This window comes from Dipodomys spectabilis, unplaced genomic scaffold, assembly GCF_019054845.1.
Source record: "Dipodomys spectabilis isolate Male_0828 unplaced genomic scaffold, ASM1905484v1 ptg000105l, whole genome shotgun sequence".
Taxonomy (NCBI): domain Eukaryota; kingdom Metazoa; phylum Chordata; class Mammalia; order Rodentia; family Heteromyidae; genus Dipodomys; species Dipodomys spectabilis.
Genome location: NW_024870782.1, coordinates 78,633 through 150,721, shown reverse-complemented (window position 1 = coordinate 150,721; position 72,089 = coordinate 78,633).

Here is a 72,089-nt window from a genome sequence, read left to right as displayed (position 1 = left end):
GATGAGCTTCCTCTGCCCCACAGTACCACTGAGTTACCTAGACCCTGAATTCAAATCCCAGGCCTGCCAGAAAAATGATGAAAATTCCAAGCAAGGGCCTTAATTTCTTTTGGCCAGGATTAGGGCTTGAACTCAGCTCGTGGCAACTCTGCCTCAGCTTCGATCAAACTAGGCTGGGGTGCAGCCTCTGGACCCACAGCCCATCCTGAGGTACCCCAGGACCCGAGTTCAAATCTTGGGACTGGCAAAATAAAAAAAACGGAGAAGTGCTGGGAAGGTGGCTCAGGTATGGATTGCTTGCCTTGCATGCATAAGACACTGGGTTCGATTCCTCAGCACCACATAAGCAGAAAAAAGCAGGACGTAATGTTATGGCTCAAGTGATAGAGTGATAGCCTTGAGCTGAAGAGTTGGAGGACAGCACCCAGACTCAGAGTTCTGGTCCCAAACCGACAAAAATGAAAGAAAAAAATAGTGCTGGGGAAAAAAAGGAGAAGAATAAAACTGGGAAGTTCCAGAAGGTGGTTTTACATTGTTTTTTCCTTTACAACCATCCTGGGTCTAAATATCAGGGACCGTAAAGTGTACATGACCTTGCACTGTTGAACTTTGGTGGGCTATCAGGGAAGCCATAGCCAAAACCAGCAACCTAGGCCGGGAGTGCGAATCCCAGGACTGCCACCTATCACGGCGGGAGATCCTAAGAAACACATTCCGATATACATCCATATGAATGGAATGTTGTAAAGTAACAATTACATTAGTAGTGTATGATTACATTATAAAATTATACACAATGATTATAGTACATTGACTAATTTACAATTAATACTTTCTTATGTATTCAACCATAATACTTAAATAAAGTAAGGGATAATTTATCAATAATTGGTAGTAATATCGTATATATAATTAAATAATATACAGACATCTCTGTCTTGTTTTATACATACATACATATATACATACATACATATATACACATATTGTTACATACATATATATATATGTGTGTGTGTGTGCGTGTGTGTGTGTGTGTATGTAACAATCTACATATATATTTCTACACTTGTCATTCCTGGGGCTCAGTAGTAGAGTGCTCGCCTAGTAAGTATGAAGCCCTGGGTTCGATTCCACACTATCACATGCACAGAAAAAGCCAGAAGTAGTGCTGTTACTCAACCAGTTGGGCACTGGCTTTGAGCATGAAACTTTAGGGACTGTGTCTAGGCCCTTACTCAAGACCCAGGACTGGCACCAGAAACAAGTTAGAATGTTCTAATTGCAAGAATAGAAGGCCAGGATTTCAAATACCTCCTCACAGATCAAGCTGGTAGTCTGAAGCTGATGGCTGACATCTAAATTGACTTAGCCAGAGGTCAATAGCTGCAACCCAGCATCATGGAACCAGACACTGCTGGCTCACCCCTAGCTGCTCAGAGGGTGAGATCAGACGCTGGTGGGTTGAAAACTCAGCCCTACCAGGAAATCTGCTAGACTCTGAGCTGTGCCTCAAAGTGGTAGAGCTCTAGCCTTGAGGAAAAGGTCTTAGGACAGTACCTCCAACCTATGAGTGAAATCTCCTAGACTGATGGCCCTCCCCACAAAAAAAAACACCCCTCTAAACTGTTAGATGTGAACTTGTGCAGTTTGTGACCTGTATCTGAAAGAATGGTGATAAGCACCCTAATTCTAATGACAGTTTGTGGGATACAGCTATATGATGAGTCCTTTCTGGGGTGTTGGGTGTTGAGTCCTTCACAGGGTACTGGGTTGTTCATGGGGTATTGTGTGCTGAGTCATTCACAGGGTACTATGTGCTGAGTCCTTCACTAGTTTTTTCTTTCATCTCGTCCTTATAAGATCTACACAAGCAAGATGATTGTGCAGATGAGAAAGTTGAGGCTCAGATATGTCCCCAAGGCAGGGCCAAATTTATGTATATACTGAGCTCTAGTGACTTGTCTCCTGTAGACAATTGTTTTGGTTTAGTTTTCTATATCATGAACCTTGAACTCAGAGCCTAGGTGTTGAATTTTTCTTGGGTTCATGGAGCAAGTACCCCCTTGCAGCAGGGTGATAGCTGAGATCTATCATCCTGCCTGCTCAGGAAGCTGAGGATCTTGGTACCTTTTCCCCTTGGTGGTTGAGTGACTCTGATGTTCCTTTAGTCTTGATGTAATGATGCCAGAGAGATGTTTGTATGTGGAAATGAGCACATCTCTATCCAAGGACTTTTAAAGTACCTTTTAAAAATACTTTTGAAAGTGATTTTAAAATATTCTCATGAAATTTTCAAAAAGTTTGTTAATTTCTGCTCTTGAAATTAACGTCACTAAATTATGGAGTTAAAAAAATTATCCCTGATCATGGACAAAAGCCAGCATGGGCAGGAAATTCCTTGAGATGGTTATATCCAATAAACCATCAGAAAGCCTAAATGGGTGCTGTAACTCAAGTTGCAGTGCACTAGACTTGAGCGGAAGAGCTCAGAGACAACACCCAGGCCCAGATTGAACTCCTCCAACTTACAAGAAAAGAAAGAAACCTGAAGTGGAGAGCTGGGATTGTTTCTTAGGGGTAGACTGCTTTACATGTGTGAAACCCTGGGTTTGATCCACATCCCTAGAAAAAAAGGCTGAAGTGGCTGTGTTACTCAAGTGGTAAAGTGCTGTCCTTGTACAGGAGAAACTCAGGTACAGTGGTTAGGTCCTGAGTTCAAGCACCAGTAATGGTGTATGCATACACACACACACAAACACACACACACACAGAAACACACACACACACGGAGGCACCATTGCCAATAATGAATCATTTCATTAGGTTCAGCTCCCTAATTATCTGCCAGAAGGACTCTTGAATTAATGTTAGCAGTTTGGTTCAACACTGAAACACAATCTTACAATGACAGGATGAGTGCAGGAACTTAGCCTGCCATGGGAGGTTGCACAAATGAAGGCTTCCTGTCAAAACAGAGCACTGGGCTGGGCGCTGGTGGCTCACGCTTCTAATCCTAGCTATTCAAGAGGCTGAGATCTGAGGATCACGGTTCAAAGCCAGTTTGGGCAGGAAAGACTGTCAGACTCCTATCTCCAATAAACCACTAGAAAACCCGAAGTGGCTCTGTAGCTCAAATGGTAGAGCGCTCACCTTGAGCTGAAGAGTGCAGGGACAGCGCCCAAGCCCAGAGTTCAAGCCCCATGACCGACCAAAAAACAAAAACAAAAACAAAAAAAAAACAAAAAAAAAAACAGAGCACTGGGGAGAGAGATAGCTTGGGGTACAAAGAGGCCTTTTTCTCCTGACCTTCAGAGCCTGCCTGCACACATCCTCAATAATTGGCCGGGATGAATTGTTTGTTACACAGCAATACAGGAGTGAGGCTTTTTGTCTGCCTGTTCCAACAATGAGGCAGACTTCCTCCAGCAGCTGGGGTATGGAGAACCCCTCAGGCTACACTGGGAGCAGTAAGGGGAGCCCCAGAACATGCACTGTCTTGAAAGCACTCGCTGTGCTATGAAATCATTCTATTCAAAGGAAATTTCCTAGCTGGGTACATTTCTTCATAGAGACTCGGATGTTCACTGATACAAATACATGCATATATACACAGACACATGGAGTTACTGGCTCTTTTTTTGTGGCATGTCCTGAGACTTGAACTGTGAGCCTAGACATTTTCACTGAGCTCCTTTTGTTCAAGGAAGCATTTTATTGTGTCTTAAACCATGATTACCCTAGGCTGGGGTGCAGCTTTTACACCCACAGATAATCCAGGGATCCTAAGACACAAGTTCAACTCCCAGCACTGGCAAAAATACAACAAACCTACAAAAATGGAGGAGGAAAAATCAGGAAGTTTTACACAACAGTTTTATCTTTGTTTCCTTAGCACTGTGACCCTCCTGGGTCTCAATGACTCTGCTTGAAAATTGTACGTGAGCTTGCATGGATGAAGGCTGAGGGCTCTCAGTGAAGCATGAGCCCAACTTAGACACCTAGGCCCTGAGTTCAATCCTGGGAGTTCAATCCTGGGATTGCCACCTACACATGGCTGAAGATTCTAGGAAACTTAATCCTATCTATAGGAACACTAATAGAATGTTTGAAATGTACTAACTGAATTACTAATTAGCTAGTCATTCCAGTTTAAGATTGTATTCAATAAATATAGGTCATTGATTAATACTTTATAAGTCTTCTATAATTGATTAATGGAGACATAATTTTATACTAAATAATTGGTAGTAATATAATATATAGAAATAAGATATAGACATCACCCTTTATATAGGGTTATACACTAGAGTCTACATAAATGTCTATCTGTCTCTCTCTGTATATATTTATAGATGCATACACATTTGTGAATACACACTCACACACACACACACACACACACACACACACACACACACTGCAATCTAAACATCTATCTGTTTTTTTATTGGCCATTCCTAGGGCTTGATCTCAGGTGCTCAAATTTGCCTGCCAACTTCTCTAGCATCAGACTGGTGTGCTAACATTTACCTATTCATGAAGTGGGCCTGCTAGGCCCTGAGTGTAAGTCACAAAACTGCCAAAAACTTAATCCTGGTGGAGAGCCAATTGTCCCACTTGTTTTCCTTATGGGTGAAATTTCTGGGACTCGGGAATGATGTAGAATACATAGGCACATCTATGTCTTATGTAATAGGATGCAAAAAATATTATAAGTGTAGTCATACTCACTAAAGAACATAAGAAATAAAACACAAAATAAAATGAACACACTAAGCGCAATATGCAATAAACATGTATAGGTAAATATAAATCATGTATTTAAAATATATATGAATATTAATTTTTTGAGTGCTAGGACTTGAATTCAGGCTCTAGGAACAGGCCTGAATTTCATGTCTTCCAGAAGGGTGATCTTCCCCATCCCCCACAGTGCTGCAGATTTACCCAGACCCTGAGTTCAATTCCCAGGCCTGGCAGAAAAAATGGTGTGAATTCCAAGCCAAGGAGCCTCATAATTTTTAAAATATTTTAGTGTATGTATGTATGTATGCATGCATGTATGTATGTGTTTGTGTATGTATGTATGTATATATTTTTATTTTGTCAAGCACAGGGCTTGAACTCATGTTGTGGCAATTCTGCCACAGCTTTGATCACTCTAGGCTGGGATGTAGCCACTGGACCCACAGCCGAACCTTGGTTCCTGGGCCCCAAAGTCTGACAAGAAAAAAAAAATTAATGCAACACACACCAAAAAAAAACAAACTGGCAACTTACAGATGGCTGCCGGTTTTACATTTTTTTTTTCTTTGCAAGGTGACCATCCGGTCTGAATGACACTGTTGAAAAATGTTGGTAATCTGGCATTGCTGAAGGCTGGCGGGCTTCCAAGGAAGCAATAGGCCAACATGGCAACATAGGCCCTGTGTTTGAATCCCGGTCGTGACCCCTACCAAAGGCGGGAGATCCTAAGAGTCTCCTTCCTATTCATAGGAATACCAACGGATGATTATGAATGGCAAGGTTGAATAAGTTGTTTCGGAATACTACTATATAAATAGAGTGATTTTAGGAGGCCAATGGATTTTAATGAATACTTTTTACATATTCAAATAATAGTATTAATTACATGGACGCAATAGTTTCAGAACAGTGGTTGATTTAATTAATAATTCATTAAGGATGAAAACAATAATATTAATTACATGGAGAGGCAACAGCCCTAGGGGTCTATAGCTGAGGTCTCTCATCCTGCTTTCTCAGGAAGCTGAGATCTAATGACCTGGGTTCCAAACTATCCCAGACACAAAAGGTCTGATGAGCCAATTATCTCCAATTCACCACTAAGAAACCTGAAGTGGAAGCTAGGAGCTTGTCACTCATGTCTGTCATCCAAGCTATTGAGGAGGATGAGATCTGAGGATCATGGTTCAAAGCCAGCATGGGCAGAAAAGTCCTTGAGACACTTAGCTCCAATGGACCACCAGAAAAGCTGAAGTGGTGTTTGGCTCAAGTGGTATAGCACAAGACTTGAGCTGAAGAGCTCAAGGACAGCACCCAGGCCCAGACATCATCTTCTACAACAATAAAAAAAGACAGAAACAAACAAACAAACCTGAAGTAGAGGGCTGGGAATGTGCCTTAGGGGTATAGTGCTTTGCAAATATGAAACCCTGGGTTTAATTTCTCAGGACCACAACCATAAAAAAAAGCCTGAAGTGGCTCTGTGGCTCAAGTAGGAGAGGGCTATACTTATACAAGAGAAACTAGGTACAGTGCTCAGGTCTTGAGTTCAACGTCCAAGAATCGTGTATGTGCCTATGTGCCCTCTCCCACGTGTGCGCGCACACACACACACTCACACATACACAGATAAGAAGTGATGCTGTTTTACAAAATGGTAAAGCACCGGGCTTCAGCACTGATCTCATGGTCCGCACCCAGGCCCTGTGTTCAACCCCAAAACCTAGCCACTCAGGGCCCAACTAGAAGAGGTCAAATGTTTCAAAACCTGGTGAGGTTACCAGCCCTAGATGACAGGAAGCTTTGTGATACCAGATATGTGCTTGGATTTCTCAAACTTCCTGAAACCTAGGAGAGGCATCATAGGCCCATCATCACAGGCAATGAAACATTTCATTAGGTTCAATGCCCTACTTGTCCGCCGGAAGGACTCTTGAATTATATTCAGCACTGTATCTGAACACTGGAATATAGTCTCACAAAACCAGGATAAGTGCACAGGACATGGCCTGTCACAGAAGGTGACACATATGAAGGCTTCCTGTCAAACCAGAGCACTGGGGAAATAGATAGTTTGGGGTACAAAGAGACCTTTTTCTCCTGAACTTCAGAGTCCACCCACACTCATCCTCACTATCTGACCCGGACGGAGTTGCTTGCTACACAGTTGTACAGGACTGAGGTCTTTTCTGTGCCTGTCCAGACAATGAGAGAGACTTCTTCCAGCAGGCCTGGGATGCAGAGAAATCCTCAGGTTACACTAGGAACAGTGAGGGGAGCCCCAGAACATGCACTATCATGAAAACAGTCTCTGTTGTGAAATCATTTTATTGAATACACATTACCTAGTTTGGTGCCGTTCATCATAGCTACTCTGGAGCTTCACCTATAGGAATACATCCATACATACCCAAAGACATGGAAGTACAGGCTCTTTTTGAGGGGGCAGGTCTTGGGGTGGAACTAGGAGCCTAGAACTTGTCCCTGAGCTCATTTTTTTCAAGGGTAGTGCATTAAGCTCGAGTCACAACCCCCCTTCTGGGTTTTTCTGTGATGTCTTAGGAATAAGTGTCATGGACTTTCCTAATCTGGCTGGAATCAAATTCAGATTATCTACATCTCACCCTCTGAAGAGCTGGGATTACAATGAGAAGCCACTGGCACCTTCTTTCTTTTCTTCTTCATTTTTAATCTGGACAATCTGACTTCTTAGCAGGGTCATTGAAATGGTTTGAATTTATAAATTAACTACCCAATGTTCTTTAGAACTGCTTTACCTGAGAAGGATTTTCTCTCCTCATCTTCTCCTCTGGGTCACATGTTTGAAGCCAAAAGTGAGAAATGAGTGTCACAGGATTTGGGAGCAAATGTCCACAGGCCATGACAATTCTGTCACTTAGCATTGAGCTGCAGTGAATTTGCTGTCTCAAGATGATAAGACCAAAAGCCAGAGCGATCCTCATACTGTCTGCATTACTCCTTTTGTCTATAAAATGATCTAGTAATTATGAGTGTTATGTGTCTACAACCTTAAGTATCTAGAACCCACTAGAAGCATCTTCATATATCTCTTTTTCTCTAGTGCCTCTCAAGATTTAGACTAAGGGTTTGTGTGGAGGGACTCCTTGGTGTATTCCTGAAGAAAGCCGCCTAAATCCTGTTTGCGAGACAGCCGTTCAAATTCAGCCTGAGCAAGAATTCTGTGAAACTCTTATCTCCAATAAACCACCAGAACACCACAAGTGGAACAGTGGTCCAGAGTCAGAGTTCCAGCTTTGAGAGAGAAAGTCGAGAAGGAGACACAGGCCAGACCAGGCAGGAAAGCCTGGGAGGCGCTTATGTCGAATTAATGACCAGATGGCTGAAAGTGGAGCTGTGGCGGTGGTAAAGCCTCAGCTTTGGGAAAAACAGCTGAGGAATGCATTGGGCCCTGAGGTTAAGCACTGGGATGTCCACAAAAAAATTTCAAAAAGAGAAGGCCAATTTTATGTATCAGTGCCCTACCTACTTATGTCTGTATATTACCTCCCTGAATGCAAACAGACCTTATGCAGTGCTTCTCCTTTTATTTACTGATTTATATTTCAGATATGCTCCTTTCATATACTGCATCATTCTCTTCATTTCAGGCCCATGGCTTTTCTCTTCCAGGGTTCCAGGCCTGTGTCCTTATATGATACACTGATGCTCTTAGGAGCCTTTATTTACATTTTGTTATGAGGCCAATGCAGGAACCATAACAAACTAGGCAGGGGAAAAGAAGACCATGTTTCATAGAAGTATCCAGTATTCAGAAACTTAAACTTGGGGAGGTAAAATGGCAACATACTTTCCTAAAAAACTACCATTAAGGAAAAAATGAGGAAGCTGGGAATGTGGATTACTGAGAGAGTGCTTGTCTAGCATGCAAGAAGCCCTGGGTATGATTCCTCGGTAGCACATACACAGAATAAGCCAGAATTGGGGCTGTGGCTCAAGTAGTAGAGTGCTCCAGACAGTGCCCAGGCCTTGAGTTCAACCCAAGAGATATCTAGGTAGAATGGTGGGTAGGTAGATAGATAGACAGACATAGGATAGATAGAAAGAAAGAAAGAAAGAAAGAAAGAAAGAAAGAAAGAAAGAAAGAAAGAAAGAAAGAAAGAAAGAAAGAAAGAAAGAAAGAAAGAAAGAAAGAAAGAAAGAAAGAGAGAAAGAAAGAAAGAAAGAGAGATAGATAGGAAGATGATAGATGAATCTGGTCTTGGATTTCAGGAGGAAAGAAGGGAACAATTTCCAGTCATTAGGCCTTCTGCAGTGTGCCAAGACACCAGCATTGCCTTCACACAACCAGAGAGCTATAAGACTGTCTCTTTCCCACTTCTCAGGCAGCCAAGGGCACCAGAGGCAATTGGGCAGAGCCAGTTTCTAACTCAGATGCTTGGAGAAAGAAGAGAAACAACCCTGACTCTAGTTGGTCTGGGGATTTGAATTAATTATGTGGAGAATGAAGGAAGGAGAAAGGACTGGCAGAGGTAGAAGAAGGGCCTTCAAATCTGACAGATGGAGAATCAAAAACCCACTCCTTAAGACCAGAGAGCAGGGGTTTTCTACTCTGTTCCTCCCCTCTCCCCGACTAAACTGGCTCTATTGGTAACCTAAGATAGCCTGATTCTCCCTTCACTTGTGGGAAGAATGTTAATTGGTCATTGTTTGAAGAGGCTGAGAAAAGCCTGACCCTAGTGTAACTCTAACAAGTGTTTTAGGTTTTCTCTAATTGCTTGCATTGCCTGGAATATATGAAGTGGTTTTGCTGCTCACTTATCTGTTGAATTTGTACATTCTGCCTCCGAATCCTGTAGGCCTGGTCTCTGCACCTAGCCTGGCTTTTGAAACTGTTTTCTGTCCTTCAATTACAGTGTTACACTGGAGTTCTTTCTGCTAATGGAGCTAGGGTTTGGAGCCTGAGAACTTCATGTAAACCCAAGATGGGTCAATGTTTCTTTCCTGCTTCTATAGCTCAAGAATTCTAAGAACATTTAGAGTTCAAGTACTTCTCATCACCAAGGGAAACACAGGAAGCTCTTGAACATCTGACCTTTCAGAAGTGGAAGTCAGAGTCTCATAGACTTTCCTGCCCTGGCTGGCTTCACCTTGTGATCCTCAAACCTCAGTCTCCTGAGCTAGGGTGACAGGCCTGAACTACTGGTGCTCTGCTAGGCTCAGAGCTGTAATGACCTTGACAGTACAAGTCAACAGCTATCACAATGGGCTTGGGGAGCATATTAAGCCTTTCAACATTGGACCTTTCAGATCCCTGTAGGACACAAGATTACAATGCTAGAGTCTGAGAGGCTGGGCATATGGATGTGTTACACTTGAACCTGAAGCTCTGACTCCAATTCAGGGATACATCAGTGTTCATTTTCCAAAGAATGATCTCATAATTAGCAAATAGGAAAAGTACCTGGAATAACCCTCACTTTTTTCTCACTTTTTTCCCAAGAGTGTGTCTTGAACTCAAGCCTGGGCACTGTCCCTTAACCCCTCAAGTCAAGACAAACACTCTACCACTTGAGTAATAGCACCACATGGGGTCTTTGGGTGGTTCACTGGAGATAAGAGTCTAACAGTCTTTCCTTGGCTAGGCTGTCTTTGAACTGTGTTCCTCAGCTCTCAGCCTCCTGAGAAGCTAGAGTTCCATGTGTGAGACACTGGCATCTGGTCTATTGTATTTGACAGTCCTGGGGCTTGATCTTAGGGCCTAGGTACTGTCTCTGAGCTCCTTTTCCTCAAGGCTAGCTACTTGAGCCACTGCACAGTTTCTACCTTTTTCTGAGTATGTGGCATTGAGGATTCAAACCCTGGCATTCATGCATGCTAAGCGAGCTCTTTACCACTAAGCCACATTTCTAGCTCCATCCTTTCAATTTTATCCCTCACTTGCCTATCCTCAGGAAAAGGTTTCTGACTATAAATCATCTAAAGAAATCCCAATAGGAAGAAGTCCAAAGATTGGACAAAGCTCATACTTGGAAGAGACTCTAAACATGTGAAGACTGTGACAAATGCATCCATTTAATTATGTATTATGTTTCAACACTTAATAAAATATTAATGAAAAATGAGTCAATGTCCTAAATTGCTGCATAGAATGTTATTATAGGTGTGCAAAATGTAATAAATATTATGTGTATTATATGCTAAATACAATAATAAATCAATTAAAAATAAAAATAAAGCAAAATAAAAATAAGAAAAATTTTAAAAAAGTAAATACAAAATCAATAATAAAATCATAATATGAAATTAACATACATAAGTGTATATCATATATTACACATGTATAGAAATAGTTTTTCAATTGCAGGACCTTCATTCAGGCCCTGAATTTCTTTTCCTCAAAGACAGTGAGCTTCTCCTTCACCCATGGTGTAAGAGTTACATGGATGGTGAGCTCAAATCCTAGCAATGGCAGAAATACTGGCCCCAGTTTCGACAGTGACTTACTTTTTTTTAACGGAAGCACTCATGTTTACTCAGTTCCATACTGAACATTAAAAAAAAGTAGTGTAGAATTTTGTACAGCTATTCAGACATACTTTCCTTACCTCTAAAATGCTTATCTGAGAACTATATTGTTTCTATTTTTTGTACTTTTTTTATTGTAAAAATGTTTTACAGAGGGGTTACAGTTACAGGAGCAAGGTAATGAGTACATTTCCAATTGAGCATTATTGACTCCTCCTTTGTTTTCCCCTTACCATCCCTTGCCTCCCATCTCCACAAATACATCACCCTGCCGAGGTCAGTGACTTAGTTTTTCATTTTTGGTTGGCACTGGGATTGAACTCAAGCTGTGGCAACTCTTCCCTCACATTGCTACAAGTTTACCAAGACCTTGAGTTCAAATCCCAGGCTAGGAAAGAAAACTGGCAGAAATTCCAAACCAGGGAGCTTTATTTTTTTTAATTTACTTAAATAATCTTTTTTCTTTATTCTTTTTTTTTTTTTTTACAACCATGGGGCTTGAAGTCAGTTCGTTTAAACTGTGCCTCAGCTTGGATCTCCCATACCCGACCCTGAGGTCCTAGGCCCAGAGTTCTTGCAGGTAGAAAAAAAACCCTGGAAAGCACAAAAAGTGGCAAGCTGTAGAGGGCTGGGGTTTTATGATTTTTTCTTTGGACGGTAACTATCCTGGGTCTGAATGACATGGCTGCAAGGGACCTGACCTGCTCTTGCTGATGGCTGGTGGGCTATCAGTGAAGCCATAGGCCAACCTGTCACCATATGCCCTGGGTTCAAATCCCAGTCCTAATACCAATGGCAGGAGATGACAAGAGACTCATTCCTATAGATAGGAATACTGATTAAAAGAGTAGTTCATGCATCCGTCTTGTCTAAAATTGGATGCAATAATCCTAGAATGCTGATTGGTCTTAATGTTATTAAGCATGAAAAGAATAATATTCCTTCAATGGTGGGATAATAAATACCTAAGAATTGGTAGGAATGTAGTAGTTGTCATTCAATCATAGACTGACGGCTCTGGTACTCTTTACCAATATATATTTATTTGTATACCACCGTCTGCCTATCCATGTATTGCTGTTTTGGCCAAACCTGGGGGTTGATCTCAGTGCTGGGCAAACACATGACAGCTTCATTGTCTAGAGGCTGCCATGCTGAAACTCACCCATTCATGAATTTGGCCTGCTAGACACCGAGTTCAGATCCTCACACTGCCAGACATGATGGAGAACACATCTAAAATCTAGATTCTATGTGATAGGATATAAGCAATGTAATAAATGGTATAGGTGTAATCAGAGTCAATAAAATAAATGGTAAATAAATGAATAAAACAGGAAATCAAATGAATAACCACACCAAACACAATATGGACTGAACATCTGTATGGAAGTATAAATCCCATCGTTAAAATGTATATAAGGAGTATCTTTTCCAGGCATGAGGCTTGAATTCAGCCTCTCTACGAAGAGGGAATGGCGGGAGATCCTGAGATACTCATTTCTGGAACTAGGAAGAGTCATGGAATGCAATCAATCTCATCCTTGAATGAGTACTTCGTGCATGATGCAAGTAGGAAATGATAGGCAAGACTCATGGGGTATAGATTATTTGTAAAGGAGAGTTGATGAAGCGTGACAATAATAATCACAGTCATGAAATGGAGGCATCAGGAAAGATCCATGAATCAGTAGTCACACAGATTGGATTCCATCACATGTCACCATCAATCCTACTCTATACAAATATATACTTATTTGCATACTACCTTCAGCTTATGAATGGGTGACTATTGTGCTCGCCACTCTCTCCCCAGGGGGGCTCAAACTCAGATACTGGGAAGGCCTAGCTCCTTCGTTGCTAACAGGCTGGTGTGCTCATGTGGAACCATTCACCAATGGTGCCTGCTAGGCCTGAGTTCAGATCCCAGCCCTGCCAAAAGATTCATCTTGATGCCAGAAGCTAATCGTTGCACCTGTTTCATTTCATGTGCAAGTACTGGGTCCCAGCTAGGATGGCGAATGCATGGGCCACCCTGTGGTCATGGGAATAAGTTGTTATCCATGTCAGCCCAGTTATACCTGTCATAATATACTCAAGAAAATAGACAATGCATTCATGAATAGCATACAAAATAAAGACAATAATTACACTCAATGCATGATGCAGTCCACACACGGATGTGAATATACATCCCATGTTTCAATGATGCATTGAGGACTATTTTGGCCTCCCTAGGGCTCGATCTCAGTTCCTGGGAACAACCCAGCTCCTTCCTGGCTCACAGATATGGTGTGATCACGTGTACCCACTGTGCAGTTGGGCTTCTTAAACCCCAAGTTGGAGTCCCAGCACTGCCAAAAATTAACCCTGATGTGAGAAGACAGTTGTTGCACCTGTTTTCCTGTGCTACACAAATTTTGGGTCTCTGCTAGATGGAGAATGTATAGGCAACTCTATACTCATGGGAATAGGTTGTCTTCCAGTTCACCACAGTTATATCTGTCAACTTATACTTAAGAACATACACAATACATCAATGAATAAAACACAAAGAGAATGACTACACCAAACACAAGATGCTGCCCCCCCCCATGTTTGGAAATATAGATCCTCTGCTTAATTATGAATTTATGACTATATTGGCCCCCACCAGGGATCAATACCAGGTCCCGGGATTGGCCTAGCTCCTTAGAGGCTCACAGGCTGGTGTGCTTACCATGACCCATTCACTAATTGGGCCTGCTAGGCCTTGAGTTCAAATTCCAGCACTGCCAAAAGATTCATTCTTATGTGAAAAGACTAGGGTTGCACAGGTTTTTGTGTTCTGTGCATGTCCTGGGTGTCATTGAGGATGGAGAATGCTATATAGGCAACTGTACAGCCATTGGAATAGGTTGTCGTCCATGTCAGCACAGTTATATCTGTCACCATACTCAATAAAATGCACAATACATCAATGAATAAGACACAAAATAAAAAGAATAACTACACTGAATGCAAGGTGCTTACCGCACCTTTAGGTAAAGAGAGGTCCTATGTTTAAAAAAGGTGGGCTTGATATTTTGTCCAGTGCTGGGCTTCAAATCAGGCCCTGGACCAGGTCTGACATTCTAGTCTTCAAGGTGAGCTTCCTCTTCCCCCACAGTGCAACAGAGCTACCCACACCTGAGTTCAAATCCTAGCAAAAGATTCATCCTGATGTCAGAAGCCAGTTGTTGCACACGTTTTCTTCTCCTTTGAAAGTCCTGAGTATCAACTAGGAAAGGGAATTCATAGACATCCCTATAACCATGGGAGCCTTTTGTCATCCATGTCAGCACAGTTATACCTGTCACCATACTTAGTAAAATACACAATACCTCCATGACGTAGATACAAAACAAGGAGAAGAAGTTCACTAAACACAATATGCTATTGACTCATGTATGTCAATATAGATTGTATGTTTAAATTATGAATTTATGACTACAGTGAACCACCTTGGGGATCAATGTCAGATCCTGGGACTGGCTTAGCTCCTTATTTGCTCACAGGTTGGTGTGTTAACCTTGACTTATTGGTCAATTGGTCCTACTAGGCCCTGAGTTCAGATCCCAGCTCTACCAACAAGTGGATCGTGGAGTAAGAAGCCAAGTGTGAAACTTGTTTTCCTTTTCTCTGAATATCCTGGGTGATCCTGAGAATCCTGGCATGGTGGAGAACATTTCTACAAATCTAGATGCTCTGTGATAGGATGTCATCAATGAAATAAACAGAATGGGTTTCATCATAGTACAATCAATGGTAAATAAATGAATAAAACAAAAAATATAAGGAACAACCACACCAAACATGTATGGACTGAACGTCTATAGGTAAGTATAAAACCTATCTTTACAATGTATATAATTAGTATGTTTTCCAAGGTTGGGCTTGAATTCAGGACTAGTGAACAGGTCTGATTTTCTTTTCTTCAAGTACGGTGATCGTCCCCTTCATCCACATTGGTGCAGATTTACCCACATCCTGAGTTCAAATCCAAAGCCTAGAAGAGTAAACGGCATGAATTGCAAGCGATGGAACTTTTTTTTTAATTTTACTTTTCTAAATATGGGGTTTGATCTCAGGTTGCAGCAACTCTGCCTCAGCATCGATCACCCTAGGCTGGGGTGCAGCCACTAGACCTGTAGCTGCTCCTGGGATCCTAGACCCCCAGGCATTGCAGGGAAAGCAATGCACAGAAAAAATGCGGCCTTTTTATGTTTTCTTCATTTGCACGGTGACCCTCATGGATCTGAATAACATTGTTGCAAAGGGTACTTCATCTTGCATTGCTGAAGGCTGCCAGACTATCGGGGAGGCCATAGGCCCATGTGGCAACATAGTGCCTGATTTCGAGTCCCCGTCCTGACTCCAACCAATGGCAGGAGATACTGCTTCTATAAAATTAGACAGCATCATTTCAGGAGGCTAATAGACTTTAATATTTATGAAGCATTAAAAGAATATTATTACTTACAGGAACACAATAATTTCAGGACACTGATTTCATTAAGGATGAAAACAATAATATTAATTACATGGATGCATAATTAAAACCCAGGACTTGGTAGGAATTTAATCTGTATAACTGAATAATGTATAGATATCTCTTACACTCGATTAATATATATATATATATATATATATATATATTAAGGTACTGTCATCTGCATATCAATGTTATTATTTTGTTAACCCCTGGTGCTTCATATCAGGTAATGGGAACATCCTGTCAGCTCAATTTGCCCCAGGATGGAGTGCTGACACTCATCCATTCATGAATTGGGCCTTGTACGCTTGTAGGCCATGAGGTCAGATGCCAGCACTGCCAAAAAATGAATTGTGGTGTAAGAAGCTGATGGTGACATATGTTTTCCTTTTCTGTGAATGTCCTGGGTGTCAGGTATGAAGTTGAATACATATGCAGACATATATCCTATGTAATTAATGTAATAAATGATTTTTGGGGGGGTCTGGTCGTGGGGCCTGAACTCTGGGCCTGGGCCCTGTCCCTCAGCTCTTCAGCTCAAGGCTAGCACTCTACTACTTGAGCCAGAGTGCCACTTCTGCCTTTTTTCTTTTTGCTTATGAGGAATCGAACCCAGGGCCTCATGCATGCAAGGCAAGTGTTCTACCACTGAGCTACCTTCCCAGGCCCATGTAATCAATGTTTTATGTGACATAATGGTCAATAAAATAAATGTTCAATGCATGAATAAAACAAAAAATTAAATAACTGAACTGAATGAAATATAGTCAACATATGTCTATAAATATAAATCATATATGTAAATTGTACATGAATAGGATGTTTTCTAGTGGTGGGGACCTATTTCAGGCCTAAGGAACAGACTTGAATTTCTTGACTTCAAGGAAACCAGCTTTCCCTTCCCACATAGTGCATCAGAGTTACCAAGACCATGAGTTCCAAAACCAGTCCTGGCAGAAAAATGGCACCTTTATAGTATGTGAGACCCAATTCTTAGTTATTTCATTATGCCTCCATTTTATTAATGTGAATGTTTAAATGCTTAATAAAATATTAACTAACATGGATCAGTGTCCTATAATATAATTGTGCATAATTTTATACTGGAATCATTGAAGAACCGCTCATTCAATCATGACACACATTACATTCTGTTGGTAATCATATGGATAGAAGTAAGTTTTTTGTATCTCCTGCCATTTGGTGGTGGCAGGACCAGGATTCGAACTGTGGGCTACAGCTCCCACCACTTAAACCCAAGGATAGGGAACTCACCTATTTGTCCAAGAACATCAGCAAGATCAATGATTAAGCAGGCACCAGTGGCTCTCAGCAGTCCTCCTTGATACTTACAAGGCTGTGATTGGAGGATCATGGTTGAAGTCATCCTAGGCAGGAAAGTCCTTGAGACCCCTTTCCAACTTCAGTGACAACAAAGCCAGAAGCGCTGTGGCTCGTTTGGAAGGCCAGCTTTGAACAAAAGTAGCTCACAGACTGTGCCCAGATCCTGAGTTCAAGGTCCAGGATTGGCAACAAACAGACATACACAATAATCTGTGCAGCCATCAAGTTAATGCTGGTCACCCTCTTGTCTCCAACTGAATTGACATTCTTCCCTGAGAAAAGGGCTGGGGAGATGTTAATTCTTGACTCTGCCCATGCTGCTTGCATCACAGGAGTCTGGCCACACCCACATTCTTTCATGGTTCTTCCTGACCAATGGGATACAAGAATGCTGGCCACGCCCACATTCCATGCTGCCTGGTAGCACCTGGATTCTCACTGTTAGTTTACACCGCTACCAGCAGTTGAGAAAGGTGAGGTGTTTGAGTGGTAAGGAAGAGTCTCAAGGCCACTTCGGAGTATAGTAGGAAATTGAGAAGCCTCCCCACGCCCCAGCCGCTTTCTCCCTTTCCCAAGTTTCGAGATTTCAAATATCAGGCAATGGCACGTTGCCAGCCCGATTAAAGCCCCAACCTGATCCCTGGACCTGGTTCTCTACATTGGGTCCATTTGAACACAATACCATAATACCATCACTGCTCGCCCCACCTGGAACAGCCTCCAGCAGCTTTTCCCAGCAGCACAGGTGAGTGGCCGCCTCCAAACCACCCCTACCGAGGTCAGACCCCCCCCTGGGGGCACCATGACCCCTGCTTATTTCCTCTCCCTGGCTCTGAGGAGCCAACTTTCTGTCTTGGGCATTTCTGAAACAGAGACTCAATATATGCTCTGGCTGGGCTAGATCAAGGTCCTCCTGTCTGTGACAGGTATGCTCCTCCAGGCCTGGTCCTCTGTAGTTGAGATGGTAGACATATAGCAACATAGGCAGTCATCAATTTAGATGGATTGTCCCCAACTTTTAGTCCACAGCAGCCGATTCTTGACCATAGGTGAAGCTCTGGGTAGGGCCTTAACCATCAGACCTCATTTTCCTCACAGGACAGTTGTTAGGAAACAAGGGATTTATGCAGAGGGATCTCTGGAACATGGCTAGGCACAGAGGGAGCAGCCTTCAGATAAGGTTCTCTGCAGTCTGTGAGCAAATGACAGTAAGATACCCGGAAAGTGCTCAGATGGGGCCTTTTATTAACCATGCAACAGATGTGGGATTATGAAACAAAATATGGCTCTCTTTCATCATTACCCTATCCCCATATGGAAGGGGATCCTTCATTGTGTGGAGTATTGCAGCTGGGGAAACCGAGGCACAGAAAAACCAAGTGACCTACTTATGACTTCAACTTCACAGGAAGCTCAGCCTGACTTCGCTACCATGCTCCCTAAGACAATGATTGTTATTCAGTAGACTTCTGGTGGTAGGAAGTCCACTTCTTGTCAGTCGTGGGACTTGAACTCTGGGTCTGGGCACTGTTCCCGAGCTCCTCAGCAAAAGGCTAGCCCTCTACCACTTGATCCCACAGCACCATTTCCGGTTTCCTGGTGGTTCTTTGGATATAAGAGTTTCACAGATGTTCCTGCCGGGGCTGGTTATGAACCATGATCCTCGTATCTCAGCCTCCTGTGTAGTTAGGATTAGAGTTCTAAGCCACCAGCAACCTTCTTAATTGTAATTGCGACTTTTTTCTCTCCCTCTTTCACAAGAACTGGTCGAATGGGTGCTGGAGGAGGGGGTTCGGCTCCCACATGTGGCTCCCACATGTGGCTGTGGGTCAGGTGCTGTCTTGCTCAGCCTGTTGAAACAGCTCCATGAGATAAGGCCTTCTGTGCCCCGGCTAGACCATGAGAGTTCTTCATTGTCCATCCAGCCTTACTGGACTTATTGTATTGTATTGCTTTCGACGTCATTTCTAGCACATGGTGAAAATTATGATACATAGTTACTAAATAAAAATGTAATGCCATCTTAAGAAAGTCATTTAGGGCTCTGGGAATGTGGCTTCATGGTACCGTGATTGCCTATCATGCATGAAACCCTGGGTTCAATTCCTCAGTAACACATAAAAAGAAAAATTCTGGAAGTGGTGCTGTGCCTCAAGTGGTAGAGTGCTAGCTTTGAGCAAAAAAAGAAAAAAAAAAAACTCAGGAATAATTCCATACCCCTGAGTTTAAGCCCCTGGACTGGCAAAACAAAACAAAACAAAACAAAAACATTTAGTTAGTAAATGCAAAATAAAGAACCCATACTTGTAATATATAATTGCTCCTTCCATACTGACACTTGACAATAGTCCTTAATTCATGTACTTATATTAGGATACTGTGTTGAAAAAAGTTTTGTTCATTAAGTCACAGCTATTAATGCCAGGAATGTGCTTAGATGTCAGGTGAAGATTAATTCTGGAAATTCAACGATTCCAGGATTTTGGATTGTCACTGCTAATCACAAAGAGATGGGTAGTCTAAGTGCGATTTTGAAACCTTTTGGTCAGTTATGGCACCAAAAAGGAAGAGGCTAATTTAGTGTTGTGACAGAAGATAAAGAATAACTGCAGATGTAAGGAATAAATGATAGTAACTAAGGTATACCAGAAACTGTTCTAGAGAACCATTTTTGGTTATTGAAGAACTTGTCAACTAGGCTTTTCCTCATTGTCTTTAGCATTCTAAATCTCTTAGGCTAGTTCTTAATCTCTGTGGGATAAATGTATCTACTTCTATGCTGTTCTTTCATAGGTGATCTCCTTTGCTTTCTAAAAATCAGAGTCTTTCTATATTTCTCTATGAACATTTCCTGATACTAAATTCACCTATACAGGATGTCAGAGGATGCTAATGTAAGGGTCCCATAGCTCATGAGTCAATAATGTAACAAAATGGAAATGGAGGACATATTTATTGCAATCTCAATTTTTCTGAAAAGCTGCAATGTCATCATTTGGTTAAAATTTCCATTCTTTGTCAACACAGTGTCATTCAGTGCACATAAATGCAAATATGAGCCAGGAGCTGGTTGTTTACACCTGTAATCCTAGCCTCTCAGGAGGTTGAGACCAGAGGATTGTGGTTCAAAGTCAGCCTGCTCAGGAAAGTCCATGAGACACTAATCTTCAGTTTACCACCAGAAACCCAGAGTGGTGCTGTAACTAAAGTGGTAGTGCACTCAAGTTGAACTTAAGAGCTGAGGGACAGCGCCCAGGATCAGAGTTCAAGCCCTACAACCAACAAAAAAAGTGAAATATGACTTTAAGTTTCCCCAAAAGGAACAAAAAGATCAATAATCTTCCCAAGCAATACAAATAATTCCAAAATGATTCAGTGCACCTAATTTTGCTGAGTAATGTTATGGATTATTTGCTGGACATATTCTCTAAAAACAAATCATTTAACTATGGATACAGGTGGCCCCATTGCAACAAGGAGATATACAAGTCGTAAAGTCGAAAAAAGAACTTTACAACTTTGGTAGGGTGGGAGGACTGGGAGGGGGGAGGGGGGTAGTACGGGAAGGGATGGGATGGGGAACCAAAGAGGAGGAAAAAATGCTTGATTAGAAATGTACTTATCTTGCCAATGTAATTGTAACTCCTCTGTATGGTATTCTCACAAAAATAAAAGAAAAAAATTGTCAAATTTTAGCTTTAAAATAAACTTCATCTAATATTTCATGTTTGAAAAGAGAAGTCTATACAGCTGATGTCACTTGGCTTTCTTATTATCTTACTTCAAAGCCAACCCAGGCAGGAGAGTGTGTCAAATTCTTATCTGTAATTACACAGCAAAAAAGACAGAAGTGGAGTTTTGGTTCAAGCAGTAGAATACTAGATTTGGGCGCTGGAGGCAGGAAAGAAAACTGTTCAGGGACAGCCTCAGGGTTCAAGCCCTAGAACCAAAAAAAACTTAACAAAAAAGCAAATAAAAAAAACCCCAGATATTTCATCCTTAAAGGAGGACTGATCTGAGAAGAGGCTCCTTTTCCTGACCATACTCACTGGATGCTTCTTTGGAATCCTTCTTGCTCTGGAGAACTCAGGAATAATTGAAAGGAATTGATAACTGACTCCTGCAACAAGAGAATCATCTCATGGGTAAAATATACATCGATAAGACACTTTAAAACCTCCATGTCTTTATTTCTTTGCAGTAGAACTTTTTTTTGGTGGGGAGTGGGTTCAGTCATGGGCCTGAATTCTGGGCCTGGGCACTGTCCCTCAGCTCTTCAACTCAAGGCTAGTCCTCTAACAATTGAGCCACAGCTCCCTTCTGGCTTATTTTTCCTTATGTGGTGCTGAGAAATTGAACCCGGGCCACATGCATGCAAGGCAAGCACTCTAACACTGAGCCACCTTCCCAGTCCCTGGAGTAGAACATGTTTAAAACAACGTTATTTCCTTTTTTTCTATGCTGGCCTTCAAATGGCACATTATTTCTTTTTTTTTTTAAGTTTATTCTTTATTGTGAAAATACTGTACAGAGGGGAAAAATTTACATGGGCAAGATAATGAGTACATTTCCTATCAAGCTTTGTAGCCTCCTCCTTTGTTTCCCCTTCCCATCCCTTCCCAGCCTCCCCCCACCCCCCACCTAATCCTCCCCCTTTTCGACATGACAACTTGTACTTCTCATTGTTGCAATGGGTCCACCTGTATCCTTATTTAAACGACTTTTTTTTCCCTTTCCCCTCCATAAATTATACCGACATCAATTACAGTGAAAGCAGGATTTATACTGTGGGGGAGGGACTTACAAAGCAACAAAGGAATAATCTTATAAATGCGGTAGAAACAAATGCATGAAAGAATAAACAACATTTAAATACATACCTTAGGGCTCATTTTCCTAACATCACATTATCTGACCTTTTATGTTTGACTCATACATATACTAGATATTGCAAATAAGGGAAACCATGGGACCTATGTTTCTTTGGGCTTGGCTTACTTCACTAAATATAAATTTTTCCAAGTCTTTCCATTTCCTAACAAATAGGGCAATGTCATTCTTTCTGACGGAGGCATAGAATTCCATTGTGTATATATACCACATTTTCTTGATCCATTCATCTACTGAGGGGCATCTGGGTGGGTTCCATATCTTGGCTGTGGTAAATAATGCTGCAATAAACATAGTTGTGCTGGTAGATTTAGCGTGGTCTTGTTTGTAAATATTTGGGTAAATGCTCAAAAGTGGGATTGATGGGTCATAGGGGAGCTCTATGTGGAATCTTTTGAGGAACCTCCATACTGCTTTCCAAAGTGGTTGAACAAGTTTACACTCCCGTCTGTCCACATCCCCTCTAGCATCTGTTGTTATTAGAGTTCTTGATTTTTGCCATTCTAACTGGGGTGAGGTGGTATCTCAATGTTGTTTTGATTTGCATTTCTTTTATGGCTAGGGAGGTTGAGCATTTCTTCATGTGTCTATTGGCCACCCTTCTTTCTTCTTCAGAGAAGTTTCTCTTTATATCTTTGGCCTACTTATTTATAGGGCAGTTGTTTCTTTGAGGATTTGTTGTTGGAGATTTAATTTTTTGAGTTCCAAGTATATTTTAGATATGAGACCCTTGTCCATTGTATGGCTAATGAAGATCTTCTCCCAATCCGTGGCCTTTCTATTGTTCTTGCTAGCTATGTCCTTTGCCATGCAGAAGCTCTGCAACTTCTTGCAATCCCATTTGTCCAACCTTTCTCTGATTTGTTGTGCTTCTGGGTCTCTATTAAGAATAGTTAGGCCTACGCCAAGGAGACTTAGGGTTTCTCATATTCTATCCTGTAATGTTTTCAGAGTGTCTGCTTTGATTCCAAGGTCTTTGATCCATTTGGAGTTGATTCTGGTCCAGGGTGATAGATAAGGATCTAGCTTTAGTTTTCTACAAGTAGTTAACCAATTTTGCCAGCACCATTTACTGAAGAGGTTGTCTTTCTTCCATTCTATATTTTTTAGCTCCCTTATCGAAGATTAGATGGCTATAGGTTTGTAGGTTCATTTCTGGGTTTTCAATTCTATTCCATTGGTCCTGAGGTCTGTTCTTGTGCCAGTACCAAGCTGTTTTGATTACTATTGCTTTATAGTAGAGTTTGAAATTTGGTATTGATATTCCTCCAGCAGTGTTCTTTCCGTTGAGGAGCGTTTTTGCTGTTGCAATTGCTGTTGCAATCCGAGTTCAGTTGGGGTGGTTGCGAGCTAGGCTGGGTGGTGGTGGCTCTGTGTGATTCTCTTCTGTCTCTGCCTCTGTTGAAGCTGTCGGGTCCACAGTGTCCACGCTCAGGCAGCTTCTGTGCGAGTTATGTGCATGCAGCTTCCTGTGTCTCTGCGACCTTGGCAGGCCCCGCCAGGTTGTCCCAGTCAGCGGGTCTGACACTAGTACCTCAGGCAGCTTCTGCATGAGTGATCTGCCGGCTGCCCTCTGTGTCTTTGCGACCCTAGCGGCCCACACCGGGTCATTGCAATCGGCGGGTCTGACACCAGTACCTCAGGTGGCTTCTGTGCTATCTGCAGAAGCTCCCTTTGTTGCGCTGCCAGTGCTGGTCGGCTTTGGCGGGATGGCACTTCTCTGCTTGGATGGAGAGTGAGGGGTGGGGGTAGGATCTTTGTGTAGACTCCCTGCTGGTAGATTTCTCTATTTGTGGTGATCAGTGGGTCTGTAAACTGGTACCTCAGGCGGCTTCTGCCCGGGTGTTCTGCAGGCAGCCCCCAGTGTCTCTGGGACTCCGGCAGCCCCCGCCAGGCTGGCTGGCCACAGCTTGCCATGCTGCCGTGTGACCAGTGAATGTTGGGGGAGGGGTCTTCGATCTTCTCTGTTCTGTAATTCTTCTTTTCCTCTTTTTCTTTTTTGTTGTTTTCCACCTCCTGTTTTTCTCTGAGTGTCCGTCTTTTTGTTGTTGTCAGTCTCTTGGGGAGATTAAGCGTTGGAACTCAAACTCTCTTTTTGGTTGGGAAGAGCTTTGGTGTTTCCCTACTGCCTTGTCGCCATCTTTGTCCTTTTCTTATACAGGAAAACACAAGTTAACTTGAACTTTGTCAATCCTCTGTGTTCCAATCCTCTCCTAGGATCAGTTTCCACATCCAGTAACAGTTACTTCTAGGAACAATCGATGGTGCTGCTTGAGGTATAATGAATGTTTTCTGGTTTCACCGAAATAACACAAGGACGCCTTTGGATATGAGGTAACACGTGTTTCAGAGACATCTTAGTAAAGGAAAAATACCATTTATGTTGCTTATAAATACATTATCCATGAGTATATTGAGTTCAAACTTTGTAAGTGCTCTGTAAATTAAGGCGAATTTTAAATGGGAAGAAGGTTCTCACATCATTTTTTTATGAGTGTATGTGCTGCACATTATTTCCCAAGTGTAGATGAGTTAACAGTAAGGGAACAATAGCAATAATAGGAGAAAGAGAAGTTCTGTGTTTAAGTATAAGGGTTCATTACACTATACAAGACTCTACAAATAAGACAACATTGAAACAATAAAGCGAAGTCCACTATGTAGATTTATGAGAGTGATATAGGGAAAGCATTACTCCTACATGGAACACGAAGTATGAGGCCACTCTCTTTCTAAATCACGCTTGTTAATCATGCAAATTTGTAGAAAGTAGAATGGAAGAATAATTCTGTTTACAATGCAAGTCAGATATAAGAGCATGGACTTAACTGGAAAAAAGAGTCCATCTTGAGAGAGCAGGAATTATACTAGCTATGAACTGGTGGATAAGATCACATTTTTTCTTTCTTTACTTATATATATTTTTGTTGGCGGTGGTCTTGGCACTTGAACTCTGGTCCTGGGTGCTGTCCCTCTGCTATTCAGCTCAGGTTAGCATCCAGCCTGGGCAGAACAGTCTTTGAGACTCTGGTCCTGGGTGCTGTCCCTCTGCTATTCAGCTCAGGTTAGCATCCAGCCTGGGTAGAACAGTCTTTGAGACACTATATATAATTAACCAGCCAAAAGCTGTATTAGAAGAATGGCTCAAGTGATGGAATACCAGTCATGAGCAAGATTGCTGAATAAGAGCTTGAGGCTTTTGCATACATACATACAAACATACACATAAACACAGAGGCACTTATATGTGCACACAAAATACACAAATGAAACAATTCTCAGAATATGTAGAAAAGTTAGGAAAGAATAGATAATATGTCCTCAGTAAGACTAGAATCAAGTGATAATTTTATTTTTAGAAAGTCCTCAAGTGAAGTTTCTTCAAAAAAGTTTAAGAATATTACATAGATAGGGACCAGAGATAGTAAGAGAGTCAAGTAATCATTATGAAAGGGATCGGATCCATGGAGGATGAATTAGAGACCCCACAGGTGTATCTGAAAATGATCATATCCTCTTTGAAATGTCAGAACATCTTTTAAAATAGTACATGAACAGTCTGAGCAGTCTAGTGGATGATATCACTGGAGAAGTTCAGAATTGCTAGTCTGTATCTAGATTAAATAAACCAAGAAACTATGGCGGGTCAATGTGATACAAGCCTAGAATTCTAGCACTCAGACTGACAGGAGATTAGCAACTGGATTAAATAGTGATACCTTCCCTGGACCAGGTAGTATAATTTTGTCTTAATAAAAGAAACCAAACAAGAAAGGAATACGCAGTTGTAAGTTTGGGCTAATTTTGTCATTATGTTTTGAGAAGTCGTTTCCTATTGAAATGCAACTCATATATAATCCTCAGTTGTGCTTTTAAATGCTCTCTTCATTAAAGAACATTCCTAGATGCAAAATGGCTCATGATTCCCATCCAAAATTGGAAAAAGTAAGTAATCTTCATGATGTTAGATTCCAAGGAAAGGATCAAGGATTACAAAAGCTTAAGCCTGGAGATATAGCAAAGTTCGTCAAATGTAGGACTTTATAGATCTTGCTAAATTAGAGCTTAGATTTAAAATATATATTTTGGTTTTGTTTGTAATTTCATATTCTATAGGATACTACAAAATTCTTTTTAAGTAGAGGATTTAATTGACAAATTTACACATGTTTCTTGCATTCTATTTGCCTAGAATATACTTACTTTCAAGAGAGTTATAATTAGAACTCTGTTAATAGATATTTCAAACAGTTTATGTATAAAATGATAATGTGAATAATGTAGACAGAGTTGCCAACAATGGATGATATTAATTTATAAATTTAGAAAAAGAGCAATTTTTTGAGGCTTTGGTATAACATTGTATGAAGAGAATAATTGTGTGACTTCTTCTTTCTTCTACCTGTATGTAACACAGGAAGCAATTTCCTTAATTACGTGTCTCTGTATACAATGAGAAAAATGCTAGGTTTGGGGTTTGTTTTTGTTTTTGTTTTATTAGTTTGTCCTAGGGGTTGAACTCTGGGCCTGGACACTGTCTCTGAGACTGTTTATGCTCAAGGCTCTTGCCCTACCACTTAAACCTCAGTACCACTGTGTCTGGCTTTTGCTGAGAAGTTTATTGGAGATAAGAATCTAGGGAACCTTCCTGCCTGGGTGGGCTTTGAAATGTAATCTTCTGATATTAGCATTCTGTTTATCTATGATAGTTAAAAAACTATCAATATAAATAATATTTACAAGAATACCAGTGGAGGAAAAATGATGCAACCCAGTTTATTGGGGAGCTTTTTCCAGAACACGGAGGGCATCACATTAGCAGAGGTGTAGTATTTTATCACAATGGAGATAAGCTATTCGTGATGTGAATTAAGGGAATATTGAGGTGCACCCTACAAGTTGGAAACTGTTGGTCTAGGATGACTTTATTGCATAAACCTTGGGATTGATGGTCATAGAAATAATAGCTTAATCTGATAAACAATTGTTTACTCTTGAAGAATTAATTATAACTGATGTTTCATAGGTTTATACTATACCAGAATGTGCCTATTTTTCTGTTCACTTCTCTATCTGTAACACCCCATTGGAAAATGCCTCTATTGCACAATTTCATAACATGCAAACAAGTAATATTTTGAATCTCTCAGGTATGGAATGTTTATTATTTCAAAATGAGTAGTTATTAGTCATAGGAATTTTGAAGAACACATATATCCTGTCCTCTTAACAACTTATTTACTTTTAAACGTTCTGGGTTTCCGAAGAATTAAAGTGTTTTCTGTCTTAGTATGAGAAATTACTAAATTTTTCTTTTTTCAAAATATTGGCAAGTATATTGTGAAAATATTGTCTAGTTGTATAACATTCAAGTTGATGGCACTTTGATTAAAAATGGGTAATTAATTCAAATTAGATGCCAAATAGTACTGATTTTTAAAAAGTTACTACATAAAGAATAATATTTACTATACCAATACAGTGAAATTTGATTTCATGCAGCTTATTTTGTAAATTTAATTTTAATGTCAAAGTGATGTGTAGTGGGTTTACAGCAATTGTAAGCTAGTGACTACACAACTTTTCAAACTTGTTACCCCCTCTCTCATTTTTCTCACAGTTTTACTTCACCCCAATATGCCTCACAAGTTGTAATGTACATTTCCAACTTATTGTCTTGTGAATATTGCAATTGCATTGGTTTGCCCTTTGTCCTCTGTCTTGCCATTTTGTTGTTCCTGTTCCCTTCCCTAATTAAGGTAAATGTATGCACAATACACAGAGTACCAAAATCAAATACAGCAGGGGATAAACCATAGAGGAAAATCCCAAAAAGTATAGAAATCACATTGTACATTAGAAACAACAACTGCAAATAAGTATCTCTGTTTCCATACCTTGGAGTTCATTTTGCTCAGTATCCGCTCATATGATCATATACATGCATAACAAAGCCACTGGAAAATAATAGTTTCATGGACAGTATATCAGGAAAACACATATTAATTGTTTTTATAGTAAAGGTGGAATTAGGATTGGTGAATTCGCGATTCTGATAAAGGAATTTCAAAAAAATTTAAAAATTTATGACAGGTAAATTTTAATTGTTCAAACTTTTTCACAACTTAGCCTATTAAGAAAATTTTAAATTACCTGGGAAAATAGGCTTTCATGTAAAGAAATCCATAGAGACTTAGCTGAGAGGGAGCTATGTGGGTGAAGATGGCTCTTTTTCACACCAAACCAACAAACCTCACAAACCTTGCTGTAAATCATGTAGGTTCCCTTGAGAATTGTCCTTAACCAGGAAAAATACTCTTACTGTGTGAAAACAAGGTTTTAGTGGAATTTAAACTCAAAGTTTTTTTAAAAAATAAGAAATGAAAATTTTTGAATTTCTTAAATTACCAAACAGTAATTTTCTGTAAAAGATAATTTGGTTCAAATTATTAGGGAGAGAGTGTCCTCCACAATGAAAGAAGACATTGGGTTTACACTTTTCTGTTTGTAATACTTTCCACAATATCTTTCCATGTGAAGCAGTGAAACACAGAAAAAAATCTGATTGGATACTTCAAACCAACGATTTCACATTTCTAAGTAGCTCAAAAATATAATATCCTTATTAACATGAGATAGTGAAGACTTCTCCTATTACATAAGCCAAAAACTTTTGGGATCAGAAAAGATTTAAGAAAATTGAAAAGGTGTAAAAAACGCATTCTTCGAAGCCCTAGCTAAGCGTATTGGCTTCTGCAGTGGAGGGAGGCCAAAACTTTTTGATATAGATTGTCTTAATGTTTTTGCTACCTAAAGTGATTTTACAGAGTCTATTGGGCTCCGTGTATTGCAGAACAAATTGAAGGCATGAAAGTAAATTCCAAATCCAAATAAAAGAGTTTTGAAAGAGAAACCATGAAGATATAGCAGTGCTGGAGGCCTTATTGCCCTTCAGCTTTACTAGACCTGAAGCCAAGAAGCTGTGATTAATTGGAAATCAGTCAAGAGCTAAGAGGAGAACATTGAAGTAGAACATAGAAGTATTGCCTTTGTAACAGACACTGTAATCCAAGGAATCGGTGATTTAACTCTATTCTTCTCCATACATCTTGTTGAGCAAATGCAAGACCATGAGAAAAATAATCTATTGAAATAATTCTGCAAAGAATAACTTCACTGTTCTCGATATGGTATCTAAAGAGAGACTTAAGAGAGAAGATAAAAGTAGAGTATTCTTCGGTTTCTTCTAAGCATCTTGTTAGCAAAATATATCTTTGAGGTTAGAAGTGATTGAAGCAAAAAGTGGTGGAGTATTTCTTTTTGTTTTATTTTTAATATTTAATGCCATGAATTTATTCTAATCTACTACCGTTCAAGAACTGGGTTACATTATCAAGTAAAGCTAAACAAACAAATGAAGAGTTCTCTGGTGTTCCTCAACCCCAAATGATTCACCTTTGAAACTGGAGGTCTCCTTTCTTAGGTCTGTTCCCTGTCTAGATACCCAGGGGTGGGTGCCAATGCTCTCAAGGTAGAGTATTTATTTTTGAGGGCACTTTAGACAAGAGAAGATTTTCAAGGAAAAAGAAAAAAGAAAAAAAATTATAGCTAAATATTTCTGATTAAAGGTTCTTGGACTGGTTTTTTGGAGACAAAGTTTTGCATTACAGTTTATCCTCATTAACATAGATGTTGAGTTTTCGTGGCAACCAAATGCAAAGGGGAAGTTTAATGGACTCACTTGGACAAGTAAACAGTATAATAGAAAATAATGAGAAATAAAATTTAGTGAAATATTTTGAACAATTACTTTGCCAGAACAAAGAAGGAAAGATATAATTCAAAATCACTTGAGTTTATTAAAAGTATGAAAAAAGAGTAATGAAGACAGATGAGAGAAAACACACAGAAATGTTTCTCTCCAGTGGAGTAATGCGTTCTTGATCTTGTTTTTTCCATTCTATCTTCACAAGCTATCAAGTGTGTCTCATGACTGGAGTGTCCAGTTCAGACAAAGAGCACTCGCATATGAAAATATTTGCAGTAGATGTAGGTGATTTATAACCTTTGACAATGTACTTAATCTGTTCTAAATTCTCCCCTACCCCAAACTGCCCTCTTTGAACAGCTTTGTTTGCTTTTCCCAAGACTGCCCTTCAATAACTTCTTAAAATTTTGATAGGTCATATTCATACTCTCTAGAGATTGCTGTTTGGTTGTGATTTTTGTGTTTTTTGTTTGTTTTGTTTTTTAACTGAATTTCAAAAGGTTGTGCAAGTATGTTACAATTAAATATGTCCATCTAATTGTCAAATGCTCCAGGATCAGAGTCACTCCTTCAATCATTCTCAACCAACCCCTTCTCCAAGATTTATTTCAGATTTACCACTTCATTTATTACATGTGTATATTGAGTATTCTAGATATATTTACCCCTTGTTCCATTTTTCATTCATTCTATGTCTTTACTATTATTCCTCTCAGGTTTCAATTTCCTGATAGTCATTCTGTTAAACTGTCTGTTAATATTTTGAAAGGTTTATATACATTCCATGCAGTTTCAATCCCGCATATACATGAACTGATGTCAGCTTATATTTACATAATTCATTTGCAAGACTGGAGATGTGAAGCACCTAGACATGACTTTATTCTCATCCATTTGGAAGATTAATCTTTAGTCAACAAGAAAGTTTAAAAATGGCTTAGAATTTATTCCTACTAGTTTTTATAAATGGCTTTGTAAAATGGTGTGATTATTTTATTTTACATGAGATAATATTTTCTACTCCCTATAAGTTTTGGAAAAAGAAGAAAACTAAGATTTACTACTATAGAGGAATATAGAAATAGAAGACAGATTTTATGTTTGTCACATCTCTGATGAGTACCCATATTCAAGACTTAAAGTCTTCTAACTATGTTAGACAGGGAAAACATAAAGCAACAAATGATAAGACAACTATTAGTGACTTTTTATAATGTACCTTCTTATGTGATGAAATTTACTTTATTAGTTAATATTTGGGTTTGAAATATGGGATGCTGTTCTGTTTAACACATTTCAGGAAGGCAGCTACTGAACAACGCCAATGGTGTGGGGGGTAATATTTCTACACTTTAATGAATGGTTGAACTTGTTTGGAATTAATGCTGGGTAAATAAATCAATTCTATTGTAACTTGCCCCCTACATTGAAAAACTTGTAATGTCACTATCATCTACTTGTCAAGTATTATTCTGGCGAATGTGATTTTAAAAAGTTTATTTGAAAAGGAATATACTTTCAGAATATTAAATGTAGGTTATCATTGGTTTGAGAATGACAACGTTTTTATACTACAGAACCAAGTTTTACTGAAGTAACAGTTTTTTGAAGCACTGAGGATCTTCTCAATTAAAGATTTTCTAAATTATATTTGACCTCTAAGTCAAGATTTCCTAGCCTAGGTAGACCAATTATGGATCTACCATTCCAGGAAGTATTTTTTGACCTACTTATGCTGGGCTGAAATCCTTCATTAATCATTAGGAGAGGGGTATTAAAAATAATCTTGTGACATTTGTGATTTTGTTCACTCAAATGGGCTTGTCATCTGTAATTTGAAACTTTGAATTACAGTACTTTCTCTCATATTTAATGATCTCATCTTTCATTTTAAGTTGACTTGCATTTCACAATAGCTTACTGCTAAATCCTACAAGGAATTAAGGACCTGAAATATTATAGGAAATGAGAAATTGATACGAGTCTTCAATTACTTTCTGTTGGCATGTTGCATGGGCCTAGGTGAGAAGTCTTGCTCTTGTTATCTGATGATGCAGATAATTGGGACCTGGTATCCTAGGACCCGTGGATCCTGCAGAAGAATAATAGCTTTTAGACATCATATCAGCAAAATTTTGGTATAATCAGTAAGAATGCTTCAGAAATATGGAGAAAAACAGTTTGGGACCAGCGACTTAAAACAATAAACAGAGCAGCATAGTAAAATCCTTTATAGATTAGAGGAAAACAATACTGTTTTTTTACCATGTGAATTCAGAAGACCAAGAACACTTAGAAGATATTACAAGTTTATACAGAAGATATTGCATTGATACTTTTTATATTCTAATATTCTAATCCTAATTATTTATATTCCAAACTATTTATGGGAATAAATATCAATTTAGTTGTCAAATTATCATCTAATTCTAGTAAGTTTCACTGTGTGAAATTTAAGATCAGCACATGTAAATAAAATATATAAGTATATATAAGAAATTGTTTTCCATTGTTCTGTTGTGGTTAGGGTAGCAAAGGCAACTCTGTTTTAAAGTATTGTTCCATTATCTCTACTTCAGTTTTTGGTACAGTTAGATCTAAAGCTTCACCATTTCAAGATTTACAGCCTAGAGGCAAGAGGAAACACTGTGATTAAAACATTACCAATTTAAGGCCTAATATTGAAGAGAAACATATGGACTTGTCCAGGAGTTATGGAAATATTTGTTGATAGAAAGTCAGTTATTTTTAGAATCTTTGTAGTTATAAGAGTGATTTTGTAGTATAAATAAAGGTCTTTGAAAATGATTTGGATTAATCTTGTGTTTTGTGTCCTACTCCCAAGAAGATGAGTTATTTTCAAGTGTTAATAGTTTATGACTGAATCTTCAGTATCATAAGAAATTTTGAAAAGATGTAGTAGTATTGATGTCTTTTTTTTGGGGGGGGGTGGGTCCGGTAGTGGGGCCTGACCTCTGGGCCAAGGTGCTGTCCCTCAGCTCTTCAGCTCAAGGGTAGAGCTCTACAACTTAAGCCACAGCACCATTTGCAGCTTCAAACCCAGAGCCTCATGCATGCAAGGCAAGCGCTCTACCACTGAGCCCCTTCCCAGCCCTTTATGTCTTTTTAAACAAATTGTATTCATAAGTTGGAGAATCTTTAATTCATGCTTAGGTCTTGGTGTCTATAATTTTTAACCTCTCGTTCCTAACATTAATGATTGGTCAGATGGCATTTTTGGGTATATGAAAGGTAATATATTTATTTGAGGTCAAAGCTGATTTTTATATGTCTTGCTTTAATGGCATTCTAAAGTAGCAACTTTCTCTCAAAATATTGGGTATAAAAAGAAATCAAAATACTTCTAATGGTAAACAAATTAGGTGAGCTACAATGTGGAAATGATTGGTCCATAAGATCTGCAGTCTGTTTCCATAAGGAATTGGGGAGGTCATTCTTTCAGTAAGACTGTGTTAAACAGTGATAGGGTCCCCAGGCAGTGCAGTGTTGAGTGAAGGGATACAATATGATTTCTACTATTTTGAGCTAGAAATCAAGAATGTTATACTTTATCAGTTCCTTTCACCAGAGAGGTATGCATTGCTTATGAATTTTGAGTTTTCATATTACCGTTACCTATTTTCTAACAAAGATAAAGTGAAGTGAAATATTATGAGTGTACACAATAATTCTGAGAATTTCTCCTAGAATTTGTAGACTAAGTGCTGGTATTTTAGTCATAAAATAGAATGAGGTTAATTGATACAGTGGGAGATGGATCTCAGGATAACACTTACCATGTGTGCAATGTTGTACTAGGAATTACAACTCTGAAGACTTCAGTATCATCATCTGAGAATTAATAATGTACATAGTTCCACTTTATGGAATTATTGTGAGGATTAAATTAGATACCATAGTTAAAGTATGCGGAAAAACAATCAAATAGCATTTGGCACATTCTACCTGTTATTTTAACGTTTGATGAATTCTAACATTTTTACCGTGATTCTATATTGTGTCTCTTTATGATGTGCAATGTGACGTATTGATATTCATTGCATTGATCACTTTTCTGTCACTATGAGGAAAATACCTGCGAAGAAAATTTCTTTTTTTGTGTGTCTGGTCGTGGGCCTGAACTCTAGGCCTGGGCGCTGTCCCTCAGCTCTTCAGCTCAAGGCTAGCGCTCTACCACTTGAGCCACAGCGGCACTTCTGGCTTTTTTTTCTGCTTATGTGGGGCTGAGGAATCGAGCCCAGAGCCTCATACATGCAAGGCAAGCGCTCCACCACTGAGCCACCTTCCCAGCTCTGCAAAGAAAATTTCTGAGGAGGAAACTATTATATTGACTCATGGTTTAAGAGAACGCAGTTTAAGATGTCTCCATTGTTTTTAAATATATTTTTATTATCTTAACTAGTTGTACAAGGAATTTCCATTCAATAAATCATTTTTTAAGTATAATGGATATTTATGTAACTTTTCCCTACCCTTCCAAACCTCACCCCACTTTCATTTTTATTAGTTTCATACTATCTGCATTGAATATACTGTCTTCACTCTCTTCCTCCATAACTCTCTTTATTCCTTCCCTTTGATTCCCCCTCTCTTCCAAGTGATAATTTCCTGGAATTCATTTTGTTGGATTAAAAGTTCAATTTTATAAAAAAATTACACCTTTTAAATACTCCTCTGCAAATAGCATGCTTTGGTTAATATTGTTGTGTCAACTTGTATAAAGCTCTAGCTTCCAAATATGAGACAGAACATGGGTCCTTTGTGTGTCTGGTTCTGACCTAGTTTACTTAACATATTTTTAGATCTATCTATTTCTTTGCAAATAATGTAACAATCTTCATAATTGATAGGTGCAATCCAATTGTGTATATATGACACACTTTCTCCAATCATCCTTCTGCCAAAGGGCATCTGGGCTGTTCCCATAACTTGGCTATGGTGAATAGTGAAGTAGTGAATATGGTTGTGAAAGTGTTTTTACTGTAACCATTTGGAAGAATTCATCACTATCTTTCTGGGAGCAATCCTCTAACCTGTTTTCCAGAATAAGCACATCCTTCCCTTCATCTCCATCACAACGTATTGCAAGTCCTCAAAAACACACTACCCCATACAGGTCTCAATAAGCTAAAACCACACTGTGCCCATATTCTTCTATGTACTTTCCTAATGTGGGAATGAGGGACATAACAACAGAGTAAAAGTAAGAAATATGCAATTAGTTAGCTAATATCATATTTAAAATCTTGTTAAGCTCTAACTAATAGCCTCACTTACTATTATTTTAATCTTTATTTGATTATCTCCTAAATTATAACAGGTGAGTTAAATACAAAGGCAAAAAGTGTGGTTGGATTTTGACATTCATGTGTGAGGATGCACAATATGGGCAAATAGATGGATTGGAATTAATAACCATTATCCATTTGGTAAAGTAGAGATGATTTTTCCAAACTGATTCTCACAATTCATATTCCATTCAACAAAAAGAAACGTGTAACGATTCCCTTTGTTTTGCACTTTATTAACTTTTGTTTCCATTTTATTTTATAATGAAGGATGATTTCTTAAATCTACTGTAGATACAAAAATATGTTAAGATATTTCTATCTGAACGCATTGATACATACATACACATATATATTACACAGGTTACAATGATAATTTATAACTTCTGTAACTGTACAATTTACAAATTATTAAAAACATCGATGGCTCATGCCTGGAATCCTGGTTACTCAGGAGGCTGAGATCTGACGATCATATTTTGAAACCATTCTGGGCAGGAAAGTCCATGAGCCTCTTATCTCCAAACAACCAACAGAAAATCAGAATTGGAACTGTGGTTCAAAGTAGTAGAGTGGTAGCCTTGGGAGAAAAAGCTCAGGACATCACCCAGGCTCTTAGTTTAAGAACCACAATCTACCAAAGAAAATCTATTTAATTTACACCTGTGTAAGTAGAGTATTTTCATCACCCAAATGCACATTCATGCTCATTTGTAAGGTAACTCTGCTTTGTCTGAAGTACCAATAAATATTATAACTTAAGTAGAAAGCATTGGAACGTGGGTTCATTCTATCTCTCTCATGGATTTTTCTCCACTCAAATACTCATGTGTTACAATTATTCCAAGTATTTAAAATCATAGCTTTTTATCTTTAATACCCCTAATATTAGAGTTTGAATTCAGTGTCTTGTTCTCCCTAAATGCGTTTTCTTACCACTTTGTCATGTGCCCAGCCCTAAATTAACCTGATTATTTTTGAGATAGAAACTGGCTTCCTACTTGTGTATGATCTTGGCCTCAGTCCACTTCATGTTATTCATCCTGGAATTCAGAAAAACAGGTGCATGGCATTGTGTACAGATCTTTCTGTCCAGTCTGGGCTTTAGCCACTATCGTCACAACAGTGAACTCGCATGTAGTCAGGATTTTCATAAGCTTGTCATAGCTGATTATTTTTAACTCTTTGAATTTCCTGCAAGTTCTTGAGTACTGAATTAATTTGTGTTTTCTTGGGTTGTTTCGTTTCATTTGAATCTATGTGTTGAGTTCCTCAATTTTCCTTTTGTTTCTTTCCCTCAAGTTCTTATCTAAAGTGCTGGGACACCAATTCTTCTTGCTCAAGATAGTCAGGGTGAACGTTATTTATTTCAGAGCAATTTCAGTAACATTTAGACACCTTCATATCTATGAATGGTATACAAATGCTAAGTGCTGAGAAGTGTGATTTTATTTTCACAGCAGCCTTTGGCATACACTGACAGATTATGAAATATATGAAGATAATAAAACTACAGATGCATACCTGGAGGAGAAAAACCCGTAATTAATTGTTTGACAGAGGCTTCCCTTCTAGTGAAAGAAATATATTGCTTGATGCAGGATTTCACAAAATCATATTGCTAGGAATAACCTAAACAATCATCTAATAATACAGACTTAAGTGTGATGAATTGACTTCCTGAATAATTTACTTTTGGGTCAAATAAAAGCAGGCTTCCAAAAAGAGAGTAGATTTTAGAGAAACATGATGAATTTTATGTAAATAGGTCCTTAGCTGGTTTTGTTAATTTGCGAAGTAATACAGGGGAATAAATTACAGCAAGGAAAAAACTTAAAGAATGTCACATGGTGCTTCTAACGCATTTATAAGATTATTTCTTTGTTGCTTTGTATGTCCCTCCCCCACAGTATAACCCCTGCTTTCACTATATTTGATGTCAGTATAACTTGTGGAGGAGATGGGGAAAAACAAGTCGTTTAAGGATACAGGTGGACCTGTTGCAACAATGAGAAGTACAATTTGTCATGTCCAAAAGGAGCTTTACAACATCGGTGCGGGGGGGGGGGGGGGGAAGGGAAGGATTGGGACTGGGGAGGGAGGGGGGAGGCTGGGAAGGGATGTGAAGGGTAAACAAAGGAGGACGCTGCAATGCTTGGTAAGAAATGTACGCATTATACTGCCCATGTAATTGTAACCCCTCTGTACTGTATGTTCACAAATGAAATAAAATAAATAAATAAATAAAAATTAAAAAAAATGTCACATGGAAATACTCATTTGTGTCTGTGTGCATGCACGAGTGAACGCGCACACGCACATGTGAATGTGCTCATGCATGCATTCATCATTCTTGAGGCTTGATAGTGTCTCAGAACTATTCCTAAACTTCTGTGCTCAAGGATAGTGGTCTACGACTTCAGCCACTGCTACACTGATGTGTTTTTTTTTTAGATAATTGCTTGTATTTTCATGATTGAACTGGCTTTGAACAGTGGTCTTCAAATCTCAGACTCCCGAGTAGCTAGCTAAAATTATTCAGCCTCTGAGTAGCTAATTAAAATTCTGCCTGTCCTCTATGCTTCACTGCTCTTTTACTCTTTTCTTGAGGTATTCACAAGCCTAAGTCATATATATGTCTAGTTGCTTTAAAAAAATACTCTTACTGCTTGGCATCAGGGGCCCCCATGTGTACTCTTAACTACTTAGGAGGCTTTGGAACAGAATCCAAGCCGAAAATTTAGTGAAGTTCCTTCTCAGTCTGTAGCTGGGTGCATAGGATCATTTCCACCATCCTGCACAATCTAGAGACTAAGTTTGGAAAGATTGCGGATCCAGACCAGTCAAGGTAGCAAGCTAGACAAGTTGGTGTGCAACTCTGATGCCATTGATGAAGGGAAGGTTAAAAGGACAGATCAGGTGCATGTTCTTTTGTAAAGGGAACCCCTCTCCTAAAATTAACCACTGATAAGACGCCAGCCTAGCAAGAACAATATACCCCAAGTTGAAATCCCCACAATTTCCCAAAACCAAAATAAAAATATACAATAACCCCCAAAAACTTAGTAAAATCTCTTCTTTTCTCTAATATCAGCTTTATCTGATTATCATATGATGTGACAGAATAGTTTCTTCATTAAACTTAAGATAATTTAAAAAGACCTAGAAAATTCTTTCTCATTTATTAAGTGCAAACGAATGGCAAATTGTCTCATTTCTTACATATTGGACTACCACTATAAATTCATCTTATGATTATTATTAATAGTAACATATTCTGATTTATTGCTTTACTTTGTAACAGTTTTTAAACTTTTTGCTTCTCTGCTGAAGTTGAAATATTTAAATACTATCATCAAAGTGTATTCCTTGAGTACTTAGGGCAGTTTTTTTTACAAAGTTTTCAACCAATGGCTTCTAAGAATTCTTAATTGGTATATTATTTGGTTTATTTTTAATTTAAATTTAATTTTATTGTAATAAAAATGTACAGGGCTGGGAAGGTGGCTCAGTGGTAGAGCGTTTGCCTTGCATGCATCAAGCCCTGGGTTCGATTCCTCAGCACCACATAAGCAAAAAGAAAAAAGCCGGAAGTGGTGCTGTGGCTCAAATGGTAGAGTGCTAGCCTTGAGCTGAAGAGCTGAGGGACAGTGCCCAGGCCCAGAGTTCAGGCCCCACGACCAGACCCAAAAAAACAAAAACAAAACCAAAGCTAAAAATATACAAAGGGGTTACAGTTACATAAATACGATAATGAGTCCATTTCTTAAGGAAGGAAAATTGTTATCTCTTCCATCGATATTTTTTGTACACACAAAACAAGAACTACTGATGCTTTTGCTGTTGCTATTGATCAATGGGTACTTGTGCTTTCCTTGTTCATGGATTTTTTATTATAAAATTGATATACAGTGGGTTTACATTAATTAAGTCAACTAAAGATTACACTTCATTTTATTTTCTAAATTTCAAATTTGAACTTAAATGTTTTGTTTCTTTAGGGTAATTCTTTTTGCAGAGTTGTAGGATTAGTTAATTTAATTTTGCATGATTTTTACACATGTAAATTATTCAGATACATATATTTTGCTCTTAAAATATTTAACATGTGACTATTTAAAAATTATTTTCTTAATTTTTATATGGTAAATGGTTTTAAATAAATTTATTTTCTTATAGTTATGAACATATTTGTCCAGGTAGCAAATACTTACTGTATTTTCAAGAAGCACATACTTTATTAAGAAAGGCTTCATTACCTGGTCACTTTTTGGAAATATTTGTACTTGAATTAAAAAAAAAAATTGAGCTGAGCATGGTGATTTGTGGCATCCATTTTCTAGCTATTGTGGGAAGTGTAAATAGGGTTTGTAATTCAAGAGTGACAGAAACTACAAGACCTTATTATAAAACTATTCAGAGTGAAATGATTATAGATAAGCCATCCATAGCGTTATATAGAGCACCTCACTATCATATTCTAAATCTTGAGTTAAAACACCAGTAACATCAATCTTTTGTCAAAGTAAAATGTCACATGTTTCAAAATATTTATTATTTAAAACTTATTTGCAAAGATTCTCATGTCTTCTATTAATTTCAATTTACTTAATCTATTAAAATCCAAGTATATTGTGACTATTTTATTTCTACTAAACTTTTAAATAGTACGAGCAATATAATGATTTCATATATTAACATACCTTTACTATTTGTGATAATTTCCTCCGTTAAATATGATAATATAAACATTCAAAATGTGTGTATGTGGTGTGTGGATGTGCATGTTTATGTGGTTTCTGTGTGTGTGTGCTTTGTGTGTACTTTGTAATGCTTGCAAGATCACACCATTGCCTCACATATGCTAGGTCAATGTTTGACCACTGAGCTATACTGTCTAGTTATAATCCAAATAATGTTTTAAATCATGACTTTTAAACTTTCATTCCTAGTATGCTTTTTCAAAATTATATATGATAAAATGTGATCCATAGTCTATCCACGCTAGCAAATTTTATTGTTATTTTGAATATTTCCACTGACTTTCCACTTCCAAAGTCTTGTGTTTGTTATTGATAAAGGTTTTACTTTGCTTCTTTTCTCTCTTATTTCTTTTGCCCTTTGGAGATTACCTGTTCTTTCTCTTATGTTTTTGGAAATTAATTATCATATTCTTATTACAATTTCTTTACATTGTAACAGGTATATACAATGCTTTATTTTCTATTTTATTTTTTCCCATTTTCACTGACTTTTATTCCAAACTATTAGCTGGGCTAAAAAGAAACTTGACTCAGGACACTTTATTTTTCTCCTTCTCTTCTCTGAAGTTTTTCTGTTTTTTGAAACATAAAAGCAATGACATATAGCTCCTATGTGGTCCATCATTCTTTCCACTCTCATTCTCCTCTGTTTACAGCTCAAGTTGTTATCATTCAGCTTTATTATGCTACAGCATTATCTAAATCTTAACTCATTCCTAAATTAATTTTAGTTGTTTCAAATATTCTCTAAAGACATATCTCTATATATACTCTATATATAATATCTGAGGTCATGTGTTTTCACAAGGTACAAAATATGAGTGACTATCAAATATCTAGATATCTCTGTAGAATATTGGTCCACCTGCTCAATATAATCGTATGTAAATTCAAGGAATACAGGTCAGTCAGAACAACCTTGTAAAATGGTGTAGCTTGAGCCTCCATACTAGATTTGAATCTTATTACCATGTTTAGTAGTTAAGGAAACATAGTTCTAAATTAAAAGCAGACACATAGAAGAAAGTAACAGATTTGTCAAAAATAAATTCTTAGTTTTATGGTGAATAGATTTTGAAAAGAATCCCATGACTTTATGAAATAAAAATAGAATCTTAAATGGGTGTATTGGCACTATTTTCTCTCGAGATTTAAAGAATGATCTTAGACTACTGCCTCAATCTTTTTTTTGTTTTGTTTTGTTTTTTGTCACTCATGGGACTTGAACTCTGGCCTTAGGTGTTGTCCGTGTGCTCTTAAGCTCAACGCCAGAGCCCTACCGCTTGAGTCACCGTACCACTACTGGTTTTCTAGGGGTTTACTGGAGATAAGAGTCTCATGGACTTTCCTGCTCGGGCTTGCTTTGAACCACAGCACTCAGATCTCTGATTCATGAGTAGCTAGGATTACAGGCGTAAGCCACAGGCACCGAGCCTACCTCAATCCTTATACAAAAATTTAAAATAAAAAATGATTATCAAACTAAATGTGAGGTTTAAAAACCTATAAAACTTAAATGTAAAAATTCATGACATTGGATCAGTAAAGGTTTCTAAAAATTTGAAGTGCAAAGCATTAGTAGCTAAAGAAAAGCAAGAATGAACTGGATTATATCAAGTGATAACATTTCATAATTCAAAGGACACTATAACCAAAGATAAAACATCCAACAGATGGAGGGAACATATTTGTTAATGCTATAATATTAATGCTACAATGATTCGGAACCTTAAGCATTTTTATATCTTCTAATTCTATATAAAGTTTTGCCTGAATAGGATATTTCTTTAAAGAACATATGTAAATTAATATTCAAGAGGAGGAGCATATGAAATAAGCTCCTCTTTAGTATCTAAGAAAAAAGAAAAAGAAAAATCACTAGCATGACCCTAATATAAAAAGATGACACAAAATATAGCAATGCATCTGTGGAGAAATTGATATACTCCTCATAGTGATTTTATTTGTATAATACTGCAATCATTTTAGCAAGCAAGTTTTCAAGTCTTCAAAAGGTCAAAGAGAATTGTATAGGATCCATTCATTACACTTCTATGAATATATTAAAGAGAAGTAAGAAATATGTTTGGACAGAGAATTGTAGTTCATTGACAGTGCACTTGAATAGTATGTGTGAAACCCTGGAAATAATCCCCAAAAACAAATTTTGAAAAGACACACTGTAGAGGATGTATGCTGGACAAATTCCTGTAACAGAATTTTATATCTATTTTAATGTCTGTTCTAAAATTCATAGCATTTCTATTTGAAGAAATGCAAGTTTGTGAAAATTAGGCTTTGAAAACCTATGAAGGTAGAATTCACTTCCAAAGCACTAAAATGTATACAATAAAAGGAGATAATATATTGTAAATTAATTACATGTCAGCAAAAAAACTATTGTTAAAAATTCTTCACCCAAAATGCACAATACTTAAGATATTTTTGGTGTTGGCTAAAAACTCTGTAAACTACAGCGTTTAAAACAAAGATGTGATTTCTGTTTATTATGAGGTTTTTTTTGTCTGTTATTTTGAGTTTCTACAGTGATAACACAATCAAAAAGTCTATGTGATAACTGGAATACCTAGGAATTATGCATCACTCATAAGTAATCGATAACCTTTTCTGGAAGAAACGTTTAGCAAATGACAGAAGACACAAATCTATGCATCTGCATTTTATGAAAGCCATACATTACTTGCTCAATCCAATTGCTATTCTCTACTTTGCTAGGAAACCAAATTATTCTCAAGACAAAAGCCAAAAGCAGTGAAAAGAAACAAAATACACGATCATCTTGATTTATTTGTGAAAATAACAAATGAAATAAAACAATTCCACTTAAGGGGCTCCAATATTAGTATCAGTGAAGCGATTCCTGCATGCCAACATCTATTGAATTTTTGGAATTTCTGAGAACATATGAAAACTAGAACAAGAGAACAAATATAGTCTTAGAGTGAGCCAGCCTTGCAATCATTTTCTTAATTGTTTTGAAATTACAAAAAATTGATACTCCTTTGCATTGGAAATCTTTTAAAAACATTTATCACTTATTATAATTCAAGTAATAAGCAAGAGATAATTAAAATATCATTTTATTAATATCGTAAAATAGAATAAAAGACCAGTCCCAATATTTTACCTACCCATCATTATCCTTTTTTTTTTTTTTTTAATTGTTCATGGGGCTTGAACTCTGGGCTTGGGCTCTGTCCCTCAGCTCTTCAGCTCAAGGTGAGCGCTCTACCACTTGAGCTACAGCGCCACTTCCGGTTTTCTGGTGGTTTATTGGATATAGGAGTCTCACGGTCTCTCTTGCCAGGGCTGGCTTTGAACCGCGATCCTCAGATCTCAGCCTCCTGAGTAGCTAGGATTACAGGCGTCAGCCACCAGAGCCCGGCCCATCATTATTCTTAATTCCTAATCATTACCTAAATATCTTAATCTAAATAGTCATGTCTTTAACATAGACATAAATATTGTATACATTTTAACTTAACATTTTCAAGGGCATGTATTCATGTTTCTAAGAAATGTTCACAGCAGTTAAAAGATGCTTTTGGGAAATTAATGTGATACATTTTCTTGTTGTGGTTGTTTGCAAGGCCTGGGCATTGTCCCTAAGCCTTTTTATGCTCAAGGAAAGCACTCTACAACTTGAGACACAGAGCTCATTTCTGTTTTTAGTGGTTAATTGAAGATAAGAATCTAACAAATAATTTTCTGTCTAGACTAGTTTCAAATATAATTATAAGATCTCAGCACAAGAATAGCTTGAATTATAAGCTTGAGTTACCAGCACTTGGTTTGATGAATTAAAAAAATTTGATTGGTTTAATATTTTTTCACTGTAATGTATATCATCCTACACATAAATTTAGATATATGTATATATTTCTGACAAACAATCTCTAAAAATGTATCTTTCTACATCTTTCTACACATAACATATATATATATATATATATACACACACAGAGACAGAGAGAGACAGAGAGAGACAGAGACTACAGACTCCCTCTAAAACTTTTATGCTACTATTTTGACCTTTTTCATTCCAAAGATATATAGTCTATTTTTCTAAAAATTTCCTAGAATAAAATCACTAATATTTCAATAGAAAGTAGAGTTTATAACTTTCAAGGAAATTTTAGATATGCATTTGATATTGTAGTAATACTTACAGTATATCACATGAAAAATTTCTGTTGAAACTCTTAAATATTTGTGTGTAGTGCTGGGGAGAGAGGAAGTTAATTCATACTGGTTAGGAAATGCAATGCTTCAAAAATCTATTCTATAATTTGTTATAAGCATAGAGTTAAGCAATCTGATATGGTTTAGGTTGTGTTTCTTTATTTGTTCAAAATTTTAATATGGATGCATTCACTGTGGTGACATTAAACTTATTAATAAAAAGACAAATAATAACAAAATCATAGACACAAAACAGACTTTCAATAATTAGCACTTCTGATGATAATAATAATTTTGATGAAGATGATGATGATGACCAAAGCATACCATGATAATTAAAAATGTTCTGATTGAAAAGGAAGAAACTTTAGACATCTTTAAAGCTAGATTCCCACATTAAATTCATAGTAATAAAAGGTGTTGGATTACATAAAATAAGAATAACAAGAGAGTTCCGGGAAGATGGCGGAGGAGAAGCTGGAGGCTAAACAAGCTCTTGCATGGAAAGCAGTTTTAGAGTTCCAGTGAACAGTCATAAGGCAGAGAATCACACCAAGTGTGCCTTCACAGGACAGAGAGATAGGCCAGAGAGAGAAAATACAGGCAAGTAGACAGCCCTGAGCACTTGCCAGCAGGCCGCTGTGGTAGCTGCCGCGGTGGAGGCAGCAACTGCAGCCACCATACCTGAATCACAGAGTCCGGGATGAAGGAGCCAGACGTGGTGGGCGAGTGGATTCTACTCAACACCAGTAAGAACCGACAAGGAGCAGACATCTTCATCCTGCAGTTCGCAGACCAGAGACGACCCAGGAACCAAGCTCGGCATGAGTAGAAGCCTGACGTCCTCACTCCTTCTCAGGGAGCAGAGGAGGGAAGGCCATGCCCACCCCCCAGTACCGGAGATCTCCATCTTGGATACCGACAAAGCTTGGCAGAGCTGCTAGCTCCAAATCAGGCCTTGGAATAAATCTAGAGTCATCAAGCAGGTCACAAGTGCCTAACCTGACCTGCCAGACTCAGCTCAAGCCAGGGAAAAGTCACCCAGCTCAGGCTCCAGCCCCAGGAGTGGCTTTCTTCACCAGGTAATCAGAGCAAGAGGCTGCCCCTTCCTTTAGCAGCCTTGACAATCAATTGAAATTCAGTAAACAGAAACCCTGAGAGTGGCTCCAGGCTGGGATCTGTGAGTTTCTCACAAACCAGCCACCGGGAAAAGCTACTGTTTGCTGAAAGGCCTCAACTCTACCCAGAACCTAGCCTAATCACAGCATTTCCAAACTCCAGGAAAAAGCCATCTCCTCCCATTGAACTAACCTGGAGGAGGATCGCAGAGCATTTTTCTGCCTGTTCAAAGAAACTGACTTAAGTAACTAACCAAGCCACAGGAACACAAGCAGACCAGAGACTCCAAAAAGAGGCTGGTTACTGACACAAGGGAGACATAGGATTTTTCCTACCCCTCCCCCCAAAAAATCATAGAACTATTTTTTTGTTGTACCTTTTATAAGAAAAATATTTTTACAAGAAAACTTTTTTTAATCTTTAATTTTTACCTTTTTTAAAAAAAATATTTTCTAGTAATTTATTTTCCTCTTAGAATTTTATTTTAGGGTTATAAATGTGTGTACATTTTTCTATCTTTCCTTTTTTTTCTTGATTTTGTGTTTTTGTTTTGTTTTGTTTTTGGTTAGCTCTACTGAACTTCTGATCTTTTTTCTTTCTTTCTTATCCTTTTCACATTTTCTTCTCTTTCGTTCTTCTTTATGTGACTTAATTGCTGTTCTGCACATCCTCAGATAAACCCGGGGTCGATTATTAGACCTTATCCCCCATTGTGTACACACTAAATCCACTAATTTGTTATTCAATTCAAAACCTCTTTGACTCAAATTCCTTAATAGCAGTACTACCTCTTTATACCTATATAATATTTTAAGTATTTTTAAGTTTTTCATATCTCCTTTATATCCCTCCCCTTCTCTCATTATATTCATGTTCTTCTCTGAATAGTTTGTTTTCTGCTCTGTATAATATTTTTAATTTTTACCTTTCTAATTTTTCTGGTCTCTTTTTGTTCTCTTTCTCTTTCTTCTTTTTTTCTCTCTCTCTACTTTCATCCTATCCAACCTATTTCCTGCTTTGAGATTAGGACTTAGTTAACACTCCCTGTGCCTTCCCACATCACTCTATTCCTATTTTTTACCCACATCTATTCCTAAACCTAATAATTTCTGGTTTACCAAATTTTACTTTGCGCCCATTAATATATAGTTGTTTGATGTTGAATAGATGTATCTGTTGAACTAGATTGTATCTGCAGACTATTGACTGTGCAAATACAGAATTTGGTTGATGCTTGCCTTAAGATAGTGTTCTAGCACAAAACTGGTGTTAATTTCATCCCAAATGGGCAGAGTAAGACGGAAAATCATAAGAAAAATGGCAAGTCGGGGTATCTCAACTCCCAGTCATGATAATCAGTGGACAGAATAGATAATAAATAATCCAGAGAAGAGTCCCCAAATAGCTACACAAACACTGCTGGCAAACATGATAAATGAAAAAATTGAAAACATACAAAGGACTCTGTATGAGCATGATAGGGAGAGAGAGGAGGCAATCAAAAAGTTTATACAGAAATATCATAAGCGTGAGGAAGCTACTCAAATACTGATACAGGATTTGCATGAGCACCTTGAGAATACTCAAAGAGAAATTCAGGAATGGCCTGAAGAGGCTGAGAACACTCAAAGAGAACTACAGGAATCGCATGAACGAGAGGAAGCTAAGCAAAGAGTAATACAGGAATTGTGAGAACAGGATGAGAATACACAAAGATCACTAAAGGAATTCATGGAATCCATTAACAAAGAGCTGAATGTACTCAGGGAGACCACAAAGGGAATGCTGAATGGAAATCAACAAAAAGAATGGGAGTCCAAGGAAACCAAAACCAATCAACTAAGTGATTTGAGAATAAACATTGACCATCAAATTAAGGAAGTAAAGAAGTTCATACAAGATGTAAAACAAAGCTTCAACAAAGAATTTCAAGCCATAAAACCTGACCAACTAGAAGAAAAAGAAATTAAAAAACAGTTGAAATTCTCGACAGCAAGTTAGACCATGCAGAAGATCAAATCTCGGGGATTGAAGACAGCCTAGACATTATAGAGAAAGAATCAACAACCACCCAAGACAAATCCAAGAAATATGAGAGATCTATCCAACACGTGGAAGACACCATCAGAAGGCCTACTCTAAGGATAATGGGTGTAGAGGAGCACCTAGAAACAGAAGTTAATTGTCTAGGAAATTTGTGTAACAGGATCCTAGCAGAAAACTTCCCAAACATACAAAAAGATAGACCTATTCAGATACAAGAAGCTTTTAGAACTCCAAATAGACCAGACCAGAATAGGACATCCCACTGTCACATTATAATCCACACAGGATCAATTCAGACCAAGGAAAAGAAGCTGTGAAGGAGAAAAGATTAATCACCTATAAAGGGAAACCAATTAGAATCAACTCAGATTTCTCAGCAGAGACAATCAAAGCAAGAAAAGCCTGGAATGATGTATGCCATGCCCTAAGAACAAACTATTAACCAAGAATACTGTACCCAGCTAAACTCTCCTTCATAACTGAAGGCCGAATAAAAACATTCCATAGCAAAGAAAAATTGAAACAATACATCTCCACCAAACCAGCCCTACAAAAGATTCTTAAAGATGTCCTACACATAGAAAACCAACAAGACCACAATAAAGGCCAAGAAACAGCACCCAAACAGAGAATCCAAGAAGGATAGGAAGAACACAGTTTTCACAGCCCCCAACAAGGTAGATAACAGGACAGGAACTCCCAAATACCTCTCAGTCCTCTCTCTCAACATTAACGGCCTTAACTCTCCAATTAAGCGACATAGACTGTCTAGTTGGATTAAAAAACAAGATCCTTCTATCTGCTGCCTTCAGGAGTCACATCTTGCCCGTAAAAACAAACACATTTTCAAGGGTAAACTCTAGAACAAAATCTACCAAGCAAAAGGCCCCAATAAACAGGTGGGAGTTGCAATCCGAATATCAGATAAAATAGACTTCATATTAAAATTTGTGAGAAGAGATAAAGAATATCGCTTCATAATAATTAAGGGATCTCTCCTTCAGGAGGATATTACAATTCTAAATATCTATTCGCCAAACAATGGCTCACCCAAATTTATCCAAGAAACACTACTTTCCCTCAAATCCCACATAGATCGAAAGACATTAATTGTTGGGGATTTTAACACACCACTCTCCCCACTAGATAGATCAACACAGCAAAAACTTAACAGAGAACTGAAAATCTAAACAACTGTATAGATCTACTAGTTTTAACAGACATCTACCGAATATTTCACACAGCAGCATCAGAATACACGTTTTTCTCAGCAGCACGTGGAACATTTTCTAAAATAGACCACATTTTAGGCCACAAAGCAAACTTGTCCATATTCAGAAACATTGAAGTTATAACTTGCATTCTCACAGAACTCAACACCAAAAGCCACCAAAGAAAGTCCGGTAACACATGGTTGCTGAACAACACACTGCTGAATCATGAGTGGGTCAAGGAAGAGATTAGAAAGGAAATTCAAATGTTCATGCTATTCAGCCAAAATGAGCACACAATTTACCAGTTCCTCTGGGTCACAACAAAGGCAGTACTCAGAGGCAAGTTTATAGCTCTGAGTTCCTATATCAACAAATTGGAGAGATCTGAAACCAACAATTTAATGACACATCTGAACATTCTTGAAAAAGAGCAGCAAGATAAACCCCGATCCAGTAGATGGGAAGAAATAATTAAAATTAAATCAGAATTAAATGAATTAGAATCCAAAAAAACTATAGAAAGAATCAACAAAGAGTTGGTTCTTCGAAAAAATTAACAAAATTGACAGACCCTTAGCAAATCTTATCAGAAAAAGAAGAGAACACACCCAAATAAATAAACTCAGAGATGAGAATAGAAACATCACCATGGAAACAACGAAGATTCAGAACATTTTAAGGGAATACTTCTCAAAACTTTATGCTAATAAGTTTGAGATCTTGGCAGAAATGGACCTTATCCTAGCAAATATTGACATGCGAAAATTAAACCAAGATGAGTTAAACTATCTTAACAGGCCCATATCAAGCATTGAAATAGAAACAGACATAAGAGGTCTCCCATCTAAGAAAAGTCCAGGACCAGATGGTTTTACAGCGGAATTCGACAATGCCTTCAAAGCAGAGCTCACACCAATACTCCTCAAACTCTTCAATGAAATTGAAAGAGAACGTTGACTACCGAACACATTCTATGAAGCCATCATAATCCTTATCCCAAAACCAGGCAGGGACTCATCAAAGAAAGAGAACTATAGACTCATTTCTTTGATGAACATTGATGCAAAACTTCTCAACAAAATTTTGGCCAATCGACTTCAACAATTCATCCAAAAATCATACACCACGATCAAACAGGATTCATTTCAGGGATGCAAAGCTGGTTCAATATACACAAATCAATCAATATTGTTCATCACATCAACAGGAGCAAGGATAAGAACCACATGGTTATCTCAATAGATGCGGAAAAAGCATTTGACAAGATCCAATACCCTTTTATGGTGAAAGTTTTGGAAAAATTAGGAATCCTTCGAACATTCCTCAATTTAATAAAGGCTGTATATGACAAACCTACAGCCAGCATTATACTTAAGGGTTAAAAACTGAAGCCATTTCCTCTTAACTCAGGAACAAGACAAGGATGTCCACTCTCTCCACTTCTATTCAACCTAGTATTAGAATGCCTACCTACAGAAATAAGACAAAATGCAAACATAAAGGGATTCAAATAGGTAAAGAAGAAATAAAACTCTCCCTCTTTGCAGATGACATGGTCTTGTATTTAAAGCATCCCATAGACTCCACTCCAAAATTACTCAAGCTGATTCAAAAGTTTGGCAAATTAGCAGGGAATAAAATTAACCCTCAAAGATCAATGGCTTTTCTGTATGCCAACAATGAGAAAAGTGGGGCTGATATTAGGAAAGCAACTCCATTTGTAATAGCCCCACAAAAAATAAAATACCTAGGAATTAACTTAACCAAAGAAGTGAAAGACCTCTATGATGAAAACTTTAAAAATTTGAAAAAGGAAATCAAAACAGAACTTAGAAAATGGGAAAAACTTCCATGGTCCTGGATTGGACAGATTGACATTGGGAAATTGTCACTACTTCCCAAGCTATCTACAAATTCAAGGCGACACCTATCATTATTGTAAACCCATTCTTCAAGGAAAAAGAAGAGGCAATCCAAAAATTCATATGGAACAATAAAAGACCACGAATAGCAAAAACGCTCCTCAACGGAAAGAACACTGCTTGAGGAATATCAATACCAAATTTCAAACTCTACTATAAAGCCATAGTAACCAATACACTTTGGTACTGGCACAAGAACAGACCTCAGGACCAATGGAATAGAACTGAAAACCCAGAAATGAACCTACAGAAATATAGCCATCTAATCTTTGATAAGGGAGTTAAAAAAATAGAATGGAAGAAAGACAGCTTCTTCAGTAAATGGTGCTTGCAAAATTGGTCAACTACTTTTAGAAAACTAATGCTAGATCCTTATATATCACCCTGAACCAGAATCAACTCCAAATGGATCAAAGACTTTGGAGTCAAAGCAGACATTCTGAAAACATTACAGGATGGAATAGGAGAAACCCTAAGTCTCCTTGGTTCAGGCCGAAATTTTCTCGATAGAGACCTGGAAACACACAAAATCAAAGAAAGTTTGGACAAATGGGATTGCATGAAGCTGCAGAGCTTCTGCATGGCAAAAGGCATAGCTAGCAAGGTCAATAGAAAGGCCACGGATTGCGAGAAGATCTTCACTTGCCATACAACGGACAAGGGTCTCATATCTAAAAAATACTTGGAACTCAAAAAATTACTTCTCCCAACAACAAATCCTCAAAGAAACAACTGCCCAATAAATAAGTGGGTTAATGACTTAAAGAGAAACTTCTCTGAAGAAGAAAGAAGGATGGCCAATAGACACGTGAAGAAATGCTCAACCTCCCTAGCCATAAAAGAAATGTAAATCAAAACAACATTATGATACCACCTCACCCCAGTTAGAATGGCAAAAATTAAGAACTATAATAACAGATGATGGAGGGGATGTGGACAGAAGGGAACCTTACTGCATTGTTGGTGGGAATGTAAACTTGTTCAACCACTTTGGAAAGTAGTATGGAGGTTCCTCAAAAGACTCCACCTAGTGCTCTCCTATGACCCAGCAGTCCCATATTGGGGCATTTACCCAAATGCTTACCAACAAGACCACACTAAAGCTACCAGCACAACTTGTGTTTATTGCAGTATTATTTACCATAACTAAGATCTGGAACCAACCCAGATGCCCCTCAGTAGATGAATGGATCAAGAAAATGTGGTATTCTAGGCCTCCATCAGAAAGAAAGACATTGCCCCATTTGTTAGGAAATGGAAAGACTCGGAAAAAAATATATTAAGTTAAGTAAGACAAGCCCAAAGAAACATAGGTCCCATGATTTCCCTTATTTGCAATATCTAGTATGAGTCAAGCAGAAAAGGTCAGATAAGGTGATATTAGGAAAATGAACCCTAAGATATGTATTTTAAATGTTTTTTTTCTTTCATGCATTTGTTTCTAATGCAATTATGATTATTTCTTTTTTGCTTTGTATGTCCTTCCCCCACAGTATAACCCCTGCTTTTAGTCTATTTGATGTCGGTATAATTTGTGGAGGGGAAGGGGAAAAACAAGTCGTTTAAATAAGGAGACAGGTGGACCTGTTGCAACAATGAGAAGTACAAGTTGTCATGTCGAAATCGAACTTTACAACTTGGAGGGGGAGGGAGGATGGGGAGAGATTGGAAGGGTAAACAAAGGAGGAGGCTACAATGCTTTATAAGAAATGTACTCACTATCTTGCCTATGTAATTGTAACCCCTCTGTACAGTATTTTCACAATAAAAATAAAAATTAAAAAAAATAAGAGTAACAAGAGGAGAGATTCAATATCAAGAAATGCAATCACATAAACAGGTAGAGACAGTAGAATTCCTAATGTTATTCCTGCATACTCCTGTATACTCACTTTTCTTGGTAGTATTTTTTTTCTGTTTTTTTTTGGTCGGTCGTGGGGCTTGAACTCTGGGCCTAGGCGCTGTCTCTTAGCTTTTCAGCTTAAAGAGAGGGCTCTACCACTTGCAATACAGGGCCTTTTTCGGTTTTCTGGTGGTTTATTGGAAATAGGATTGTCACGGTCTTTCCTGCCCAGCCTGGCTTTCAACAGGGATCCTCAGATCTCAGTGCTCTGAGTAGCTAGGAAGAGCTAAAGTAACTCCATTTTAATATGAAGCCCCTTGAGCTGTGCTGCCCTCAGAGTAACCCCCAAAGTGAGTTGTGCTGACAAAGAGAAAAATAGTTCTCAGAAAAACCGCAGGTTGCCACCAAACCCTGCCTACCCTTAAGGAACAGAACAGTTGCCCAGGTGTTCCAGCAGAAAAAGGGAAGTGTGACCAGGGATGACTTAAACCCCCTAACTTGTGAACTTGCCTGTGTGGAAACCCCCTACACTTATTTGTTTGATACTATAAAAGCTGTGCTAATTTTGAGCTTGGGGCCTCTTAGCGTCACTGGTTGCCACCATCACCCGGCTCATATTTGCATTTATGTGCACTTAATGACACTGTACACAAATAATGGAAATTTGAATCAAATGATGACATTGCAGCTTTTCAGAAAATTTGAGGTAGCAATATATATGTCCTCTTTTTCTATGTTGTTAAATTATGACTCATGAGCTATGGAACTCCTACATTAGCATCCTCTGCTGTCTCCGTTTGTGGAGTTAGTATCAGAAATTGTCCGTTGAGAAATAGAGAAAGACTGAGATTTTTAGAAAGCAAAGGAGATTAGGTATGAAAGAGCAGCATAGAAGGATATACAACTTACCACACAGAGATTAAGAACTGGCATAAGTGATTAGATTGCAACGGCAATGAGGAATAAGCCTAGTTAATAACTAGTTGTTCAATAATCAAAAATGGTTCTCTAGAACAGTTTGTGGTATAACTTAGTTATTATTATCATTTATTCCTTCCATCTGGAGTTATTCCTTCTCTTCTGTCAAAACAATTAATGAACCTCTGCCTTTTTGGTACCATGACTTACCAAAAAGGTTTCCAAATCTCACTTATACTACACTTCTCATTGTGATTAGCAGTGACCACTCAAAAGCTGGCATCTTTGAATTTCCTGGATTAATCTTCACTTGATATCTAAGCTCATTCCTGGTATTAATCGCCATGACCTATTAAAAAAACGTTTTTTTTGTTCAACACAGTATTCTAATATAGGTAAAGTCCATGCATGATTTAAGGACTATTGTTAGTTATCAGTTATTATTAGTTATCAGTTGGAAGGAGCAATTATATATTCCAATTATGGTTTTTTGTTTTGCATTTACAAGCTAAATGACTCTTGAAATCAGGGCTAGGGAACTGTTCCTGAGCTCTTTCTTTTATTTGATCCAAGCTAGCACTTTACCACTTGAGACAAAGCACCCCTTCCAGTGTTTCTTTTTCTGGTTATGTGGTACTGAGGAATTGAACCCAGGTTCATGCATGCTAAACAATAACTGTTCCATGAAGCCACATTCCCAGAGTCCTAAATGACATTCTTTTTTAATATTAATAAGTTTTTTGTGAAAATACATTACAGAGGGGTTACAATTACATGAGTAAGGTAATGAATACATTTCTTATCAAGCATTGTTGCCTCCCCCTTTGTTTCTCCTTACCATCCCTGCCCACCTATCGCTCCCCGGCCCCCCAACCCCGCCAAATTTGTAAAGTTCGTTTTTCGACATAATGTCTTGTTGCAATGGGATTTTCTTAAGATGGCATTACTTTTTCATTCTGTTAATATGTATTATAATTTAGGACAGGTGGTATAAAAGAAACTGGAAAAGAATACTAAGTCCAGTAAGGCTGACATACCTACAGATTGTGAAATAGCTAGAAAATAGTATCTACTATGTTGTCTTTAATATTTTAGGTTTGATTACAAAAACTTTCTTCTCTTAGGAAATGACTCAAGATTTGTAGCTTATAAACCAGAAACAAACAATGCTTCTAAATGTAAACAAGCATGATACTAATAGTAACCAAGCCTGCTTCCATCGCTATAGCAGATAAATAAGAATGATCTTGGGGAATAGTTAAACAGTCTTGAACTTTTTCATACCTTTCCTCTTCTCCAAAATGAGAAGCCCTGGTCAAAATATGATAAACATTAATAAAGGATTTTTATATTTTTTCTTGTTCACACCAAAGCAAATATACTTTCCTCTTTGCAAGCCTGACTTTGAAAGAATCAGACCCTCAAAATTATTTTATAGATAAAACTTTACTGCTTTGGCTTAGATGTTTTCCTGCCTTTGGTTGTTGCTTTCAATTATTTTGGCAAATACATAGAAAAACAAGTTAAATCCATTATGCTTATGTTGGATTGTTCAAAGTCAAGCTGTCTTCAAACAAAGTTTTCTGTTCCCTTTTTCACTGATAATAAAAGTTTAATTATTGCTCTTTAAATGCAACCAAAACGTGATACTTTAACGTATATTCTCATTGAAATCGGTAAAAATAGGAGTGTGATTGCTTTTTTAATTGTTTTCAAGTATTTTTTTTTGCTATATTCATTATTAACTTTGTTCCTGTCTTCTAATCAAGAACTAAGGATTACCCAAAAATCTTCCTAAGATATAAGATGTTTGACAGAAAAAATAGATGTATAATTAAAGATTTTCATCTCTTAAGAGACTGAAAAGCTCAGAAGACATTTTGCTGTTACTGGCATGGTTAAGATGAATTGATTGTTTTGGTTCTTAAACTAAGTGAAATACATGTAAAATGCTACAGTTGTTCCAAACAATGGTTTTGGCTTATACTTTTCTGCTCCAATGAGATGAAACCTCTGACAAGGTTGGAAGGCATATCGATTTTAGGGTGGAAGGGTTAATGTTAGAAAGCCAAGGTAGATTCCTAAAACAGAATTGCCTATCACATATCAGTTAATTGTACTTAAGTATATAAGTATATAAACATACAAATATGAATTGAGTGAGAAATGTGTGAGTTACAAAATTGATTCAATGACAATTAAATCCAGAACACATTTCTCTATATTTATATAAACTAGTATATCTATTGAGGATTTAAAAATTTTTAGAATATATATTTTAACATTTATGGCAAAATATGTGTTTATTTGTAACTGTTTATTTATAATTTTTGTCAGTCATGGGGCTTGAAATCTGGGCCTGGACACTGTCCCTCAGCTCTTCATCTCAAGACTAGAGCTCTACCACTTGAGCCACTGCCAGTTTTCTGGTGGCTCATTGTAGATAAGAGTCTCACGGGCTCTCCTGCCTAGGCTGGCTTTGAACCATGATTCTCAGCTCTCAGCCTCCTTAGTAGCTAAGGTTACAAGTACGAGCCACTGGCACTTAGCTACATAATTATTTTTACATATTTATGAAGTATTGAGTGCTAATCCCATTCATTTATATGTTGTGTAATGATCAAGCTACATCATATCCATTAATTTTTGCATGTAACATTTCCTTTTCGTGAGAATGCTCGAAAACTTATGTTCTGGCTTTGAGAAAATGTCTATCCATAATGTAATCACTTTGCTTCTTGTGGTTTACAATTAATATATTTACTTTTACTCATAGAAGTCTGCTAGTTAAAGTTATATAAAACATGAATTGTAAAGTGAAAGAAATTCATGGTTCCATTTCTTGTTTTAAGAAAATAATTATGCCTTTTGTTTTCAATTGTATTTCTATGGGAATGTGTAATATTCATTGATTTAACTGTTAAAATTGATAACAGTTACATTATATCAAGTTGATTCAAACTTGTATTTGAAAATTTCACACTTAACACAAATATATTTCCACTTTCCTCTACCACATAATTAAAATAACAGTAAAGCAAAGATTGGTGTTAGCCATTCACGTGTACAATCCTAGAACTCAGGAGGCTGAGACCTGAATATTTTAGTTCAACGTCAGTCCAAACAGACAAAAATGTGAAAACTTATCTCCAATTATGCAGCAAGAAGCAGCAGGTGAGAATGTGGCACAAGGATAGAGTGTCATCAGGCATGAGCAAAAAATACAAAGGAGACCATTAAACACAGAGTTCAAGCCCTAAAAATGAGATATACACACAAGACAACAGCAAAAATGTACTATGAACATCAGTAATGAAGACAAAATATTAGAAAAGATCATGAGAAATGTGTAAATATCTAGAAGACAGAAATCATTTGACAGAATTTTGATTTATGAGAGGGAAAAGTCGCAATCTCTTTTGTACAATCTCATTGTAGTCATTTGTGTTGAATCCTGACTCTTGGGTAACATGTGAAAGAGTAGTCATAGTGCCTGCGACTATGCGCTACTGCACTCAGAATCCAGTTTCTCTGTTTCTTGACAGCATTTAGTATGGTCATTATTGTATTACATGAAGTAATTCTCATACATGTTTTATGATGTCATTTTAGTTTTAATGTGCATTTATTTGATGACTGATGATGCTTTTCTTGTGCTTATTTTTCACAAGATATATTTTGCTGGTTTCTAATTGATGTTCTTTTAACCATTAGGTTTTGAGAGTTCTATGTAGAATCTAGATTTAAGGCATTCTTCAGGTATAGGATTTGCAAATATTTTATCCTTGACTATGGGCACCCTTCATCATATTATCATCATCATCACATCATCGTCATATTAGTATTACTATTATTACTTTTGTACATGTACATATGTTTCTGGGGCTTGAACTCAGGGTCCCTGAGATTTGTTGCAATTTGTTAACAATTTACCATTTGAGTGGTGCCTCACTTCTGGCTTTTTGCTGATTAAAAAAATAAGATTCTCAGGGGCTTTATTTTGTGGGCTGCCTTCAAACAGCAATACTAAAATCACATCCTCCCAAGTAGCTAGATGAGATACATGAGCCATCTGCTAACAACTTCTATTCAGTACATGTATATGAGCTTTCACAGACTAAATCGTTCTATTCTTTTATTGAGTTCAACTATATCGTTTTCATTTTGTATAATTTTAATGCCAAATTTAAGAATGCTTCATCTCCAAAATTATCAAGACATCTTCCTTTGCTTTTCATTTTCATCATTCTTTTTGTTTTATATACGTTTTAATCCTGCTAGAAGTTAATATTTGAATAAATGGTTATGTGTAAGTCAATGTTCACTTTTTAATTTACCCAAATTCTGTCTAACCAGTCACCACTTATTAAAGAGAATGTCATTCCACAAATATTTGGTTTAACCCTTATTAAATATTCCTTGATAATATTTATGTGGATCTAATCTGGTGCCCTACAGACCCATTGAGCTGTATAATCTTTCCTCTACAAATATAACAATTTTAAACTTACACCTTTAAAATTTGACAGAGACATATATTACAGTTTATCTTTCTTTGTCAGTGAGTCAAAGATTGCTAGTCAGGTGTTTTTAGAAATTGTCATAAACAGAAATAAAACTGTGAAGCTGGCCACTCTTGGCTCTTGCTTTTAATTCTAGCTCCATAGGAGGCTGAGATCTGAGCATTGCCGTTCAAAGCCAGCTGGAACATGATTGTCTGTAAGACTCTTATATCCAATTAACCACCAGAAAACTAGAAGTGGCACAATTGCTAAATGAGTAGAGCATTCACTTTGAAATGAATAGCAGAGGGACAGCGCCCAGGGCCAGATTTCAAGCCCCATGAATGATGATAAAAAAGGGGAGGAGACAATTTATATGTATCCTCCAATCCACAAAAATTGTATGTCTCCATTTATTTAGATTTTTGCTTTTATATTCAGTATAGCATAATTTTCAATGACAGTGGGTGAACACACTTTAACACATTTTGACGATGTGTGAAGGTAGCACAAAGAAATTCACAGGAAACAGTTGAAACATAAAATGCAATGGGAATGGAGAAAGAGAAACGGGTTAATCAGGCCCTTCATCAATATGTGTGAGTGTAAAATATTTCAATAAGATTTCTTCGTACAATTAATATACACCAATTAATAAATATCTTCCAAAGGCTTTGGTATTTAAGTATGATATAAAGGATAAATACACATTCTGTGGTGAAATGAAAGAAAGATAGATGAGAAAATACATACTTATATTGATTGTGTAAATAAACTACGAAATTTGGTCAACATTCTGAGGGCTCATGGCTCATTGGACTAGAAGGCTGCTGGTATGTAAGATAATACTAAAATGTTAGACTTGAGTCTATCTTTACGACTGCTTAATACTGTTGCTTTTTTAGTCAGTATTCTTTTTTATTGTTGTTGGTGGTGGTGGTGGTCTTGGGCCTTGAACTCTGGGCCTGGGTGCTCTCCCTCAGCTCTCCAGCTCAAGGCTAGAGCTCTACCACTTGAGCCATAGAGCCACGTCCGGGTTTCTGGTGATTTATTGGAGATAAGAGTCTCATTGACTTTTCCTGCACAGGCTGCCTTTGAAACTCGGTCATCAGATCCCAGCCTCCAGAGAAGGATTAGAGGTATGAGCCACTGGTGCTCTGCTCCTGTGTACAACATCTTAACCATAAAATAAAATAAAGTAAAATCAAAAAAGGACATGTTTGGAAAATAATTTAAAATGATAACTTACAGACAAATGAAAATAATAATATACGTATATGCCTATATACATATATGAACACATCTGTATATACGTATATATGTATATATAGGTATTTGTATTTATACAAATATAAGTATGAATCTATACATATGTACACATAGTGTGCATACATATGCATTTATTTAAATAGACTTGAATCAGAAATATATTAAGAGCATATTAATGTCAAGGAAATACTATCACCATCCTGAATAAGTTATCAAAAAATCCAAATACGTATCTTTGTTGTATCCAATACAACAAAGGAACATATGGAAAGATCATAACATAGCTAGACATTGCATACATATAGAAATTAGTGATAATAGAAAAAATAAGATAGCCCTGCACAACCATTATTTAGAAATTGGAATCCTTATACAATGGTCTTGGCACTTAAAATGATATAGTCAGTTAAACATACTGGCAATCTTTAAAATATTACACATAGTGTTGCCTCTATGATCCAGCATTTTGAATCATAATTTTATATAAAAATAGATTTCAACATATGTTCAATGAGACACATATACAAGAATATGCATAGCAAAACCTTTTACAATAACATACAATAAAATATTGAAATGCCCATTGAGGATGTTATAAAATTATTCATATGCTTACAAAACAATATACTCTATCCATGAGAAAAATTTACATGGACTTACTTTGCAAATAGTAATATTACATGGGAGAAATGGATAATATAGACTTCATTTTCTAATTATATGTGCTTTTTTAAATTGGCCCATCTGTAGAGATAGAATATGAAATAATAGCTGCTCAAGGGGAGGGTAGGTTGAAATGATGACAGGAAGTGACTACTAATAAATACTGCAGTATTTTGAGAGGGTAGTAGTGATAAAATGTTATAGAACTGAAGATGATGTTCTTACTCCAACTCTTTATCATTCTAAGAATCATTGTACTTTATCAAAGAATTGCAGAGTGCTTTTGCATTAAACTTAGGAAAAATTTTAGTATAGTAGTGGGTGAATCTGAGTGATAATTTAGAATTAAAAATCACAGAATTCTATAATGTATAACTTTAGTATGTTGATGAATAAGACTATTAATAAAATATGATCTGTGATATATCCTCTGAGTGACTATACATGACATTGTGAGTCAGTGAATATTCTACAAAATTATGCAAATTGAGGGATGAAATAAGATTGAGTAGATGAGGGATAAAGATCATCAAGATGCATTGTATTAGCCATGGAATGTGGTTTAGTGGTAGACTGCTTGCCTTGCATGTGTGGGTTTAATTCCTCAGTACTACATAAACAAAAAAAGCTAGAATTGACACTATGACAAAAGTCGTAGAGTGCTAGCGTGAGGAAAAAGAAGCTCAAGGATATTGCCAAGGCCCTGAGTTCAACCCCAGGACTAGCCAAAAAAATGCATTGAATTAAGCCAGGCACTGGCGGCTCACGCCTGTAATCCTGGATAATCAGGAGGCTGAGGATTGAGGATTGAAGCTAACCCAGGCAAGAAAGTCTGTGAAATTCTTATCTCCAATTAAATGTCAGAAAAATCTGAAAGTGCTACTATGCCTCAAGTGATAGGGCTCTAGCATTCATCCAAAGGCACTCAGAGACAGTGCCCAGACCCAGAGTTCAAACCTCAGGATAGAAAAAAGAAAAAAAAGCTCACTAAGAACTATTCATAAACTGCTTTGTCAAACAGAAACTCCCATACAACTACTTAAAATCAATTAAAATATGATAAAATACAAGTCATTTTGGGAACCAGATATAGATAGTATACACGGGACAAAGTAAATTTTATATCATTTAGTTTGAGTTGAAATTCGTACTATAGTCTTCTTACATCAATTATGAAACTGACAATACTGCCAATTATAGGTCAATTTCCTTGAGGAACAGATTGTATTTTGCAGTTTTTTTCATAGGAAACCATACAGGTGAGTTTTTGCCTCTTATTGAAATATATCTGGTATTTTAAAGTAGATTTGTCCTAAGATAATATTAATTTAATCAATCATTTCATTATGGCGATGTGTGTCAGTTTTTTTAGAGTAAACCTTATCATTTATAATAAATGAGAGCATACTGTGACAGTCTCCTATTAATATGACAAAATACTTTATAAAATTAATTTAAAAGGGGGAAAGACTAATCTTGGCTTCTGATTTTATGCATTTCAGTTTGTTTCTTTTTTTCTTTTTATTGTGAAAATACTGTACAGAGAGGTTACAATTACATGGGCAAGATAATGAGTACATTTCTTATCAAGCATTGTAGCCTCCTCCTTTGTTTCCCCTTCTAATCCCTTCCCATCCTCCCCCCACCCAATATTCCTCACCCCGACCAAAGTTGTAAAGTTGCACCCCCACCAAAGTTGTACATCTCATTGTTGCAATGGATCCACGTGTATCCCTAATTAAACTATTTGTTTTTTCCCTTTCCCTCCACAAATTATACCAACCTCAAATACAGTGAAAGCAGGGCTTATACCGTGGGGGAAGGACATACAAATCAACAAAGAAATAATCTGATAAATGTGTTAGAAACAATCACCTGAAAGAAAACAAACAAACATCTGAATACATAGCTTAGGATTCATTTCCCTAACATCAAGTCATCTGACATTTTCTGCTTGACTCAGACATATAGTAGTTATTTCAAATAAGGGAAACCATGGGACCTATGTTTCTTTGGGCCTGGATAAATTCACAATATAATTTTTCCAAGTCTTTCCATTTCCTAACAAATGGGCAATGCCATTCTTTCTGATGGAGGCATAGAATTCCATTGTGTATATATACCACATTTTCTTGATCCAATCATCTACTGAGAGGCATCAGGGTTAGTTCCATATCTTATCTATGGTAAATAATGTTGCAATAAACATAGTCATACTGATAGCTTTAGTGTGGCCTTGTTTGTTATCATTTGGGTAAATGCTCAAAAGTGGGATTTCTGGGTCGAAGGAGAGCTCTAAATAGTGCTTTCCAAAGTGGTTGAACAAGTTTACACCCCCACCAACAATGCAATAATGTTCCCTTCTGAACACATCCCCTCCAGCGTCTGTTGTTATTAGCGTTCTTGATTATAGCCATTCTAACTGAGGTGAGATGGTATCTCAACGTTGTTTTGTTTTAAATTTCTTTTATGGCTAGAGAAGTTGAGCATTTCTTCATGTGTCTACTGACCATTGTTATTTCCTCTTCAGAGAAGTTTCTCTTTAAGTCTTTACTCACTTATTTATTGGGCTGTTGTTTCTTTGAAGATTTGTTGTTGAGGGATTTAATTTTTTGAGTTCCATGTATATTTTAGATATGAGACTCTTGTCTGTTGTGAGGCTAGTGAAGATCTTCTACCAATCTTAGGCTTTCTATTAATCTTGCTAGCTATGTCCTTTGCCATAAAGAAGCTCTGCAATTTCATGCAATGACATTTGTCCAACCTTTCTTTGATTTGTTGTGTTTCTGGGTCTCTATTAAGAAAATTTCTGCCTATGCCAAGGAGAACTACGGTTTCTCCTGTTCCATCTTTTAATGTTTTCAGGGTGTCTGCTTTCACTCCGAGGTCTTTGATCCATTTGGAGTTAATTCTGGTGTAGGGTGATATATAAAGGTCTAGCTTTAATTTTCTGCAAATAGTTATACAATTTTGCCAGCACCATATACAGAAGAGGCTGTCTTTGTTCCATTCTATTTTTTTTTAGCTCCATTAGATGTCTATAGGTCTGTAGGTTCATTTCTGCGTCTTCTATTCTATTCCATTAGTCCTGAGGTCTGTTCTTGTGCCAGTACCAAGCTATTTTGCTTACTATGGCTTTGTAGTAGAGTTTGAAATTTGGTATTGATATTCCTCCAGTACTGTTCTTACTGTTGAGGATTGTTTTAGCTATTCGCGGTCTTTTATTTTTCTATATGGGTTTTTGGATTGCCACTTCTATTTCCTTGAAGAATGAGGATGGAATATTGCTAGGTATCAAATTGCACTTGTAGATAGCCTTGGGAAGTATTGCCGTTTTCACGATTTTGATCTTTCCAATACAGGAGCATGAGAGTTTTTGCTACTTTCTAAGTTCCCTTTGATTTCCTTTTTCAGGTTTTTAAAGTTTTCATCATAGAGGTCCTTCACTTCTTTGGTTAAGTTAATTCCTAGGTATTTTATCATTTGTGGGGTTATTACGAATGGAGTTGCTTTCCTAATTTCAACAACATTTTTCTCATTGTAGGCATACAGAAAAGTCATTGCTTTTTTTAAATTTTTATTTATTTTTATTGTGAAAATACTGTTCAGAGGGGTTACAATTACATGGGCCAGATAATGAGTACATTTCTTATCAAGCATTGTTGCCTCCTCCTTTATTTCCCCTTCCCATCCACCTCCCGCCCCTCCAGCTGATCCTCCCCACACCCCAACCAAAGTTGTAAAATTCGTCTTCGACATAACAACTTGAACTTCTCACTGTTGCAACGGGTCCAATTGTATCCTTATTTAAACGTCTTGTTTTTCCCCTTCCCCTCCACAAATTTTACCAACATCAAATACAGTGAAAACAGGGTTTATACTGTGGGGGAAGGACTTACAAAGCAACAAAGAAATAATCTTATAAATGCATTAGAAACAATCGCATGAAAGAAAAATACATTTGAATACATGTCTTAGGGTTCATTTCCCTAATATCACCTTATCTGACCTTTTCTGCTTGAAAGTCATTGATTTTTGAGGGCTAATTTTATACCCTGCTACTTTGCCAAAGTTTTGAATCAGCTTGAGTAATTTTGGAGTGGTGTCTGTGGGATTCTTTAAATACATAATCATGTCATCTGCAAAGAGGGAGACTTTTATTTCTTCTTTCCCTCTTTGGATCCCCTTTATGTTTGCATTTTGTCTTATTGCTGTCGCTAGGCATTCTAATAAGAGATTGAAGAGCAGTGGGACAGTGGGCAACCTTGTCTCGTTCCTGAGTTAAGAGGAAATGCCTTTAGTTTTTCACCATTAAGTATAATGCTGGCTGTGGGTTTTTCATATACAACCTTTATTATATTGAGGAATGTTGCATGGATTCCTAATTTTTCCAGTACCTTCATCATAAAGGGATGTTGGATCTTGTCAAATGCTTTTTCTGCATCTATTGAGATAACCATGTGATTCTTATCCTTGATCCTGTTGATGTGATGAATTCTATTAATTGATTTGCGTATATTGGACCAGATTTGCATCCCTGAAATGAATACTGTTTGATCGTGGTGTATGATTTTTTGGATGAATTGTGGATGTCGATTGGCCAAAATTTTGTTGAGAAATTTTGCATCAATGTTCATCAAAGAATTTGGTCTATAGTTCTCTTACTTTGAGTCTCTACCTGGTTATGGGATATGTGTTATGATGGCTTCATAGAATGGGTTCAGTAGTGAACTTTCTCTTTCAATTTCATTGAAGAGTTGGAGGAGTATTGGTGTGAGCTCTGCTTTGAATGCCTTGTAAAATTCCGCTGTAAAATCATCTGGTCCTGGGCTTTTCTTAGATGAGAGGTCTCTTATTTCTACTTCTATTTCAATGCTTGATATGGACCTGTTAAGATTATTTAACTCTTCTTGGTTTAGTTTTGGTGTGTCAATATTTGCTAAGAAAAGGGCTATTTCTGACAAGTTCTCAAACTTAGTAGCATAAAGTTTTAAGAAGTACTCTTTCCATTCTCATCTCTGAATTTATTTATTTGGGTGTGTTCTCTTCTTTTTCTGATAAGATTTGCTAAGTGTCTGTCAATATTGTTAATTTTTTCGCAAAGCCAATTGTTTGTTTTATTGATTCTTTCTATGTTTTTTTTGCATTGTAATTAATTTAATTCTGATTTAAATATAATTATTTCTTTCCATCTACTGGATTGGGGTTTGTCTTGCTGTTCTTTTGCAAGGAGACTCATATGCCTCAAATTTTTGGTTTCAGATCAATCCAGTTTGTTGATTTAGGAATTCAGAGCTATAAACTTGCCCCTTAGTACTGCCTTGGCTGTGTCCCAGAGTAGCTGGGAGTTGTATGTTCATTTTTGTTGAATATCATGAAGATTTGAATTTCTTTTCTAATCTCTTCCCTGACCTACTCATGATTCAGCAGTGTGTTGTTCATCCTCCATGTGTTACAGGACTTTCTTTGAGGGCTTTCTAATTTTACTCCCTTGTGGTCAGAGAGAATGCAAGTTATAAGTCTAATGTTTTTGAATTTGCACAAGTTTGTGGCCTAAAATATGGTCTATTTTGAAAAATGTTCCATGTGCTGCTCAGAAAAATGTGTATTCTGATTCTGTTGGGTGAAATATTCGGTAGATATCTGTTTAATCTAGTTGATCTATGCAGTTGTTTAGATCTGCTGTTTCTCTGTTGAGTTTTTGCCAAGTTGATCTATCTAGTGTGGAAAGTGTTGTGTTAAAGTACCCAACAACTAATGTCTTTGGATTTATCTGGGATTTGAGGGAAAGTAGTGTTTCTTGGATAAATTTGGGTGCTAAATTGTTTGGCGAATAGATATTTAGAATTGTAATATCCTCCTGAAGGAGAGATCCCTTAATTAGTTTGTCGCGACCTTCTCTATCTCTTCTTATTAATTTTAATTTGAAGTCTATTTTATCTGATATTAGGATTTCAACTCTTGCGTGTTTATGAGGACTGTTTGCTTGGTAGATTTTGTTCCAGCCTTTCACATTGAAAATGTGTTTATTTTTATGGGCAAGGTGTGACTCCTGAAGGCAATACAAAGAAGGTATGGCGCCACTGCCACTGTAGCCGTGGCTGCTGGCAAGTGCTCAGATCTGTCTCCTTACCTGGGTTTTCCCTCTCTGGCCTAACTCTCTGTCCTGTGATGACACACTTGGTATGATTCTCTGGCTTAGGACTGTTCATTGGAACACTAAAACTGCTTTTATGCGAGAGCTTGGTTTGCCTCCAGCTTCTCCTCTGCCATCTTCCCGGAACTCCTCAGTTTATGTTTCTTATCCTCATTGTTTCGGGTTGGTGGTGACACATGACCCCATGTCAGGAACATGTGATGGAGTGTGTGTATTCATGGAAGCCAGGAATTAAAGAAGAGGAGGAATAGGGGTGGGAGAGGGAGAAAGAGGAGGAGGGGAAAACGGAGAAGGAGAAGGAAAAGGACAAGGAGACGGAAACGTGAAGAAAAAGAAGGAAGAGGAAGAAAAGGACTTTGATCTTAACATCCTCTTTGATCACAAGTTCTCAGTAACCAAATCTCTACAATATGCCCACATGAAAGGGTTCACCTTTTTATGGCAACATAATGAAAGATAATTATTACTCTCTATCCTTTATGATTTAGGATTTAATTTCTAAAGTGGTGGGTAAATATTTCTATACATTGTGATAACTTCTGTTCCTAGATATATACTTGAATTAATCAGAGAAGCTATTTGACATGGAGGTGGTTATACTATTGCTGGAGAGCTATTTTGAGTGCAAATTCATTTTATTTAACAGATAAGGAAGCTTCAAGAGATTTCATTTTGTGATTTTCAAAATTGACTATTTCATCTGCCTCATAATGACTTGAATTATTCATAGTTTTATGATATTTCCATTCAAGTTTTTGTCATCTAAAGTGAGGTTCTTTCTTTCTAGCCGAAGGAAAAATAAATACTATCACAATCACTTATTTCTTAATTATTCTATAGAGTAGGTATAATATGAATTTCCTACCATTCAAAAATAAATTATATTCAAGTCTATAGGAATAATGGCATAAGTCATGAAATATCTTGCTTTATCTCATATGGAGATTGATTCAATTTCTAAAAATCACTGTTGACATAAAATACATAAAATTCAGTGTTTCTGTGAAATGTCTTGGTAATAAAACCTCAGAAATACATGACCAGTATCTAAGATTTTTATATATTGAAAAAAATGTATGAATCTATACTTTATGTCAAAAAGTTTAGGTTTAAAAGACGAGAAAATCATGTGACCGCAGTAGATAATGATTTAATGAAAAATTGCTTCATTCACCCTGAAAGAGCATATTGCTTTTAGCTTACATGAGAAATTTGATTAATGATTCCTTTGTCGCTTTTGAATAATAGGATATTTCAATTTGTGCAAAGATTCTGTCATTTAAACCTTCGAGTGTATATTTTTTCATAAAAATTAAAACTATTTTTCACAGAGCAATTTCAGGATTAATTGCTAAATAAATATGTAAATGTTAATTTGTTAAATTGAGCCTCTAGAATTCAAATAATAAGAAATTTGTTTTATTCGTAGATATATCTGTGCTGAATATGGTATCTCAATCTTGTAATCCTCACTACTCAGGAAGCTGGGGTTCAAAGCCTGCCTTGGCAACAAAGAAATCATCTTATAAATATGTTAGAAACAATTGCAAAAAAGAAAAAAAAATTGAATACTTATCTTGGGGTTCATTTCACCTAACATCTACTTATCTGACCTTTTCTGCTTGTCTCAGAAATGTCCCTCCCCCATGGTTTAACCTCTGTTTTCATTGTGTTTGATATTGGTATAATTTGTGGAGAGAAATAGAAAAAAAATATGGTTTAAATAAGGATTCAGGTCGACCCATTGCAACAGTGAGATGTAAAAGTTGTTATGTAGAAAAACGAACTTTACAAGTTTGGCTGGGGAGTTGGGGCAGAGAGGGTGGGGGGAGAGATGGGCAGAGTTGGGAAGCAGAAACAAAGGAGAAGTCAACAATGCTTGATAATAAATGTACTCATTACCTTGCCCATGTAATTGTAATCTTTCTGTACAGTATTTTCACAATAAAAAAATTAAAAAATAAAAAAGCCAGCCTTGTCAAGAAAGTTTGTGAGTCACATCTCAATTAATCACACACACATCACAACACACACGCAAACGCACACAAAGCCAGAAGTGGAGTTGTGGTTCAAATGTGGCAATATCCTTGAGGGGAAAAACTCACTAAAGGATAGGTCTTGAGTTCAAATCACAAGAACAACACATACAAACAATATTATGTCTAAATTTTTATTTTAGTTTGAAGAAATAATATCAAAAGTAATATTTGTTACATTTCTCACAATTTCTGTGAAGTTGTTTTTAGTACAATTTGTCCTAAGATATAACATAAGTTATTAAAATTAATATGAATCTAGTGTATTTATAGTTATTCATAACACCTTGGAGTACAACAGTTGGTATTTTTTCTATAGCGGTAAGAAACATTGTGAGTAAAAGAAAGAAAGGAAAATGGTAGAAGAAAAAGAATGAAAGAAAGGAAAGAAAGAGAAAGAAAGAAATAAAGGAAGGAAGGTAGGAAGGAAGGAAGAAAGAAAGGAAGGAAGGAAGGAAGGAAGAAAGAAAGGAGAGAGAGAGAGTTAGGGATGGAGGGAAGGTGGAAGTAAGGAAAGAAGAAAAGAAGGAAGGAAGGAAAAAAAAGAAGGAATGAAGGAACCAAGGAATGAAGGAAGGGAGGGAGGAAGGTAGGGACAAAAGCAATTTAATTTATAAAATCTGCTATTTAGCCCAACATAAACTTCATATAATTATCCTTTTAGTAAGTGCAAATTTGAAATTTTCATTACTCTGCAAGTTCGCCATGCATGAATGAAACCAACAAATGAAGAATCAGGTAAAACCAGATGAATCTGTTTGCAAATGCAGTAAATATGTACGCAAATCTTTTACTCATTTTCTATACATCATCAAATAATTATATGGAAACAATTTACATTTAGTTATAAATATTCTAAAAATTGAGGTAACCAAAGGATGTCAATATATTATATAATGTGAATACTAGTAATTATAGTGCTATTAATATCCCTGTTATCATATATATTAATTGTATTATTATGTATTTCATCAGAGAAACTAGCACTCTCTGATTTTGGTGTCTGTGGGAGTCCTAATAGTGGACTGTAATTAAAATCAAGGGAGATCTGTATTTGTTGGCTCAAACGAATAATTCTGAAAGCAATTAACTCATCAGAGATTGTTCAAATATATCAGAAGGGCCCTAGTAAGGCTGTACTACATTTACATGATTACCTATCATGTGATTCAAGAGCCACTAAACCATCATTCTTCACTTTGCCATCACTAAAATTATTCCCATTGTAAGAAGAATCATTCACATAATTCACATGATATAAGATTGTCCTTAAGTAATTATCTTCTATGAAATAATATCCAAATGATACACCACACTGAGTTAAAGAAAAAGTTGCAAAGTGTATTGGACGATGTAACTTTTTCCAGATACATGTGTTGCAATTCTAGTTCCCTGCTTGGTGACTTAGAATGAACCTTTCAAAGATGACCCAGCAATAATGATCCTAATAAAAGAAGCCGAATATAATTACTCTGCTATGTGAAGGTCCAGAAAATAGATTATAATAAACCAGAAAGTGGACCCCCATAAGACAAAGAATTGGGCTGGGAAGGTGGCTCAGTGTATGTATACATACATATATACATATATGCATACATATATACATACATATATACTTGTAAATTGGGATCAATAAAATTATATATATATATATATATACATATATATATATATAAGTTGTATATACATATAAAATTCTTGATCTCTTTTTACAATGAGAGGCATCTGGGCTGATTCTGTATGTTGGTTACAGAAAACAATACAATCTTGAACATGATTGGGCTTGTAGCTTCAGTGTGTCTTGTTTTTGCTCAATTGGATAAATGCTCATAAATGGAATTGCTGGATCATAGGTAGTTCACCATTCAGTTCTGTGAGCAATTTCCATGATGTTTTCCAGAGTGGTTGAACAAGATTACATTCCCACCAACAGTGTAATACAGTTTCCTTTGAGTTACATCCCTATCAGTATCTGTGATTGATTGTTTTTCATGATATTGCAACAGGAGTGAGATGAATCTTACTGTTGTTTGGATTTGCATTTCTTTAATGGAGAGAGTTTTGTCTATTTCTCATTCTTACTTCTAAGAGGTTAAGTCTTTATCCCATATATTAATTGGGTTCTTGTTTATTTGAGGGTTTATTTTGTTGGATTTAACTTTTTGATCTCTAAATATGGATTAGTTATGAAAACCCTTGTCTGATCCTTAGGTAGAAAAATCTTATTCCATTCTGTTCTGCTTCTATATATCCTGCTAACTTTTTCCTTTGCTATGAAGAAACTCTTCAGTATGATGCAATTCCATTGATCCAGAAAGAATGATATTAGACCACTCATAAGGAAATGGAAAGGCTTGGAACCAACTTATATTAAGTGTAGAAAGACAAACTCAAAGAAATATAAGTTGCCTGATTTCCCTAATTTGTTGTATTAGAATGTACCTCTAATTCTACAAGTAAACACACTTGGATGGTAAAAGACAAAACATTACACTTTGACATGATAAATTATATGGGATTTTAAACATTTATACAGTGAGATCAAAGGAGGATGCCCTTTGGAGAGGATCACAAAGGGTCAATGGCTATATGAATATTTTAATATAAAATGATCTCCAAGAAATGATAATGAGAGGTTTTTTTATTATTTTGCTTTTTCCTTCTGTGTTCTGATGCTGTTTTTTTATTAATTTATGCACGTTTGGTCTTATGTGTAACTGTGGAAAAGGCAAAGGGGAACACAGAAATGTTGGGACAAAGGGTTAACAAATGCAGCACTGCTACTCAATAGATACTACATTGTAAATGAACTATACAACTTATGGGAGAGAAAGGTTAAAGGGAAAAACTGGGAGAACATGAGGGAACAGGTGGCACTGTTCAAAAAGAATTGTGCTCATTATCTGACTTATGTAATTGTAACCCTTCTGTACATCATCTTTATAAAAGAAAAATGGACCTCATAATCAGGCCAGAGTAGCTAAAATAATATTAGATAAAATAGGCTTTAAATTAAAAGTGGTGTGACAGTAAAAAGAGACAAAGAAGGACATTAAATATTGATAAAGAAATCGCTCCATCAGAGGGATATAACAATTCTAAATATCAATGCCCTGAATCCTAGAGCTCCCAAATTCATCAGACAAATATTACTTACCCTAAAAATAGGCATACATACAAATACATTGTTGGATACTTTGACATATCATTCATACCTCTGGACAGGACATCCAGGTAAAAATGTAGCAATAAAACTTCAAAGCTAAATAAATGCATTGACAATCTATGCCTAACACGTATCTACAGAATATTTCATCAGACAATGTCACAATATATATTCCTTTCAGCAGCCCATGGAATGTTCTCCAAAGTAGATGACATCTTAGATCACAAGGAGAATCTGTCAAAATTCAAAAATAAAAATGAAATTATTCCTGTATCCTGTGAGACCATGATGGGACCAAATTAGATCTCAGCATCAAAAGGCATCACAGGAAATTCTGAAACTCACAGACTGAATAACACATTGCTAAATAATCAGTGAGTCACTGAAGAGATATGGAGGGAATTTCCAACATATATGAAATTCAGTGGAAGTGAACACACAAAATACTACCACATCTGGGACACAACAGCACAGGCAATACTCAGAGGAAAATTTATATCTTTGAATATGTACAACAACAAATTAGAACAATCTGGAATCAGCACTAATGATGCATCACTACGACCTTGAAAAACAGGAACAAGCCAAACAAAAAACTGGTAGACAGAAATAATACAAATTAGATAAAAGAAATAAATGAATCAGAGTCTGAAAAGCCCATACAGATAATCATAATTGACTTTATCTACTAGTAGCTCACAAATATGCCCAATGAATGTCAACGTAGCTGTTTTCAGAGACTCAACCAACTTCTATGATTCTAAGAAAAAACATTTTGTTTGCCTTTTTTTTCTTTTCTTTTCTTTTATTTGTGAACATACTGTACAGAGGGGTTACAATTACATGGGCAGGATAATGCATACATTTCTTACCAAGCATTGCAGCCTCTTCCTTTGTTTACCCTTCACCTCCCTTCCCAGCCTTCCCTCTTCCCCCCACCCAATCCTTTCCCCTCTCCCCCCCTCACCGACATTGTAAAGCTCGTTTTTGACATGACAATTTGTACTTCTCATTGTTGCAACAGGTCCACCTGAATCCTTAAACGACTTGTTTTTCCCCATCTCCTCCACAAGTTATACTGGCATCAAATATAGTGAAAGCGGGGGTTATACTGTGGGGGAGGGACATACAAAGCTTGTTTTTATTAAGTTGATTTATAGATGGATTACAATTACATGAGTCAGGTAA